Source organism: Heteronotia binoei, chromosome 14, assembly GCF_032191835.1.
Source record: "Heteronotia binoei isolate CCM8104 ecotype False Entrance Well chromosome 14, APGP_CSIRO_Hbin_v1, whole genome shotgun sequence".
Lineage (NCBI taxonomy): Eukaryota > Metazoa > Chordata > Lepidosauria > Squamata > Gekkonidae > Heteronotia > Heteronotia binoei.
The window spans coordinates 40409677-40481765 of NC_083236.1; positions in this window are offsets into that span (position 1 = coordinate 40409677).

A 72089-nucleotide genomic window follows, 5' to 3' on the forward strand; every position below is an offset into this window, starting at 1 on the left:
AGACTGGGCAAGAACGGAAAGTTTACAAAAAGGTATCATCTGAATTTTTCCTTTATTATGTCTAAAAATTGGAAGCTTAGAGATTTAGCTAATAAGATGGCTACTCCATGGGACTTTGAAGCACCAGGAGATTTAAATGGTTGGCTAAACCATGATGACTTTAAAACTGGACAATCATCATTTTTAAGGTGAGTTTTTTGTAACATTAGAATTTCTGGCTTTGTTTTATACAATTGTTCAACCCTTATACATTCACTGAATGAATGGTGAGAGTCTGTGGAACTATGTTGTATAAGGTAAGAGATTAAATAAAGGAGGAAAGTGTAGACAGTAATGCAGATACAAAATGAAAAGATCTTAATCCAACAGAACTCCAGGAATTATTAAAAGGCAAATCCAATTTTTTTTTTGTATGTATCTTAATGAGTGTATAAATACTCAAAATGTGAGACTAAAAAAGAGAATAGATATTGACTAGATATAAAACAAAATAGTGTTCTCTCTCTTGTTTTTCTGTCGTTATTTTCACTTCCATTTTTGCTTCTGAATGAGTTGCTGATCCCTGTGGTTCCACTGGGTGGGGTGGGGGGAAACTTTCACTTGTTTTCCTGTTTTTAGAGTTCCTGCCAGTCTGTGGCTGTCAGGTTTGAACATTATTATGAGTTAATCTGGTGCAGCTTGAGGCATGAAAGTACTTGGGAGAAGGGGGCGGGGGGAGTGATAAAGAGAGAGCTTCAGGGGAAAACATCCACCATTACTCCCAGCCATGCCCCCTCATTGTGTCTTCTTTATGTGAATCAACCCACACCTAGGGGTGGGGCTGAGATTCAGTGGTAAAGCATCTGTTTTGCATACAGGCAGTCTTGAGTCCAGTTAGGGTTGCCAGATCAGACTCAGGAAATATTTGGGGAGCCAGGGGATGAATTCAAGAGACTTAGGGGTGGAGTCAGGAGCAAGGTTGTGACAAGTATGATTAAACTCCAAAGGGTGTTCTGGCCATAACATTTAAAGGGACTGTGTTTCTTCTAAATGCCTTCCCTCTGCTGGAAATAATGGAGAATAGGGGCACCTTCTTTCGGGGCTCATAGAATTGGAACCCCTGGTCCAATCTTTTTGAAATGGGGGGGGGGTGATTGAGAAGAGGCACCAGATGTTATGGTGAAAAGTTGGTGCCTCTACCTGAAAAAAACACAGCCCCCTGAGCCCCAGATACCCACAGATTGATTCTCCATTATACCTTATTGGGACCAGTCTCCATAGGGTATAATGGAATGCCAAGCCAACATTCCCACCTCACCTGCTTTCTGATAACTCTGAAGTGGAGGGAAGGCCTCCAAACCAGGAGATCCCCTGTCCTCAGTTGGGGATTCTATTACTAAATGGACCATGGTGTAAGATTACAACCATTAAATACAGGGCACCGTGTGCAGAAAAATTTTAACTGTAATTTTAGAAAGAAGTAGAACACCATATAATATCACTTTGTCCCTATATATGTTATCAAAGTTGCTATACAGTATCAATTTTGTTACAACAATATAATATTCCACACTCAAATCCCTTTCTTTATCTTTACAAGGAAATAAACCTCACATCTTAAACAATTATCAACTCCATATAATATATTTCCCATACAGAATTAGAAAGACCAAACATAGGTCTTCAATATCAGTTGATGATCAGAAGAAGTTAGTGAGAAACAGAAGTTAGAAGCCCATCAGACTATGGGGAATTGTTATTGTTGCCCATTTCTGTCTGCCTTCCATAAAGTCTAAAAGGCTTCACAATCTGCTGCATACTGTTGTTAAATTTAGGACACTCACTAGCAGCACCAATAATTGTTCCAAACCTCCTCAGATGTTTAGAGGGCATAGCCAGAGAGTTTTCAGCATGGCAGCCACCTACACAGATTAAAGTTTGGCCAAGAACTTTTTTGCAAGTCAGCATCCAAAATATTGAACTTGATAGACCCATGGTCTGATTCAGTATAAGGCAGCATTGTGTATTCTTGTATTCCAATAACATCATGGCAAATGGCGCTAATTAAGAACTAATAATAATGCCATCTAGGAATTAGAATTGCATATGTTTGTTTTAATGATTTTGTGTGATTTGATTGTAACAATTTAATTTCATATTGTTTTAACGGCTGTTAGCAGCCGTGAGCCCGTCAGAGGAGGGTGGGATATAAATATAATATAATATAATAAATAAATAAAAATACTCAAAGGCTTCCTCCTTTCAGCTAGCAGGGATCATTTCCCTCCAGTTCTGATGGCTTCTTGGTTAAGCTCTTCTTGAAGCAACACCAAGCCTTACCATTCTTTTTGTCGTGTATAATAGATTGATTCACAGTGATCAAAGGCTAAGCCTGTAGGACTGAATCATTCACATATTCCCTGCAGATTCCCCAGGCTCATTACAATAAGGATTAGAAAAGGAAGACAGATTGTGTGGTGACAGTCAGTTCCTAACCAACTAGATTTTATATCTGATGTATTGAAATTACAAGATAAGGGAGATGCATTTACATGGTTACGAATGTTACGATTAGAAAGAGATGTATTAGATTATTGTAGTGTGTGGATGAAGTTGCATTTAAAAAGCAATCATTTCATTAAAAAAGCTAAACAAGGACAATGTTAAGGTGGTGCCTTTTATGTCTCCTCCGTTGTGAAATTTTGTGAAATTTCATGGAGGTTCCAAAGATCTTTTAAGAAAGAAGAAAAGGAAGAATTCCCTGGTGCTGGATGTTTAAACATATCACCGAAACATCTATGAATGAATTCAATAAAAGGTTGTTTTAAAATGAGTGACACTTCACAAACAGTGGTGCTCAAGGATGAAAAAGGAATATAAATATGGACACACTCTCTTGTAAGAAGAGGTGATATACTTAGCATTTCAAATATAATTCCATAGTAGTCAAACAATATATACTTTTAATGGCCAAACAAATTCATTGTATCAATGACAATCTCGTACATAATACAAGAACAAATAACAGCCCACTGGTTATTAATTTTCCTGTAATGTTTATTGTACTATCATTAATCTTGATGAACTAGCTTGATATTAATAAGGTGACATCCATTGGATTTTCAGTGAAATGCAACATTCATTTCCTGGATCATTATATTAAATTATTTCTGTAGCTCTATTTCAGGTTACTTCATGGTTCAGAGAGGAGAAATGAAAGACAAGGGTGAAAATTATTTTCTAAGGCAATGCTAATCAGTTAAGGCAAAACTACAACCAAATAATTATCCAATTTCATTTTGCTTCTACAGACTTTCTTCCTGCAGTGGAAATGTTCTGGATCTTGGGAAATGCACTGGGAAGAGAGGGAAAATGGGGGTGCCATTTGAGAAGCCTCACAGTCCATTTTCTTCAGACACATGGAACAAATGGCTCAGGGAAACTTACTGGTGCAGATTTAAAGTAATGGTTAAAATTAGATAGTTGTCCAAAGTAAGAACATTGTAGGACTTCACAAAGACTTTTTTTTCTCCTCACAGGAAACACTCAGGGAAGGCCAGAAGACATAATACATTTGTTTTGTGGCCTGAGACTCCTTTTGAGGGAGCTATTTAGGCTGTTATGTTATGGACTTCAGCAGTGGCAAGGAGAGACAGCATTGTGAGAGACAGCATTGTGTAGTGGTTAGAGTGTTAGACTGGGATCTGAGAGACACAGGCTTGAACCCCTGCTCTGCCATGGAAGCTTGTTGGGTGATCTTGGGCCAGTCCCTCTCTCTCTCAGCCAGTTTGATGTAGTGGTTAAGTGTGTGGACTCTTATCTGGGAGAACTGGGTTTGATTCCCTCCTCCTCCACTTACAGCTACTGGAATGGCCTTGGGTTAGCCATAGCCATCACAGGAGTTGTCCTCTCAGCTCCCCCACCTCACAGGGTGTCTGTTGTGGGGGGAGAAGATATAAAAGATTGTAAGCTGCTCTGAGACTCTGATTCAGAGAGAAGGGCTGGGTATAAATTTGCAGTCTTCTTCTTCAGGGTGGTTATTGTGAGTATGAAATGGAGAAGGGAAGAATGATGTTGTAAGCCAGATTGGATTCCCACTGGGAAGAAAAGCAAAATATCAAACAAAGAGTGGGCAAGTATTAAGGATGGTAGATCTCCTGCAGTGGTGGGAGACATCTTGCCCTTCACTGGCTCTGACTGCCACCTCTTAGTTGGGCTACAGGGGCAAAATGATGGGGAGCAATCAGTGTCATTCCAGTACCATGGTGTCACTTCCAGCATGACCCAGAAGTGACATCATTGTGACAGGCAATACTCTAGAATTCACCCAAATCTCTATGGTTAAACCATAGAGGTTGAGGCAAATACTAAACTGTCATCCCTAAATCACTTCTGGTAATTCTGGATGTGACATTGTGAAATCGCCAGTGAGGGTAACCCCCATAATAGGTTTCCCACTGATTGCAATCCTCAGCAAAGACATATCCCTTTCACCAAGTTCATACTTTAATGTGTAATGTAGGCAGTCTCACCTCTCTCCTCCTCCATCAACATCTCCTGTCTCTCAGAAGGAATTGTGCAATTCAAGCCCCAGTACAGACAAACATCCATGTGGAGCATTGTGTCCCACATTATACTATGGATATGGTAGAAGAATGTAAGACAGATGACCATTCCTACCCTGCAAAAACAGACACTTCAGACCACGTCTAAGTCTCCTACTTTTTAACAAAGAGGAGACACATTCAGTCCTAAAAGTCAGTGATAGGATTCCTTGTGATCATTTGTTTTATTGCATTTTGAAAGATGTACACTCTACCTTTCTTTTTAAAAACATACCTACAGGAGCTTCCCCCCCCCCAAAAAAAACCCAACAACAAAAAACCCTAACAAAGGTTGTCCAGAACAATAAGTCTTTAGTTTATTTTGGAAGGCCTCAAAGAATCTTTTCAACTCAAACATACCTCCTGGGTGAGAGATCCACACAGCCTAGAATGAGAGAGGTGTCTACCTTGTACCACTAGTTGTACCACAACTAGTATATAGAAATGATTCTCTTTACCCATTTCTGCTGACATCCAAACAGGAAACTTGCACATTTTCTAGAAGTATCACCAAGTTTTGTCCAATGCGAAAATTCCTTCTTGTGTGAAAAGTTAGAGGGATTTTGAGAGAAGTTTAAAAAGAAGGGAGTTTTGAGATGCCTTCTTACATTTCTCAGGGGGATTCTGCACATCCCAAAAATGTCCCCACAGGGATTTTGCCTCTTTCTTGAGCTCCTGGGTAATGACTGAAACCTCGGTTTTAAGAAGCATTTTACTGAATCTCAGAAAAACAGCTATACAGGACATCAAAGCTGAAAAGCAAGTTTACCTCAAGGTCACTGTTTACTACTGTGCCCAATTATGTCGAAGAGTTTAGAGTGGCTGTTTGTGTGGGAACTGATATAGAAGGCTTGCAGCCTAGGCATGTAATTTTCTAGAAGATATTTTCTCTCACCCTCCTATATGTCTCTTCTGTTGGAACAAGAGTAATTTCACAAAATACTGAGCAAGGAACAGAAGGGAAATGACACGGTAGAAGCTAAAAGCCATACAATGCTTAAAGACATTCTTAAGTTGACAGGGGTGGACTTTGAAGCATACTTAATTTGCCTAAAATGTGATGCTGGATGTGGTGGAAATTACTGCATCTCAGATTTTTCCTGTCATTAAATAGAGCTTTCTTTAAAAAAAAATGTTGGGAGAACTACTTAATAAGCTTGACTAAACAGACACTTCTGTGATTTTTTTTTGCTTTTATTTATTTATTTGCACTTGAACTATGCTTCTTGAATGATATGCATGGAAAGTTGTCATGTTTAGTTTGCAGTGATGCCAGCAGTCATAGACAAATGTAGCATCAGCCCAATGTAATGAGACCAGGTCTTCCACTTCAGCAGGATTCCTTCTGACCTGCAACCCCTCTGCCTGCCATTGTTTAGCTTGGAGGTTGAGAGCAATGCTGGAAAAATGAGGGCAGGAGGTTGGTGTTGTCCAGGGCTTTTTCTGTAGCAGGAACTCCTTTGCATATTAGGCCACACACTCCGACATAGCCAGTCCTCCTGGAGCTTACAGTAGGCCCTGTACTAAGAGCCCTGTAAGTTCTTGGAGGATTGGCTGCATCAGGGGTGTGTGGCCTAATATGCAAAGGAGTTCCTGCTACCAAAAAAAAGCCCTGGTGTTGTCCATGATGTCACTTCTAGTGCCATGCTCTAGTAATCACTCTAAGCCCTATGGTTAAGGCATAGATTGTGGATCAAATGCTAGATTGTTGCCCTGGTGTAATGACATCATTTCCAAGTCAAGCTGGCAATGACATCAAGGTATTGGTGTGATGTCAGAAAGGTTCATTACCACCCCCATCCCATGACCTCTCACTTGTGGTCCTAGCCCGGAAGCACCATTCTTCTTCCCATGATTCTTCCTACAAACTATGTTAAGCGCAGAACTGAGCGCCAGCATGACATAGTGGTTAAAGCGTAGGACTAGGATCTGATCCAGGTCTGAATCCCTGCTTTTTCATGGAAAGCTTGCTGGGTGACCAGTCACTTTTGTCAAATTAAAAAAAAGGCAGTTCACCTCTTCAGGGCAGGAAATGCATCAGAACAGCTCAAGAAGTATTCTTGATCTGCAGGGAATTTCTGCTGGGAAGCTGCTGACTTCATTATAGAAAGCTTGCCTTGGAACCTTCCAGCAGCTGTGACTGGCCTTGTCCCCATGTTAGCCATGTCATAGAAGAAAAGGAGGAGGAGGAGGAGGAGAAGAAGAAGAATTAGAATTGCAGATTTATACCCCACTCTTCTCCCTGAATCAGAGACTCAGAACAGTTTACAATCTCCTATTTCTTCTCCCCCACAACAGACACCCTGTGAGGTGGGTGGGGCTGAGAGGGCTCTCACAGCAGCTGCCCTTTCAAGGACAACTCCTACAATAGCTATGGCTAACCCAAGGCCATTCCAGCAGGTTCAAGTGAAGGAGTGGGGAATCAAACCCAGTTTTCCCAGATAAGAGTCTGCAAACTTAACCACTGCACCAAACTGGCTCTCTCATAATAACATCAGCTATCCTAGCTCAGAATTTCAAAAGTGCCACAGACTGAGGAGGGTTCAGGACTGCTTTAAGCCAGAACTGCAGTGAAAGACCAATTCAAAGTACTTTGTCCTGTGAATGGGGCATTCATAGGAGAATATTCCAGTAGATCAGCGATCCCCAATGTAACACACCCATGGGTGTCAGGATGGCCTCAAATAGGTTTCTTAGCACCCATTTGCTTCTATAACAAAATATCTCTTACCCAAAGCAAAGATTCTGGCTTTCCTCCATATCACTGGAACAGGAGGTGCTTTAGAATAACCCAAAAGTGCATCATCTGTGTGTCTGCAGGCAGCACCCATTGAGAGAAAGATGGGAAAATGCTTGGCTTACAACTGACTTTTTTTTTTACTTGCTCCAGCACTCCAGATTAGGGATGTGCATTCGGCTCGGCCGAGCCATATTTACAGCCGAACCAGTGTTGATTCGGCCGCATACGGAATAGCCTGCAGCCGACTTCCATAAGCGCCCATTACACGGCAGCCGAATAGGCTCGTTGTGCAGTTACGAATAGCTATTCATAAGCAAACAGCTGTCAATTCAAAACAAAAGGCGGCAATTAGCTTCTGGAGCTTCAAAGGAGCTCCTTTGGCACCTTCCCGCCTCTGCCTTAACATCCCTGGGATCAGGGAGGGGGGAGGGGGAAGAGGAGCCCCAACAGCCAATCCAAAGCATGCATTTGTAAAATACATTGGAAATGCATGCTTTGAAGGGCTTTCTAAGGAGTCTTCACTTTCTGGCTGACTCCTCCATGCTGTGTGTAAGAGATTGCTTAAGCTGCTGCAGCTCTCTCACTCAGACTTCCCTGGAAGACAAGGTAAAACACTTTTGGGGTTCTTGTTTTTATTTATTGTTGGTAAAAGGGTTGGTGAGGGTGTGTGTGGGCTGGGTCACTTTCTTGTTTTTATAGAGTAGGTTGTGTGTTCTGTGGCAGGGAAGCTGGCACCTGGGTGAGAGACCCAGAACCAGCGGGCTTTTTGTGGTTTGCCAGCTCTCCCCTTGTTATTTGGGGCAGGGCTGGAGAGCTGGCATCTGTAGATTGTGTGTTCTGTGGCAGGGAAGCTGGCACCTGGGTGAGAGACCCAGAACCAGCGGGCTTTTTGTGGTTTGCCAGCTCTCCCCTTGTTATTTGGGGCAGGGCTGGAGAGCTGGCATCTGTAGATTGTGTGTTCTGTGGCAGGGAAGCTGGCACCTGGGTGAGAGACCCAGAACCAGCAGGCTTTTTGTGGTTGACAAGCTCTCCCCGTGTTATTTGGGGCAGGGCTGGAGAGCTGGCATCTGTAGATTGTGTGTTCTGTGGCAGGGAAGCTGGCACCTGGGTGAGAGACCCAGAACCAGCAGGCTTTTTGTGGTTGACAAGCTCTCCCCGTGTTATTTGGGGCAGGGCTGGAGAGCTGGCATCTGTAGATTGTGTGTTCTGTGGCAGGGAAGCTGGCACCTGGGTGAGAGACCCAGAACCAGCAGGCTTTTTGTGGTTGACAAGCTCTCCCCGTGTTGTTTGGGGCAGGGCTGGAGAGCTGGCATCTGGGTTTGCTGCAAGCAGGTCTGCAGAGCAGACCTTGAGCAGATTGTGTTTTGTGTGGCAGTGAGGTTGGCAACTGGGTTTATGTTGGTGCCAGGCCTGCAGGCCCAGGGTTCATAGATTAGATAGAGGGATGTAGTGCATTTGGGGCCTATAGAGATTCTCTGGTGTGAAGTTAGGTTTGGCTTTGGGTGCCCCAGGAATTGGACCCCATGGTCCAATTTTTTTGGGACTTGGGGGGGTTGGAGGGGAGAGTCCCCTTCAGGTCTCCTGCAAATTTGGGGGCTCTCCCTCAAACCCCCTCCCCTCCAGGCGGCTTCAATTATATCCTATTTGCCATTGATTTTAATGGCCCATAGGGTATAATGATGGAATAGGGGCACCCTCTTTGGGTGCCCCTGGAATGGGATCCCCTGGCCCAATCTTTTTGGGACTTGGGGGGGTTGGAGGGGAGAGTCCCCTTCAGGTCTCCTGCAAATTTGGGGGCTCTCCCTCAAACCCCCTCCCCTCCAGGCGGCTTCAATTATATCCTATTTGCCATTGATTTTAATGGCCCATAGGGTATAATGATGGAATAGGGGCACCCTCTTTGGGTGCCCCTGGAATGGGATCCCCTGGCCCAATCTTTTTGGGACTTGGGGGGGTTGGAGGGGAGAGTCCCCTTCAGGTCTCCTGCAAATTTGGGGGCTCTCCCTCAAACCCCCTCCCCTCCAGGCGGCTTCAATTATATCCTATTTGCCATTGATTTTAATGGCCCATAGGGTATAATAGGGCCGTATATTCGGTAATAGCCGTGCATCTACCGTATATGCGGCTATTCCGAATACGGTATTCAGTAGTGCATGGGGAATCCGAAATTTTTTTCCCTGTGCACTTCCGAATCCGTGTAATTCCGAATTTTTTTTTTTTGCACATCCCTACTCCAGATCAGCCATAGTGTGATCATGCCTATTCCATACTCAAAATCCCCAAAGTGCCCACACACTCAATAAGACTGGGGATCCCAACAGCAGATTGTGTCTCATACCAGTATGTACTTTCATATAAGCATGCAATATTCAGAAGAAGAAGAAGAAGAAGCTTTATACTCCATCCTTCACTACCCAAAGGAATCTTGGGGTGGCTTACAATCACCTTCCCTTCCTCTTCCCACAACAAACACCCTGTGAGAGATCTGTGAGAAAAGTGCTCTTGAAAGAACTGTTCTGAGAGAACTGTGACTGACACAAATTCATTCAGCAGTTGCATGTGCAGGAGTGGGGAATCAAAACCGGTTCTTCCAGATAAGATTCTGCACACTTAACCACTACATCAAACTTCAAGAAGAACAAGAAGAGTTGGTTTTTAAACCCCACTTTTCACTACCCAAAGCAGTTTCAGACAGGGCCGGCCCTAGACTGTCTGGCACTGTAGGCAAGGCTAACTTCTCCCCCCCCCCCCCACACACACACACATATAACCAATTTTCAAAAACAGATGAATTGTGGGGAAAATGAAAAACTCAATTTGGTGTCCCCAGAAGGCCAGCTCCCTAGGCAATCACCTAGTTTGCCTAGCGGCAGGACCATCCTTAGTCTCAGAGCCGCTTACAATCTCCTTTCCTTCCTCTCCTCACAACAGTCACCTTGTGAGGTAGGTGCGGCTGTGAGAGTTCTGAGAGAACTGACCCAAGGTAACTCAGCTGGCTTCATGTGGGGGAGGGGGAATCAAACCCAGTTGTCCAGGTTAGAGTCCACTACTTTTAGCCACTACACCAAACTGGCTTTCAGAAATATGAATGCTTTTTTGTTTTGCTTTGTTTCCACAGGTCCCACTGAGGTGTTGGTGTGGATTTTCTCCATCTGAGCCTTAAAACTGAGCCTAAGACAATAAATTCAGACTGTGGGGTTCTTTTGTCCCCATGCGAAGTTCTGCGGGCATATTTATAGGGCTTTAGTTAGCAGCACCCAACAATGGTTATTGTCTGCAAACATCCTTTCACTTTCTCCTGAACACTCCAATTGTCTGTAATGAATGTGGACAGAAGCAATTGGCTTGCCTTGTCACTGGAACTGAATAACCAATTGCGATACGGACAAGAGCGAATAGTGATTACCTCTATCTCAGAATTGTTGTCTCTATAGCACTAACTGGAGAAGAAGAAGTGACAATTGATTTAGCGAAATAATATCAAAGAACTAATGAAAAAAAAGGAAGACCTGTAAGAAGACACCGGCTTCAGATTGCTTCTTTTCATATTAGCATCACCCAGTAGCTTTGACCCTTGGGGGAAAGGGGAGGGGGGAGTTGTTAGATGATAGGATATAGATATTTTTAAAAATACTTTGCCCATTAGACTGGATTCACATAGCCTTTAATCCATTTATAGTCCAATAAATGGCCAGAGAGAGTTGTGGGAAATATAAGCCATCAAATTACAAACACCAGGAGCACCAAAATATAGTATCTGGCATTTTTCCACTAACCCTCTTATATGGTATAGGTCCAGTGACTCATCCGTCTAATAAAATGTAACTGGAATAGAAAATTTCATTCCACTGAATCAGTCCACCCCCACTCGCGTCCCTCCAGCGAGTTATGGGAACTTGAGTACATTGCATCGGCTTAATTTTATTTCCGTCAAAACCCTCATGCAATCTTCTTTGACGGTAAAGAAAGATGTAAAGCTTGCATGTGACAAAGGCTTTCCACTTCCTGTAATTTGGAGGTGCTTCCTAAATTCTCCTCATCTGATATTCCCTCCAGTTGTTGAAGTTCCAAAATAGCTTGTTTTGTTTCCAAAGTGGCAGTGCTGAAATCATGCCATTGGGTTTTTTAAATTATTATTTCCAAATTTTGTATGTAACACTGTATATTCAGAGTTTGCCAAAGCTCTCAATTCTGTGCGCCTTTTCCTGTCCTGATACCCATAAGTGCATTGATAAAACACTGTAAAAAACAAACAAACAGGGAAACTTGACACAATCATCAATAAGATGCTTTTTTGTGTGTGTGAAGTGCTTTACCAATGCACATACCAGAACAAGGCACTAAATGTATCTCGATGCAATCATCATGCCTGATATGCAATATATGCTGCTTTTGCAGAACTTTATCATTGGATTTGTCAGTACCATGGCATAGCATGTTCTGAAACCAGTTCCTGCCTTCTGTTCACCAGGGTTTGAGGAAGCTCTTGGAGCTGCCTCTGGGCAAAAATGACCTTGGGTGCTTGAAAGGGATGTGCATGCAGGCCTTGAATTCAGTAGGAGCTCACAGGAGCATAGCTCCTGAACCTTTCTGAGCGTTCCACCTTCTCCTCCCCACCTTGTCCATTAAAAACTATGGGGAGCTGCATAACAATCCCTGGATGAGCTCCACCACCTATTTTTCTACAAAATGGCCCCTGTGAGAGAGAAACCCCCAGTAAAGGATCTTCAACCCGTGTTATTAACACCTGAACCTTGTATTCAAAGTTAATTAATCTGGAGGAATGAACACACCCAGATTCCATGCCTGAAATCTGCTAATATGGCACCGAAACATCACTTCTGAGATGAAACCATCCACTCTTTCACTGTTGACAATCCTCAACACAGAAAAAGAGTTAGAAATAGTTATGGTGAAATTCATCTGTGTTAGAAGGTCCTGAACCTGGTCTTGAATTCTAATCTCGACCACATTTAATCAGTTGCTAGTTTAGATGACTTTAAATGAATGCCTAGGTCCAGGCATATTAGACCACATCCCCTAATATTAGCATATTGTCACACACTTATTAGCATATTAGGCCATACCATCTGGGATAATCATGTGCAAATTGAAGTGGTGATAGCTGGCTTCCAACCCCTACCCCTGCCAGCCCTCCCTTCCTTCAGCAGCAGACCTTTAAAGGCACCCACATACCCCAGCAGCAGTTCTTCACAATGCCCATGAGAGGGGGGGGAGGCTTGGCCCAGCAATCCCCGAGGGTCAGACCAAGTGACCTCGGGCCTGATGTTCCCTTCCCCTGCTATAAAGCTAATAGAGTTCTGGGATGTGGAACAGTATGGCATAGCCCAATCTCATCCAATCTCAGAAACTAAGCAGGGTTCGAATTTAGATGGGAGACTACCCAGAAATAGGGCTATACTGTAACAGAATGGTCAGGAAAGCACTTTACAGAGATAAAGGGACTGCGACTATATCACCGTGTATAGGACATTTTATCTATTTGCAGCGCATGCTATCCTGTTGCCAGATGTAATTCCATTTTTCTGCATTCTACCTGCACTTTGTATCTAATATGCTATGTTTATTCAGATTTCCATAATCCTAGTCCTAGCAACTGCTCATTAGATGTTTTACCATATTGATTGTCAATTTACCAATATGTTTTACCATATTGATTGTCAATTTACACTGTAAATCTTTTTTGAGTCTCAATAAGAAAGGATAGATAGATGATAGACAGACTGACAGACAGACATATATAGATATATACACATACACTAAATACTAAACTGTATTTTTTTAAAAAAATACAAAGATAAAACATCAAAATCAACAGCATGACACTCCAGCCTGTGTTTTTCATGGACATCTCAACAGACTGGTTGAAAATGTAATTCTGCATCTTCAAATACCATTCTTAAGAGCATTCAGATGTTTTCCAAAAACATCTGCTCACAACAACCCTGTGAGATAGGTTAGGCTGAGAGTGTTTGACTAGCCTAAGGTTACTCAGCAAGTTTCCATGGAGCAAGTGGAAATTCAAACCCAGGTCTCCTGGATCCTACTCCAACTCTCTTAACCACTTCTGGTATACCACCAACTGAAGCAGTCACCTACATCCATGCTTTTATGTGGTGTGTGCAAACAGGGAATAAATCAAAGGCCTAAATCTTCTGAGGCATGTTTTACCTACTCTAAATTCTCTTCTAATGTCATCTGAGTGAATAAATCTAGATTCCTAGTGATTGGGAGGGGGGGGGACTTGAATGTGTGTATGTGTTGATTCCCCACCCATTTTATGGAAATGCAATGCTTATTTTGTATCATACACATTTACCCATAAGACATTTTTATTACACATGGCATATATAAGCACATTATCCTTGTGTTCTTTCTGCATTTTATATGTCAAGATAAAAAACAATGGAAATGGTTGAACTGTTGTCTCCTGGCACTGAATCTCACAGCAATTTGACTGTGAAATAAAATGCAAAATAAAACAAATCAAGAAATCAACCGGCCCTCAGATATGTGTGAATGTCCTCCCAATAGGGGTGTTCACATTCTCGGACTTGAACTTGCCCTAATAGTTGACATTTTGATTCAATCTCTTGAATGCTAAGATTTGTGTGTGTGGCTACCATGGGACTCCATTTTGAATTAAAGAAGGATTCCTGGAGGTTTTAATTGTGTGCTTCCCATAGTCTGCAGTCCATGAACAAAATCAGCTTTTATTAGCAATAATTGAAGTTGAGAAAATCAAGGAAAGAACTGATGCGGTGCCACACTGTGAAAACCATTCGGTGACAGAGCAAACACTGAAAGACTGTAATTAGGTAGCAGAAAGAGGACTTTAGAAAAGAACTATATACTACTAGTCTTTCAAATGACAAAAAAACACAAAAAATAATTGCGAGCAACATGATGTGGTAGATTTACTTTCCAAATAAATAAGAACAGAGATCTTAATTTTTGTTTGATAGTGTATGTAAATCAGTTTTCACAATCTGAGAATTATGTTGTAAAGCATTGTGCCAAACACACAGGCACACAGAAAGGGAGAGACTGTAACTCTGTGTAGATATGGAGAGAAGCAAGAGATCCAGTGTAGTGTTGGACTAGGATATAGGAGACCCAGGTTCAAAATCCTACTGTGTTATGAAGCTCACTGAATGACCTTAGGACAGTTACTCTCTGTCTAACTGACCTCACAGGGTGATTGCTGTGAGACAAAATGGAGGAAGAGAGAATGGTGTAAACTATGTGACTTATAAATAGGGATGGGCAAAAACCGAACCACAAAATTCATCATGAATTTTGCTCTGTGGTTTGCAAACAGAATTTCAAAGGGATTGTAGAAAACAGCCCAAAAAACAGCTGAGCAGGGGGAGGCACTCCCCACCCTTCAGCTGTTTTAGGCAGACTGAAAAAGACAGACTGAAACAGCAGTTATTTAGAATTATACCCTGGAAATCTTGGTCTTTAAATCTTGCTCTTTTCCTGCAGACCAGCATGGCTGTCCTGCTAAAATGAGGTCAACTAATGTTCCCTGCTTCCATTTACAGATCCTAGATTGGATTCTACATCTGTCCTTATCTAAGGAAAGAATCTTGTTCTGAGGTGGGCAGCTTGCTCTGCAGGAAGGTTCTTGCTTCAGAGCAAGAAGCCCTTCAGCAAGACTTCTCACTTAGCAGAAGATGAAGGTAGGATCCCACTCCTTGCATTTAATAAAGTTGTCCTCTTGGTTTACTTAAGGTACTTTCTCTATTGTTTCCTTTCTCTTGAGTTTATGAACAATCTTTTTTCCCTTCACATAGTTATAAATTGCCTAAATTGTGGACAGCTGTAAACCAGTACAACTATACACAATAGGGTTGCCAAGTCCAATTGAAGAAATATCTGGGGACCTTGGGAGTAGAGCCAGGAGATATTGGGGGTGGAGCCAGGAGCAAGGGTGTGACAAGCATAATTGAACTCCAAAAGTAAGTAAGTAAGTAAAATTTTATTTGTATCCCGCCCTCCCCCGCCAGAGCAGGCTCAGGGCGGCTAACAACAACAGAAAATAACAATACAGTAATAAAACATTGAATTAACCTTAAAACCAATCAATACATTAGGAGTTCTGACCATATCATTTAAAGGGACCACACACCTTTTAAATGCCTTCCCTCCAATGGAAATAATGATGGATGGGGCACCTTCCTTTCTGGCTTATAGAATTGGACCCTCAGTTCAATCTTTTCGAAATTTGGAGGGTGTTTTGAGGAGAAGAACTGGAAGCTATGCTGAAAATCTGGTGCCTCTACATCAAAAAACAGCCCCTCCCCCAGAGCCCCAGATACCCATGGATCAATTCTCCATTATACCCTATGGCAGGGGTGGCCAAACTGAGGCTCAGGAGCCACGTGTGGCTCTTTCACACATATTGTGTGGCTCTTGAAGTACCCACTGCCCCATCAGCCGGCTTAGAGAAGGCATTAAACCACTTCTCCAAGCCAAGCCAGCCTGCGAATGCATTTAAAGTTGCTTTCTTTCCACTTCTATCTATCTATCTATCTATCTATCTATCTATCTATCTATCTATCTATCTATCTATCTATCTATCTATCTATCTATCTATCATCTATCCCTTCCTTCAGCTCTTGAACATCTCATATTAACTTAATGTGGCTCTTACATTCAGCAAGTTTCCCCACCCCTGCCCTATAGGAATTGGTCTCCTTAGGGAATAATGGAGTGCCCAGCAGATATTTCCCTTCCCACCACCAGCTTTCTGGTGACCCTAATGTGGGGGTAGGGCCTCCAAACCAGGGATTCCCTGCCCCCACCTGGGGATTGGCAACCGTAATACACAACAGCCTTACTTATGGCAGCTTTTGAACTTTTAGAAGAACAGATGGTTCATCTGTGCTCAAGATCAAATACAGTCAACTATTCATTTGATCATCCATATTGGACATTTTAAAAAATTAAATAACTAAGCCTTATTTTTTAGGCTGCTTCAATAGTATCTGTTTCTTACATAACTTTTTGTTGTGGCAATGATTTCAGCTTCATAACCACAGGAATTTTAAAACATTGATTTTGGGTGTGAGAAGAAGCCCCCTTTTTGAACATTACGTTTACCAAGCATGGGTGCCAGTACACCGGGAGAAGGTGATTCATGCTCTTCTGGCCAGGGAGTGTGAGCGCATCTATCAAGGAATGTAAAAGGACTTGTGTTGTACAAAGAGCCATGAGTTAAATAGACATTCTAAACGGGTGTAGAGTGTCTATAAGCAAAAGAACGTCTTCCTGCCCCTCAGAGTATCAGCCATGGAGCGGAAGAAAACTGCGCAGCCAGGGAGCTGTCCAGGCGAATGGTTATGAAGCACCGACCATAGAATCCACCGTGGAGAGCTAGTACCACATGCAGACGTCTTCCCAATAGGCTTACTTCCATTTTAGCAGGACTAAAGGCTCACGTACACACCGAATATCACCTTTGGTTGACCCATCAACCTAAAAGACTGTTTAAATGTTCAGCAGTCGCTTCCTTTGATCAACGGAACCCAGAACAAAGGTTGGTGCCAAGGAGGAGACTGGAGAAGAGGACTACCATCTCCAGCAAGTGTTATAGCTTTTGTCTAAACCGGGTGTTACCTAGGCACTAATTTGAATACCTATTGTCACCATAGTGTTAGTGTGAAGTGCCCCCTTTTTTACAGTCATTTGGTCCATTCTTCTAGTTTGGAGCCTCCCCTGGGTACCTTTTAATATGAAAGACTCCCCAGGTACCAATCAACCCAGCAAGTGGATTGGTCAGCCCCAACATCCAATATGGAGTCACCGAGCAACTCCCCATTGGCTATTGCATAAGTCCATCCCTTATGGTCATTGCAGAGCCTCCCCTTTCTCCTCCCACCCCCTGAGGGTCAGCAATAGTTTATTTAACCCCTGACCCAACTTTACTAGTGTGTGTATCTATCAGTATCCCAATCCCTGCTGTATAGATCCATCCCCGATTCCTGATCAGTTTCGGGCCCCCTTACCCCCACCCTCGCTTGTCGCCATTGGAGCCTTCCTTGGAAGCTACGATAGGTAAATATTACCCTGTATGTGTACCCTTTATGTTCCCCTATCGATCTATCTATATTTCCTAGGACTGTATGTATGAGTGTATGGACATTTTGTCTTGTATGGAAGTCTATATATATTTTTCCAATAAATTACAATTGATTTCACTAAATTAGAGTCCCAAATATTTAAGCATTACTTTTCTGGACGTGTATTCTTGTATACATTGGTAAAAGATTCCTGGTGAGCCAGGTGCCCACCTGATAATTCCCCAGCCTCGTTTTGAGGGCATTTAGGCTTACATGGGTGTATTAATTTTTTTAAAAAAAATAACTTTTCTTAGTACAACACACTCTACAACATTTTCAGAAATAATTGCTGCAAGGCACAAAGATATTTAATTAATAATTTAATCCCTAGACTCAAATGAAACATTTAAAACTTCTATTTACCATTTGCTGATTTTAGGTAAGCAGAAAAAAAGAAGAGGATATTGGAGCTACCAACAGCAAACAGAGGGAATTGAGTAGGGAAAGGTATGCAAGGGAAAATGTGGGCTCCCGTGTGGGCTCTCCACTTGTCTATATATCTCATTCTCAACGTGGTGCCATCTGTAGATACTTAAAATCAGAGACTGGAGCCATGACCAACAAGACAGCTCTTTTTATAATCCTGAAAACAGCCACAGGTTTGCAGAAAAATCAGAAAGCTATACAGAAAATACTCAGTTGAAAGCCACTGAAATAAAAATAGTCACACCTGTGGCTTTAAGAAACAAATACCTTCAGTGGCTATTGCTAGGAAACCACAACTGTATGGATATCCTTTAACCTTTTGTTTCATCTGTAATGGGCAGAAGGAAGGAGCAGGGCCCGTTCTAGGGCTGGTTTACCTTTTGAGGGAATATTCATTGAGGCTAGGGTTGCCAACTCAAATTCAAGAAATATCTGGAGACATTGGTGATGGAGCCAGGAGACACTGTGGGTAGAGCCAGGAGCTAGGTTGTGACAAGTATAATTGAACTCCAAAGGGAGTTCTTGCCATCACATTTAAAGGGACCAAACCCCTTTTAAATGCCTTCCCTCCATTGAAAATAATGAAGAATAGGGGCAGCTTCTTTTGGGGTTCATAGAATTGGACCCCCTGTTCCAATATTTTTTAAACTTGGAGAGGTGTTGAGGAGAGTCACCAGATGCTATGCCGAAAATTTGGTGTCTACCTAAAAAAAAACCCCAGCCCTTCCAGAGTCCCAGTTACCGGTGGATCAATTCTCCATTACACCCTATGGGAATCAGTCTCCATAGGGAATAATGGAGTGCCCAGCAGACATTTCCTCCCTCCCCTGCTTTCTGATGACCCTGAAGTGTGGGGAGGACCTCCAAACTGGGGGATCCCCTGCCCCCATGTGAGGATTGGGAGCCCTAATTGAGGCCAGGCAGCAGCCACCAAACAAGTTACTACCAAGTGATTTCTGTGACTCCCCCAGGCCCAGCTACTCACTACTGTTCAACTACAGCCACCGCACAAAGGGCAGTGTGGTATAGTGGTTAGAGTTTCAGACTAGGATCTGAGAGGCCCAGGTTTGAATCCCCACTCTCCTATGGAAGCTCATTGGATGACCTTGGGCCAGTCACAGAGTTTCAGCCTAAGATAGCTCACAGGACTGATATGGGGGATAAAATGGAGGAGAGGATAATTATGTAAGCCTTGAGTTTCTATTGTGAAGAAAATATAGGGTGCAAATGAAGTCATTAATAAATACAGCTGGAGATGGGGGGCACATAAAAGAAAGTGTGTTGATGAGTAGGAAGGAGACAAGACAACAAGGAAGGTGAGGATATGGGGGCTGCCGAAAGGAGATAAACAGGAAGTAGGGCTTTTTGTAACAGGAACTCCTTTGTATATTAGGCCACACCCCTCTTATCTAGCCAATCCTCCAAGAGCTTACAGGGCTCTTATTATGGGGTCTACTGTAAGCTCCTGAAGTATTGGCTACATTAGGGTGTGTGGCCTAATATGCAAAGGAGTTCCTGCTAGAAAAAGCCCTGGGAAGTAGTGTGGAGAGGAGGATGGGGTGTGTGTGTGTTCCTTGCAGGTTCCCCATTGAGTTTTCCCAAGAAGAGGCTGACAGCGGGAGGGAAGACTGTAAAACTGAGTTCAGACAGACAAATTAAGGTTTGCCAGTTGGTGGAAAGGAGAGAAGGAAACAGGAAAAGGAAGAGGCTATTGGGGCTTTCAATGCAGTGAACAAGGAAATGGGCAGGTGGAGATAATGAGATGCCTCCTTAGAAGTCCTTGCAAGTCCCCTGCTTATATATAAAGTCAGAACTGCAAATTACAAAGCCTGCCATGGGAGAGGAGGGAGTGATGTAGGTAGAGCAAAGCAGGTCAAACAATTTATGACATAATCCCATCTTGGTCAATTCCCTGTGGGTCTCGTATACTAATAAAAGATCAGTGTTCTTGTGTGAAAAGGCACTTGAATGCCTGATGTGCTGTAAATAACTCATTAGGTTGTGCTGGTATTAACACACAAACTGCCATGCGGATCATCAGACTTGTCTGCATTTCCCATTACATTATATCAAAGATTGATTAATGGGGGAAAAATATCCAAACATGTCCAACAGCAAGATACTGAATTCTTTGATCATTAGTCAGGAGAAGGAGAAAGAAGCAGATGGTGTCACATGGGGTTTGAGTTTCTGTCTACAAGAGAAATTGTCAAATGCGATGACAAGACTGCAGACATTCCTTTACCTGTTGGTTCTAAAGAGAAGTCAATTATGCATCTTCAGCTTCAAATTTACTTAAGCACAATGCGAGAGTGTAAACACAACCTTTCTGACCTTTCAATGGTTGTAAAAGGAGTGTGATTTTACCCATTAAAAAATCTTTATTTGTGAGGCACAGCTGTTTAGTTGTTGTTTTAGGAAACCCCATTACAAGGGTACCAAATGAACAGCTTGTGGGTCAAAACTGGCCCACCTGGGGCTTTAATCCATTTTGCAAGTTAGTGGGAAGAGGGAGAGAAGGGCAGCATGTGCTTTGGGAGTCTCTCCTCCCTCACCATGAATGAAGCATCTGGTGACTCTCCTCAAAACACCCTCCAAGTTTCAAAAAGATTGGAACAGGGGGTCCAATTCTATGAGCCCCAAAAGCAGGTGCCCCTATCCTTCATTATTTCCAATTAAGGGAAGGCTTTTAAAAAGAGCTTGGTAACCTTTAAATGTGATGACCAGAACTCCCTTTGGAGTTCAATTATGCTTGTCACAACCTTGCTCCTGGCACTACCCCCACAGTGTCCTGACTCCACCCCAAAACATTACTTCTTGGTTCTAGTATTTCTTGGTTCTAGTGCCACACCCAAATATTACTTCCTGGTTCTAGTGCCAACAGACTTTTAAAAATTTGCAGAGCAGCTAAGTCCATTCTCTGCCCCCTCCTGCACTTTTATCTTCTTGGCCAAAGTTTATCTTTCTCAGCACTACCTTCACACCTCCTCATTCCCAGCCCTTTCCAGCATGTGCTACCAGACTTTTTAAATATATATATATCACAGAGCAGCTATTCACTGGCCCTGGTGTGGTTTCTATACTTTCCTCTTCCTGCCAAGCCAAAGCCCATTCCTCTGAAAACTTTCCTCCTGTCTCCTCATCCCCAGCACTCTCCAGCCTGTGCCAACATAACTGGGCCAAAGGGGGAAAATGCAAGGACTGCTTTTTGACTGATGAATGGGCAGAGATACTCTGCAGTTTCTCTTAAATATGTCAAGTGGCAATTGATGCAGCAATTAAAGAGGAAAACAGAGAAATACTAGAACCAAGAAGTATTTTTGGGGGGAGGGGGGGCTCATTCTGCTGCAGCTGACCCAGGTGCAACTGGGTTTGCCTCCCATTCTCCACCTCCTACCTGGCTCTCTCTGTGTCACCTCTCTAAAGGTACAATGACTGAGATTGTAGTCACGGGGTTGGATCGAATGGCCTCCTTGGATGACCAAAAAAAAACCTATGTTCAAGATCATAGATAAGAACATAAGAGAAGCCATGTTGGATCAGGCCAATGGCCCATCCAGTCCAACACTCTGTATCACACAGTGGCCAATACACACATACACACACACTGTGGGTAATAGATGTCATGCAGGGCAGTTTTAAGGAGAGAGGCTAGTGGCTGGGGGCCGCTGTTGCCCCCCCGGAAGGAGGGATGACTGGCCCCCACCTCCTACGGTATCTGGCTAGGCTCATTGGGTGTGGCGTCGGGGCTATAAAGGCCCTGGCCCCGGCCAGCTCGTTGCACTTGTTTCCCCACACACACACCCCACACACACACTTGTTGGTTAATCGGGTGGTTGGGGCTTTAGACTAGTTTGCTGGCAACGCTCCATCATTAGCCAGCTGGACATTTTGGAGCAGCAGAGGAGTGCTGTGGGGGCTCCTCCCGAGAGCATCGTCGAAGCTCCAGGGGATCTCATGGCTCGGTCTAGGCACGGTGGCACATGCAAGGGACAAACGGCGAGGCGCACATGCGAGGCTGCAAAGGCTCCTTTGCGCAAGTGGCGACTGGTGCTTGGCTTTCGGCTGCGTTATTGCGGTGAGGGGTAAAGCTGAAAAAGGGGGCTCATAGAACATAGGGGCCAGGCTGGCAGCCTATTCAATCCTCCCTCCCCCCCATTTTGTGTAGGCTGAAGTTTGCCTCACACCCCACACCCCCCACAAACTTGTTGGTTAATCGGGTGGTTGGGGCTTTAGGCTAGTTTGCTGGCAACGCTCCACCCGCCTCTCCCCCCCAACACACATATCATACCCTTACAGCCCTCTTTGTGGGGGAGTGATAAATCAGGGAGAGCTAAGTTACTGGGGTGACTGTGTTTAAAGGGGATTCATAGTTTAGGCGATGGCTCCCAAGAAGGGTCAGGGTACCTCTAAGGGAAAGCAACCCGTGAAAAAGAGGGGACAGCAATCGAGGCCACCTGGTGACTTGGGGAAGAAGGCCCAGTTGCGGCAGGCCATCATTAGCCAGCTGGACATTTTGGAGCAGCAGAGGAGTGCTGTGGGGGCTCCCACATGGGAGGGGCGCCGTAGGGCGATGGGCTGGTCGTCAAGGTTAACATTTGAAAAGGAAGTTCTGGCTCGCTTTTCTGCATTACAGGGTGGTGCTGTCAGAGTGGACATGCAGCAAGAGTCAGATCATGAAGCAGAGGTGGATACAAGAGAGGCCCCCGGCGAGGAGCCCATGGATTCCAGTGCAGTGCGGGCAGTGGTGGAGACAGCGGGGGTAGCGGGTAAGTCACCATTGCAACACCAGCTTCCAACTTGACCGTGGGGTCTCCCTCAGCCGTCGGTTCCCCACAATACACAGAGTATGGCGGTTTCACCGCCTGGGCAGCTGTACCCTTTTGGGCAATACAGTCAGGCGGGGCCTTCTTGGAGTGCACCTTGTGCACCAATTCAGACCCCCAATATGGTTGTTCCTGCCTCGTAGTCCCCCCTTGCAGATAGCGGCTACGCCATCATTGCAAGGCGCCTCTACTTCACAGTCAGTGCCAGGCATGCTGCCATGGGGCAGGCAGCAGCAGTTGTCACAACAAGGGGTGTGGCCAGGTCATCAGTGGGGTATGTGGAATTATCCCCCAAATCCTTATGGGTCTGTACCGTTTCACGTCCTGCCCTACGGTGACACCGTGTTGCCTCTGGGTGATCATTTGGAGGTTGCCACCTGGGATAAAATACTGAGGGGCGAATATGTGGACATATTCAGTCTCCTTTTTAGAGAAGTAGAAAAAAAGGACAAGGAGGAGCTAGACGAGAAGGAATAGGAGAAGCTGAAACGCAGAAAGGTGGACAGGGCTTGGTCCAATTGGCTACCAGGTTTCCTGATTTATGCGGGGGTGATAGCAAGGGTGCAGCCTTTACGGGCCGCAGCCCTTTTTCAATATTGTGACATAGTGCATCGTACACATACGGACTTCGTGGGGGCTGCATGGTTGCAATATGATGAGGCCTTCCGAATGAGGGCTGCGGTCAATCCTGGTCTGCCCTGGGATCAAATTAATCAGCAGCTTTGGCTGCAGTTGATGTCGCCAGTGAAGCCCAACACAGGTGATAGGGCTGATAGTGGGCACTTGGTCCATAGACAGCAGAATACTGTAGGTGCCCGCAGTACGGCGGGCCAGTCAGTTCAACCCCGGCTTCTATGCTGGGAATTTATCTCCAAGGGCGTGTGCGCTAGAAAAGCCTGTAAATTCAAACACGAGTGCCCGCTATGCGAGGGGTTGCATGCCTTTTCAACCTGCAGTAGGTCAAAAATCAAGGGTAATGCCAAGCGCCCCGGGGGAGGGGGCAATCAGCCTAGAAAAGGGACCCAGCCCCATACGTCTGAAGGTACTTAGGCAGTTGTTGGGTAATTATACCTTGGTGGTTGATAGGGCCTATTTACTGGAGGGATTTAGTTTTGGATTTCGGATTCCGTATCAGGGACCTAGAGTCCTGGGTATGGCCTCTAACCTTCATTCAGTTGTTGGGATGGAACACATAGTTAGGGCAAAAATAGTGAAGGAGTGTAAGGAAGGGAGGGTCCTTGGCCCCTTTGACGCTCCACCAGTACCTAATTTAAAGGTGTCTCCCTTAGGAGTGGTGCCTAAAAAGGTGCCCGGGGAATACCGTTTGATACACCACTTGTCCTACCCCAAGGGCGATTCTTTGAATGATTCCATTCCGAACATTCTCTGTTCCATCAGGTATATTTCATTTGACCAAGCGGTGAAAGTGGTGAGGGGCTGTGGCGCAAGGGCTGAAATGGCAAAATGCGTCATTAAGTCAGCATTTTGCTTGTTGCCAGTGCACCCCAAAGATTTTGATTTTATAGGTTTTTCCTTTGAAGGAAAATACTACATGGACAGGGCCCTACCCATAGGATGCTCAGTGTCTTGTGCCGCTTTTGAGCGGTTTAGTTCCTTTATGGAATGGGCGCTTCGGACCAAGTTGGGGTTGAACACTACAGTTCATTACCAAGATGACTACCTTTTCCTGGGCCCTGCGGGGTCGGGGCAATGCACCAGGTTATTACAGTTATTTGAGGACATGGCGGGTGAGCTTGGGGTTCCGTTGACCCATGAAAAAGCAGAAGGGCCCAGCTCGGTGATTACCTTTTTGGGCATTGAGCTGGACACTGTGCAGCAAGCTTCATGGCTGCCAGCATATAAAGTGGAGGGGCTGCAGGATTGTTTAGCTTCCCTCAAAGCGCAGAGCAAGGTGTCGCTTTTGGAGCTGCAGCAGTTGGTGGGTCACCTCAACTTTGCGTGCAAGGTTGTGGCACCGGGGAGGGCCTTCTTGAGGCGGCTATGTGACGCCATGAGGTCCATGCAGCTTCCTCATCACAGGGTTCGGATGACCACAGGTATGAGAAGGGACTTGGAGGTCTGGGAGGAATTTTTGAAATCCCTTAATGGAATTTCATTTTGGCAGGAGGATTTAAGGATAGAAGCTGAGCTTCAGATTTCCTCTGATGCGGCGGGTGCCACTGGCTTCGGAGTATATTTCCGAGACCACTGGTGTGCTGAGCAGTGGCCCTCTTCATGGGTGGCCTGGGGTCTATGTTGTGACCTCACCTTTTTGGAGTTCTTTCCCATTGTAGTGGCGGTTTGGATCTGGGGAGAGCAGCTGGTTAACCACACTGTCCATTTCTTGTGTGACAACATGGCTGTTGTACATGTTATCAACTCCTTGTCGTCCAAGTCCACAGTAGTTATGAACTTGGTGCGGGCATTCACATTGCAATGCCTCCATTTGAACATTTTATTCCTGGCAAGGCATGTTCCGGGCATGTGCAATGGGGTGGCAGACGCTCTATCTCATCAACAGATAGAGCGTTTTCACCAGCTTGCTCTGGAAGCAGACCTGCAGCCAGAGCGAATGCCACTGGGTCTTTGGCAGCTTGGGAAGCCGAAGCCGGTAGGGCAATTCGATTAGCTTTGGCACCGAGCACTCAGAAAACTTATTGTGGTCACGCAATTCCGGGTTTTAAGGAGTGAGGCCGGGCTTCCGGACAGTTGGCCAGTCCCAGTAGTGCACATATTGCAATTCTGCGTTCATCAGAAGGTCAGAGGGTTGGGGCTTAAGTCTATTCGGGGACAATTGGCTGCCCTGTCATTTGTAAGTAAGTCACTGGGCCTTGTGGAGGGGACCGGGGACTTTAGAGTCTGAAAAATGCTGGAAGGTTGGGCAAGGGAATGGGGGCCGCAGGTGGATGCATGGCAGCCCATATCTCCTTCAGTGGTGAAGGGGCTTTTCAGAGTGTAGCCTGACGTTTGTTCATCTTTTTTTGAGGCCACAGTTTTTCATGCTGCCTCTTTGGTGGTTTTTTTCGGTGCACTGTGGATTAGTGAGTTGGTAGTGCAGTCAAAAAAGGATACCTCTGACCGGGCGCTTCGTGCCAAGGATGTCAAATTTGAAGGGGGGCAAGCTCGGCTGACCATAAGGCAGTCCAAGACAGACCAGCATCAGAGAGGCACAGTTGTTACAATTGGTCAGTGTGGATCGCCAGAGCTGTGCCCCGTCACTGCACTGGAGTGATATATACCGCTCAGGGGAGGGGGCGAGGGTCCCTTGTTTCACCATAGTGGGGGACCCCCCCCTAATGAAATATCAATTTTGGGCAGTGACTGGTAAGGCACTGGTGAAGTTGGGGTTAGGGGGCGTTAAATTCACCACACATTCATTCCAAATTGTTGCCGCATCTACCGCAGCAGTTATGGGATATACCCCTCTGGCCATACAGCGTATGGGCCATTGGCAGTTGGCTGCCTACAGGTCATACGTGCATCCACTGGTATTTCAGTAAGGCCTGGGGGGGGGGGGAGGGCATGTTGCATTTTGTTGCTTGTTGGCATGTGTTTTCTGGGTTGTGACTCTTTTCTGTTTTTCAGGTGCTGTGGCTCGTAGGGAAAGGCATCGTATCCTCATCTGTGGGCACAGTATGGTTTTCTGGGCTGCCCACCAGGCCAGGAGATCACTAGTTGGCACCCAGCTGGGGCTCAGTGAGTGGGCAACAGTGGAGTGGCTGGGTCGCCGTGGCCTGCATTGGCCAGGGATCATGCCACTTTTGTTCTGTGGGAGGCAGGCACCTCCTCTGCACATCCTGGTTATTCATCTCGGTGGTGATGACCTTGGATTTATGAAAGGAAAGGCCTTTTCATTGCAGGCGCAGGAGGATCTGCGGGCCATTAAGCAGAGATGGCCAGGAGTACTTTTGGTGTGGTCGGCAATCCTGCCACGCAGAGTCTGGCGGTATGCTTTGTCCCCTGCAGGGATAGAACGCGCCAGACGCAAGGCCAATCGGGCCTTGCAGAAGGTCATGGAGGGGGGCATAGGGATATTCCTTCCCCATATGGCTATACGAGTCGAGAATGCCGACTTGTATAGGCCAGATTGGGTGCATTTATCAGAGCTGGGTAACCGGGCCTTTTTGGAAGAGATTAAGTAGGGGTTGCGGTCGGCTCTGGGCCATCCGGTGGGTGCTAATGTGTAAGCAGAGGCTTGGAATTGGCAGTGGCAGGGTGAGGTATGGGCTACAGTGTTTGTTCAGGGGAGCACCTATGGCCCTGCACCACTAGGTGCAGGTGGTCTGTATGAACTGCAGATGGGCTGTACGGCTCAATGCTGGGAGTACACATCACGGCAAAGCCTCACTGGGGCAGATCTTTTCAGAGGGATTGATGCCGGTCTAGGTGGGCCTGGCCGCTCAGCACCAGCCAGAATATTGGGCTCGTGCTGGGGGCAGGGTGGCTCGCCCTCTAAGGACAAGGAAGGGTCCTGCAGTTGACCCCAGGGCTTGTCCTGTTAGGCCTCTACCCCTTGCCATTATAGTTGATTAAGTTATATTAATAAAGTGGCCCGGTTTATCCAACATACTGTGTCAGCCTCTTCATTCCGACTGGGGGGAGGAATGAATGAGACAGAGTGAAAAAGCCATCTGGATTCAACCCACTGTGTGTAGTATCCTTGTACTCCACTGGTCATCTTGCTTACCTTCTTTCCATGTATGTTGGGTCCAACAACAGGACCCAAATTTTGATCCATTGCAGGCAGGGGCTAGAATGGCCCAGATGTAAATCTTGTTACACATGTAAAATGAAAGGCAGAGGGGTAGCTGCTTAATCTCAACTCAGAACTAAGAGACAGGGCCAAGGTGGGCAAGATAATCTATGGAGGACCAGGATGGGCAGTTCTTTCTGTGGTTACTTCCGGGGGTGGAATTCTAGCAGAAGCTCCTTTGCATATTAGGCCATACACCCCTGATGTAGTCGATCCTCCAAGAGTTTACAAGGCTCTTTTGTGTAAACTCTTGGAAGATTGGCTACATCAGGGTTGTTGGTCAAATATGCAAAGGAGCATCTGCTAGAATTCCACCCCTGGTTACTTCTATCTCTTTTGAACACTTAAAGGTATACAACACACCTGGGGGTGAGAACCTTGAAATTCTTACCTATGTGTATAACCCTAATGAATAGGGGCGACATGGAAGCTCCATGAGCATTGCAAAAACAGAATGGCCTTCTGATATGGCAGCTGATCACTCTAGACAGAGAAAAGAAGCACATGTGCATTTTAGGTCACTGGGTGAAATGAGTGGCATGCATCTAACCATTGAATTCCTCAGCTGAAATCATATTATTGTTTATGTGGGGGAGGTGGCCATGATTTCTACAAGTTCCCCACTGCAGTCATTCTGTTTGCCACCCATGCCACTCCTGAGCATCTGTTGACTCCTAGAAACAAAATCTCAGGGGTATGTAGCAGGTTGGGAAGTGAGCAGGTTCCACTCCATGAAGTAGATGGTTGAATACACATCAGTTTTATTGACACTTATCCTACCTTTCTCCTTAATGGGAACCCAAAGCAGCTTACATCATTTTCCTCTCCTCAAAACAACCTTGTGAGGTAGATTAGGCTTAGAACAGATTACACAGCAAGCTGCAATGGCAGAGTGGAGATCCAAACTCTCCATGCGCTGTGTTAACAAGTTATGCTAAACATGTTAAAAGGGCAGGTATGCAGAGCTGCATTAACAATTAGGTCCACTAGGCACTGGCCTATGGGCCCCCACACCTTTAGGGGCCCCAGGCCAGTTTCCTCCCCCTGTTTGCAGTCCTCCCAGCCTGCACGCACAGCCAGCAACTGAGTGAGGCAGGAGGTCAAGAAGGAAATATTGGGAAGAGTATTTAGATGTATGGAAAAGAAGGTATTAGGATTCAAGGATCAATAGAGATGGGCCTATAAAGACATGTCTGACTTGCCTAGTTATTGGCTCATCACAGCTTGCTATAATGAAATATTTCAGCTTTGGCTTTAAGCAGAAGCTGGGAAGTAGGAGCAAAAAATAACTTTAATGCAGGAGAATAAAACAGGAACAGATAAATTAACACAAACGAAACCAGCAGTTTGTGGTTAAGCACAGATGTTTTGTGGTTTCAGATGTTTTGTGGTGTAGATTTCACACTAAAGGGAACTAGTAGATGTAGATGGCTGAGAACCACACTGAAGGCCCCTTTCAGTTCCCTTGAAGGTTTACTTCAGAGTCACCAGTTCCTGCTTCAATGTAGCCCATGCAAATATGCAAATGATATAAGGCCTGCACGCCACCATGATCATTGCTCAGATGCCCATTCTGGTCTGAGCCCGCACGTGTGTATCAAATAAAGCTTGGCTGTTTTCCTGATTTCGCCTCAAGCCTCTTTGTCATAGCACCTGCTTTAATTGACAGAGCAGGCGTTTCCTGCTACATGAGCAATTCTTTGCCTGACTTGCCTGGTGTGGCTGCTGCTGACATTGTTGCCACGTTTGCCTCTCTCTGCCTCTCCCCTGCAGTTTTGTCAAAGGGGCTTTTGAGAAGGCACCTGCAGGCTGCAGTGGGGGCCATGGGTGGCAGCCGGGCACTTCATCTCTGAGATAATTTGCAAGTGGCCCCCCGAGATTTTGACTGCCTAGGGGCCTCCACAGGGTTTAATCCAGCACTGCAGGTATGGGACCAGTGGGTGAGATCCTGCTCCCTTTCTTTATGCAGACATTCTCTCCAAATATGACTTCTGGATTTTAACTTGGGTGATCAAGTTGTACTTAAATAAATGGACTTGTCTTTCTAAATGGCTCAATAGATGATATAGCATCTTCATAAAATAAATACATCTGCCTACGCATGAGAGTAGCCCCCCACATGCACACTAAACCAAAAGGTACAACTGCATCATATCCTTAAAATAAATATCACATTTTGCTTTCCCTGTAACCTCTGACAGTGTAGTGTAAGACAATTTATGGAATGACTGCTTGATGGTTATTTATGAGACGCTAACTAGGTGTAGGGTGTGCTAATTGTTATGAAAATACACATTTGGAACCTCTCCAGGTGGCTTTCCAGCTCCTTGTCTTGCACAGGTGCAGTTTATCCTCTCTCTCTCCCCTCCCCATATTTTCCCATTCAAATTAACATCAGTCTTTTAATCAGTTTCTGTGCTTCATAAGAGAGAGCATCAGATATATGTATGAAAATTCAATGATGTCAGGATTATTCAACCCTTCACGAGCTGTGTGAAGAATCTCCCCCTTTGGAGCTCACCATACAGAAAGCAAAATATATACATTATTCTAGCAAAAGGCAAATTAGAAGAGTTAGGCTTCATTTTAACTTTCAAAATATCCAAGAGCAAGTATCCTGGAGATTGTTTTAAAAACCAGAACTTAAGAACAGGGGTTTTTTTAAACTTAAGAACCTGTTACTCATCCCTGAAAACAAATTGAAGTAACAGGTGATTTTTAAAAAAAGTTATCAAAAAAGAGCAGGGGTGGAATTCTAGCAGGAGCTCCTTTGCATATTACGCCACACACCCCTGATGTAGCCAATCCTCCAAGAGCTGACAAGGCTCTTTTTGTAAGCTCTTGAAGGATTGGCTACATCAGGGATGTGTGGCCTAATATGCAAAGGAACTCCTGCTAGAATTCTACCCCTGCAAAAGACGATCTTCCAAAGAGCCTCTTCCACCTTTGTCTTAGTGGCATCAGAATGGTTGCAATGCTTCCCCACCCCCCTTCATGTACTGTTCCAATAGGACTGGAAATTTGGGTTAATGCCTGAACATGAGATAACTTGATCACATGTCAGGGACTCTAGAGATGGAAAAGGCCAGAAGACCTTGTTGAGATACTGTGATCTTGAGTATTCAATGTCTGGAGAAATATGTATCTATATATCTATATATAGAGAGAGACTTAAAAGGCCCCAGCAACAGGCTTTCAAGGTAAGTGAGAAGCAAAGGTGGTCAGCAATTGCTTTCCTCTTCAGAGTCTTCCATGGTGGTCTCCATTACAGGCATTAACCCTTCTTAGCTTCCGGGACCTGACAAGAGTGACCCATACCATGTCACCTTCCCTCCCACACTTTCAGTGGAGGTACATAAGAAAACAAAAGTCAAATTCAGAAATGGGTCATTTAAAAAAAATGGGAGTCTTTAATACCTGAATTAAAGATTAATTTCATTAGGAAACCCACCAACAGTTTTGTCCATGAGAAAATAACATTTTTTCCCCTCCCTAACTATCTCTTCTTGAATAGGAATGAAAGTCTCTTGAGTTGCACCAATCATCTAAGAGATCCTCCTTCCTTGGTTTCAGGCAGATACAATTTAAAGTGTCCTTGTTCTTTTGTCAATTTACATTTCTTAAGCTGAAATAATGGATTCATTGAAACTTTTAAAAGCAGGGTTAATGACTACAATGCACTCCAAATGAAGCTTCCTTTGAAACTAATTTGGAATCTTCAGCTGGTGTAATTGTGGTAGCTCATCTCCTAATGGGGTGGGTGTGTTAAGTGGGATCCATTAGACCTGTGCTCCAAAGTCTATATTGAATGTCTGTAGCCTTTACAGTTAATTTGTAATGTTGATTGTAATCTAGATAGTTGAAAATAGTACATACTGTTATATTTGTATCTGTGCATGCTTATGTTTTTACCTTGTTCAAGTTTGTAGGTGCCATGGGTGCACACATTTGGCATAAAACAAATCAGATCAGATTCTCTAATTTGATTCAGCTACTGAAAACTTAATCTCGAATAAAATCTTATTCGGGTGAGATCTGCTGGCCATTTAAACCTAACAGCTGACAGGTGATCTGCCCATCAAGTATTAGGTTTAAATGGCCAGCAGGCATTTCAACACTTCCTTTTGCTTCATCCACGGGGGTGGGGGGGAAGCAAAAGGGAGCACTGAAATGCCTTCTAGCCATGCCTCCCTCACGTGTCATCCCTTTCTCAGCCAACCTACAGTGGTGGGCCAGCTGGGGAAGAGACAGGGAGGCATTTAAACATGCCTCCCCAATCTGCCTCCCCAACTTCCCAAGTTGGCCTGCTATTGTTGGGGAAGAGATGGGGGGGTCATGTAAACATGCCCCCCAACCTGTCATCCTTTCCACAGGAAACCCACTGCAGCACGTCAACTTGGGAAAGGAAGGGAGAGTGGGTCAGTTTCAGTCCCCTCTGCTCCAAGTGAAGGGAACTGAAACTGACAGTTGCTTTCCCTCCACAAGCAGCCCTGTGGTGCAAGACAGCTCAGGTATGCAAGGCAAGGCATTTAAACATGCCTTCACTCAGGCTTCCTCCCAAAATTGATCAGCTGACAGGTGGATTGCCATATTTATCAATTTGAATGGGAGGAAGCCGTTTCAGCCATCCCAGCTGAATATTTTTGCCAATATTGATTATGCCCCAAATCCCAGTACAATACTGATATTGGGATTCAGAATTGCCCCCCCAGGCGGAATAACGAGGCAGACAACAAGTTGGGTTAAAAGGGCCACTTTATTAACTTAACGGCAAGGGCAGAACACGGGGACAGGACAAGCCAGGGGTCATCCCGACCACCTCCTTGACCTGAAACTGGGCGAGCCCCCTGAGCCCCGGGTGTGAGCCAAGCAACCGGCTCAGACCCGGCCGGCCCGGCAACTAGATCACCGCTAACCGGAGCTCCGCCATCCCCACAGGCAGCAGCCTGGGATGCGGACGCTCACCACGTGCCGGGATCCAACAGACTCCCTGGAGCCAACCTTGGGCCGTACAGCTTGCGGTTCCCCAGGAAGTCATGCACCAAATGGCGCGATGCTACGGGAGCTCACCGATCCCCAAAACATAATGCCAACCACAACTGCCAGTGACCAAACTATATAACGGCTCCGCCATTCCAATTGCCAGCACCAAACATCAGCAGTCCAGGGTAGGCAAAAACACCCCCGGACAGGCCAATCATCCGAGGGCGAAAAATTCCTACCCGGCCCCCAAGAAACAGGCGACCGGCCTGTGCCTGGACTGCATGAAGGGCGGGCGGGCGGGCCGAGAGCGATTTCTTGCTGCGTGCTAGGGGGCGTGGGCAGCCTCTTAAGGCTGCCCATCGCCCCCACCCCTTGGGATAACCCATAGCCTCTGATCCGCGCGGGGAGGCAATGGGCGGCCCCCAGCCTCAGCAGTCTATGGACTGCTCGGCTGGGAAGGGGCCGAATTGCCCCCCCAGGCGGAATAACGAGGCAGACAACAAGTTGGGTTAAAAGGGCCACTTTATTAACTTAACGGCAAGGGCAGAACACGGGGACAGGACAAGCCAGGGGTCATCCCGACCACCTCCTTGACCTGAAACTGGGCGAGCCCCCTGAGCCCCGGGTGTGAGCCAAGCAACCGGCTCAGACCCGGCCGGCCCGGCAACTAGATCACCGCTAACCGGAGCTCCGCCATCCCCACAGGCAGCAGCCTGGGATGCGGACGCTCACCACGTGCCGGGATCCAACAGACTCCCTGGAGCCAACCTTGGGCCGTACAGCTTGCGGTTCCCCAGGAAGTCATGCACCAAATGGCGCGATGCTACGGGAGCTCACCGATCCCCAAAACATAATGCCAACCACAACTGCCAAGGACAGCGCCAAGCCTCTGCTTAGGCCGCTGTACCCCCAAACATAAAAAACCCAACCAGCCCTTGCCGCAAGTCGGTTAAGAACAACTCGCTGCCCTTTTGCAATAAATGCACCCCCTCTTCACGATAGAATTGCGTACAGCTGGATAGAATCGAAATGGGGGACGTAATAGCAAGCCCACCACACAGGGCCTTACGTCATGCAAGGTTGGCCTTTATTGTGGCGCGCTCCAAACCTACAGGTCCCCTGCAGTCCGCCTAACACAGCGCGGCAGCATGGCTGACCACAGGATAAGGACGCCCTGCCGCCGTTACTTGATCAGAACCAAGTACTACTGGGACTGAAACCAAATCGTTCTCCCCCAGATGAATTACAAAAATCTGCTTCGGGGGGGGGGGGAGCAACCCGCTCCCTAAACAACACGGCAGGAACGCAGGCCACCTCAAACATGGCGGCCTTGCATGTGATCACCGCTGTGTCGCTCAGGCCCAATTGTGAACAGGTCGGCATCCACCGGGCCTGGTGTGCCGCCCAAAGCACAATGCTATGGCCGAATAAGGATCCTCGTCCTCTCATCGCCAGCCACAGCCCCTAAAAGAGAAAACTATTAGAACTGGAAGCAGCAAATACCCGGCACCAACAACGGTTCACTACGACTAGAAGAAAGACAAAAACCTGCCGTAAGACCCAAAGGCCTAATATAAGCCCGGTAGGCCCCTAATTTCCGCACCCAACCCGACGGATAACCTCTCCCCCAACCCAAGCGCTGCGGCTGAGGGAGCCCCTCGCCAGGCAGCACGCATACTACCAATGAGGGTAACATTCCAACTGCCGCCTAAGAACCCTCAGATGAGTGGGGCTGGGGCCCTTCTGGAGAGTGTTGCCCGGTACCACCACCGGTCCCCTTTTTCGGCCCCCTCTGTTTTAATCTGGTGCATTCCGTGGAGGCGTGAGGGCCTGCGCAAATCGGGCACTCATGTCTATATTTACAGGCCTTTCTGGAGCAGGAACCTTGGGAGGTGAACTCCCAGCAAAGCAGCCGAGGCTGACCCGACTGCCCCCCGGCTGCATGAGCCGCAGAAAAGGTTGCTCCTGTTGACTTTTGCACCAAATGCCCGCTGTCGGATCGCTCCCCAACATTCGGCTTTGCGGGCGCCATGAGCTGCAGCCAAAGCTGCTGGTTAATCTGATTCCACTGAAGGAAAGGATTAACTGCCGCACGCATGCGGAACTGCTCATCATACTGTAGCCACGCCCCTCCAGCAAAGTCATTATAGGCCCGATATATTATATCACAATACTGGAACATTGGGGCGGATCTCCATGGTTGGGCCCTAGCAATGACGCCCGCATAAATCAGAAAACCAGGGAGCCAATTCGCCCATGTTCGATCAACTTTACGACGCTTGAGTTTTTCTTTATCCTTCTCGTCCAGCTCGTCCTTTGATTTTTTCTCAAGTTCTCTGTATAACAGGCTGAATACATCCACGTATTCGCCTCTCAGAATTTTTTCCCTGGTTGCTGCTGTGAGATGGTCACCCAGGGGCATGGCAGGATCCCCAAAGGGGACAGCATGGAAGTCCAAGGAACCGTAAGGGACTGGTGGGTGGGGTGGAAAACCCCAACTTGTACCATGCTGACCGTACCAAGGTAAAGAAGCAGCTGCGGTTTGCTGCCAACCCCATGGGGGCACACACACAGCTGGGCCCAGTCCGCCTGACCCGAGGCTGCCGCCATAAGCACCGCTCCCAGGCGCCGCATTCCATGGAAAACCAGGACTATCAGTTGTGGGCACTGCAGTAGAAGTGCTCGCCTGCGGCATAGAACAAGGGCCCGCCGTTCTCCCCAATAGTGGCCCCGCCACCAAGTAGTTGGCACCTACGCCTTGGGCACCTCCCACAGGACCTGAAGCGGGACCTACATTAGGCCCACTTGGGCCCCATGGCCATACTACTCCCTGCTGTGGCACGGGGAACTTACCATCCCCAGCAGACGGCACAACCACCACCGCATCAGGCTCCGCAGACTGCTCCTCCTCCTGGGGCACTCCTTCCTTTGGCGCACGACCGCTTCCTTCGGCTCCCTGTAAAACAGAAAGACGAGCCAGCACCTCCCTCTGAAAAGAGATGGTGGCGGCTCTACCGGATCCCAATAAGCCTGCGGCCCTCCTGGAAGGACCCGCCAAGCCCCTAGCCTCCTCCAAGGCTGCCAACTGGGCCATAATGGCCTGCCTTGTTTGAGCTTCATCGCCTTCCTCCTGCAAGGGCGCTTCAGGGGTTGGCCTCTTGGCGGGGCGCTTGACTGGCTGCTTTCCTTTTTTATACCCTTGCCCCTTTTTGGGAGCCATTTTCTACCTTTTTTTTTTTTTTTTTAATTTAACTGCCCTGCACAAGCCTTACTGGCTAAATGGCGCAGGGAAGAGTGGGGGGGGGGGTGGAGGTAGCCTAAACAACAGCACCAACAGCTGTGCCTACAGGCCTATGTATTACACAACCCAATACCCACCCAAGGCTGAAAACAATCACCCTAAACAGGCCCGCAGGAAGGCACTCCCAAACAAGAGTGAGGGGGGGGGTGGAAATCAATAACGGCCCTTAATGCGCCGCGCCGCCGCCCCCAGCCCAACTGCGCCGTCTGATATCCCTGGCGAACGCCCCCCGACCAACAACCCACACGGAAGGAGAGGGTGGAAGCTTGGGGGCCAAGCGGCTCCCCACCACCGAAGCCGCGCCGCAACGTGGGCCGCGGGCTCGCCTCGAACGCGAGGGAACGAGGGAAGGGAGGGGCGGGGCCCGAAGAACAACCTCGCACGGGACCCCCTCCGCCCTGCAGAAGCCGCCGCCGCCGGCAACAGCACCGCGCCGCAAACGGGGCCGCGGGCTCGGCACAAGCCCCAGGAACGCGAGAAGGGAGGGTCGGGGCCCGAAGCACGGCCTCGCCCGGGACTCCCTCCGCCCCGATGAAGCCGTCGACGCCTGCAGACAAACCACGCCGCTCTCCGACGACTCCAAAGCGCGCTAGGCAGCAACGCCTCGCTCTCAACGGCCCTCAGTCAGCCGGTAGGTGACTGAGCCAGCCGAGAGCGATTTCTTGCTGCGTGCTAGGGGGCGTGGGCAGCCTCTTAAGGCTGCCCATCGCCCCCACCCCTTGGGATAACCCATAGCCTCTGATCCGCGCGGGGAGGCAATGGGCGGCCCCCAGCCTCAGCAGTCTATGGACTGCTCGGCTGGGAAGGGGCCGAAATATCGGTATATGCCTTTTTGGGGGGGGGGTATACCTGAACCCCAAAACACCATTTTTGTGCATACCCCTAGTAGCTGCATTACTGCCCTCTGCCCATCGGCAAACAGAGAGCAGGCTGACAGAACCCTCTTCTGGTGAAACAACAGGGTAACAAATAAAATAAGATGTGTGAGTTATGGCCTCTTGCATCTAGAATCTGTAGTCTGAGAACAAAGATTCTTTACAAAGGGACCAGTTACCTTTCAAACTAGGGAAAATATTTAAAACAATCTATATTGGATTGTGGTTACCCAATCCCTGCACATTTTTTTATGTAGTGTTTTGAAAAAATTAAGCACAAGGATATCAGCTCAGGATAGAAAGAGGAGTGAAGGAGATAAGGCTCTTTGAATGAAACAGTAACTTCAGGCTACAATTATCCGTATCAGCAGCACGCTTATGTTCCTATGTTGTTCAGATAAGAAAGTATTTCCAACACTTTTAATACATCACCTTCAAAATTACCTTGATTAAGATTTACTATGAACTATAGCTGCAGTCCAACCACAAAGTTCAGGATGCTTAAGCTTATTGATTTCTCTTATACGCTTGGAACTCTGCATTGGATCACAGTCCCAGGAAACAAGTAAGTTTTATTTACTGAAGGCCTTGGTTTACCTGTTCGCAGCTGCCAACTGGTAACAATACAGAGATCTCTTTGCATGAGTGCTCCAGATCTGCTTCTGAGATACAGGGGTGAAATTCACCATGCAAATGCAGCTTGAACACTCAATTATACTAAGGTTGCCAAGTTCCTTGCAGCCTCCAGCACCATAGAGTATTCCGCCCAAATTGGTAGAGCATCTGGAAAAACCATAGAGTTTTCTGGGAAGCTCCTAGATTGGCCAACATGTGAAGTTGCTGACATGATTACTTGTGAGTGATGTCATCACGCTGGTGATATTGGGAGGGGATCCCCCACCGGCCCACTGAGGGCTGGCAGGTTGGGGACCTCCAAAGCAGGTGAACCCCCACCCTGCCCAAGAGCTTGGCAGTCCTTATACCCTCCTCCCTTTTCAGTAAGGTAGCCAGCTTTGAACTGGGAAACCCCTGGAGATTTGAGGGTAAAGCCTGGGAAGGGTGGGGTTTGAGGAGAGGAAGGGACCTCAGCAAGATATAATGTCATAGAGCCCACCCACCAAAGCAGCCATTTTCTCCAAGAGAGCTGATCTTTGTATTCTTCAGATCAGTTGTAATTCTAAGAGATCACCATGCCCCTCCTGGATGTTAGCAACCCTAGCTTTAAGAGTGGAGGATGGAAGATTTAAAACACACTGTTCTCTGGTGTTTTTTTTTCCTGATGATTGGTATTTCAACAGAGGTTTATATTAACATATATCTACAATTGAGTACATTTACAGCATACTCCTTTCTTTGAAGTTAACATAGCTGCTTGACTTCCACTCCTGTTTTCATTAGGGTAGAAGAAAGATATTCAACACAAATGAGACTTTTCCTACTCACTCCTGGCCCCTCCCCCGCACCATCTTCCCAGGGAAGCTGAGGTCTCAGAATTGGGAGGGCCAGGGTTAATTCACCCCTGTTAGCTTTGAGCCATGCCAAATGTGTCACTGAAATGGGGGGCTCTGAAAGCCACCTGGAGCAGCTCTGGGTGAGCCACAGAGAGCAGGGAGGGGGAAGACTCTGCTGGCTCACCTGGAGCTGCTGACTTGCCCAGAGCTGCTGCTAATGAGCCACAGGGAGTGGTGGGAAGGGGGGGGGGTCTGCTGGATCACTTGGACAAGTCACCAAGAATGGCTATGGGGGGACTTCAGGTTTGGGAGGGGGGCAGAAAAAAAAAGAGATAGAGTGCTGGAGTAGGGGAGTAGAAAGAAAGAAATATATTGATGGGATAGGGATGCAGAAAGAGAGAGTGATGAGGCAGGATCAGAAAAAGAAAGAAAGTAATTGGATTAGGAGGCAGAAAGAGTGATGGGATAGGTGGGAGAAAGAGAGTTATGGCAGGGGGCAGAGAGTGCGATAGTCATGGGACAAAGAGTAAAAGGTGGGGTGACAGGTTGGAGAATGATGAAAAGCAAAAAAAGTAGAGGGAAAGGGGAGGAAACAAAGGGGGGAAATGCCCCCTCCCTGCAAATTTCCTGAGGATCCCTACTTGTAACGCATAACAGGATGTTTTAAGATAAGGAAAGGATATATGTATGTCCCATTGCCAAACTGTTCTCCAGGAAATCTGTGGTATCCCTAATTAAAATTCCCCATATAACAACATACCAAGCTTTTAAGGCACATTAAAAATTGCTTGCCTTGACCTGGAAAGACTAGGCTAGCCTGATCTCATCAGATCTCAGTAGCATTAAGCAGGGTTGGCCCTGGTTAGCACTTGGATGGGAGCAGGGCGCTTTTTTGTAGAAAAAGCCCATCAGGAACTCATTTGCATATTAAGGCCACATCCCCTGACGTCGCCATAGTTTCTCACAGGGCTTTTTCATAGAAAATCCCAACAGGAACTCATTTGCATGTTAGACCACACCCCCTGACACCAAGCCAGCTGGAACTGCGTTCCTGTGCGTTCCTGCTCCAAAAAAAAGCAGGATAGGAGACCACGAAGGAAGTTTAGATTTGCTACGCAGAGTCAAGCAATGGCAAACAACCTCTGAATGTCTCTTGCCATGAAAACCCTACAAGGTTCCCATAAGTCATCTGTGACTCAGTGGCACTTCCCACTACCACAAAGTTTGTTTTTCTAAGATTTTTCCCATTCATATTTTTGCAGCTAATTTCAAGAAAGGTATTACATTCTTGGAAATTTATGGCATATTGAGATGTAATATGTGTCTCAAGATGTAAGCAAAAGGAAAAGTGGGCCTTTTATAAGGATTAAAAAAAAAAACCATTTTCAAGTGTGTGTGAGAGAGGTAAATTGGAAAAAAAAAATAGTTCGAAGTGTGGCATTTTAAACAAGGATACTGCAACATGGTACTTTGGAAGTTTAATAGGAACCCTGCAGTGTAAGTTCCAAGACCTCAAAAACTTGGTTTAAACAGGAGTTTGTCCAAACACTTTTGTTTACACTGTGGGACACTTCCAGTAGACTGTTTCTACTTTGAACGCTAATACTACTTTACAACCATGTGATTAAATTCAAACCCACAGAATTGGAGAAACACAGGTTGTTGTTTTATTCCTCCCCCCTGCCCCCTTGGTGTATGGGTTAAAAACAAGAACCACAGCCACACAAAATAATTGCCACTACTAGAGAAAGAATTCTGGGGAGAAATCATGTGTTTTGCCAGTGAAGGTTTTTTCTTTCTTTCTTTCCAAGTGTCTTTTACATTTATCATTTTCCCCATGAACCTCCCTGAAGTCCTCCACTGTGAGACAGTTTAACGGGAAACGACACACACTTGGCTTTGAACCTCATTCCAAATATTCTTTGTCCCCTCCAAGAAAAAAAGGCACGTTGAAACTTGTCTGGTAAGCCAATGAGTCTAGACACCTTATACCAATCTCTCCGAATTAGTCCAAAGAGCTTTTCCTACCTCACCCTCAAAATGTAATAACGCATAAGGAGCCTGTGACTTGGCAACAGAAAGTTATAGTGTGATACCTCTGGAGATTTTGGGCTAGTCCATTCTCCAAATGAACTTGACAATTTATTCTATCTACAACTCCTTTCTCTAGTTAAGCTCAATAGGAATGAACTTTGCACACTATACCAGCTTTGCTGGCATAGTTTTGCCAAAGGATTATGTTCTGCCAAAGAATTATGTACATTGCAATTTGGAGAGGAAGGCAGCATGATATAGTCAGATCTCATCAGATCTTGGAAGATAAGCAGGGTCGATACTTCAATTAGAAGACTCTGCAGAGGCAAGAAATGGTAAAAAAAAAAAACCCAACCCCCCCCCCCCCCAACCTTTTTCAATTGCCTTGAAAGCTCTTTGCTGGGGTCACTGTAAACCAGTTGTGAGCAGGCCTTGAATTCAGCAGGAGTTCACAGGAGCACAGCTCCTGAAGCTTTCTGAGGGTTCCCCCTCTTCCTCCCCACCTGCCTACCCTGTCCATTGAATAGTAGGTACAGCTGCATAACAATCCCTGGATAAGACCCACCACCTATTTTTCTACAAAATGACCCCTACAAATGCTTGTGAAGAGAATGTGCTGATCCATGTAAATGACTGTAACATTGTGGCTTCATGAAGAAATTTCTATTCATAAGAGAGAGAGTGGAGGAAGGCTACCAAAACTGCCGGTAAATTCTAGATTTGGTGAGTACTTTCCTTCTCTTTTGAAAGTGTTATTTTATTGACCTATGGACTTACCATCTCTTTCATACTATTGTTGAGCAATTGTGACCATAAGCAGGGCAAATTTGAATATATTTAAAAAGCTGAACAAAGCTCTTTAAAGATACAGCATTCCACGGGACTATGGAGGCTATTTTGCATGGACTTTATTAGCTGTATTTGCATACATTGTATTTACATATGATGTATTGACTTCTACATGTTAAAAGATACAACGGCTGCCTACTGGGATCATTCAGAAGTGTTGTTTATTTCAGTGAATTTTTTTTTCTGTCATTGAAGGTAAGCTATGGCAGCCATTTTTGTGGCTGTGCTTGTTATGCTGTGTCAGAATTTCAAATGTGCCCACAGCAGGGTTGCTAGGTCCTGCTTGGGTCCAGGCAGGGGATGACCCAGAAGTGACATCATCACACTGGGCATGTCGCAAAAAATGTGTGGCACCATAGAGTTTTTTACACAAATTGCTAGAGCGTCCCCCATGTGACATGCCCGGTGCGATTACATCACTTCTGGGTGATGTCATCACACTGGGCATGTTGTGTGTGTGACGGACTCAGGCCCTTAGCCTGAGTAGCTGAGAAACAGGCTTGCAGTGATTGGCTGGAATGTTGCCCATGCAATGTAAAAGTATCCTTTGGAGCTTTTGCTCTGCAGAAAATCACCTCAGGATTTTTAGTCTGAGCCAGGGGGTCTTCGAGTGAAGTCTTCAGAATACCAGTCTGAAGAGAAGACAGTGGGCTTAGGTCGGGCAGTTGTAAAACCAACTGGACAAGGGGCTGAGAGCGGCCAGAGTGGCTGGGCTCCTTGTGGCAGAAAGAGCTGAGTGAACTCTGTCTGGAAAAGGGAGTTTTCAGATGGTTTGAAACTCTCTGAGGAAGATTTTGCCAGCGCATCAGGCAATCTCCAAGTACAAACTAGATCACACAATTACACACTGAGGGGAGAACTGGATTCTAGGGGTCAGCAGAGACTCACACCAGAAAACTAGTTGTGGGGCTGAGACGCATCGGAATTGAGGGGAGTCCTGAAAGATAGCTAGTGTGAAAGGGTCTGCAAGGGAGAATACTGACAGGAGACAGAATACTGACACCAGTCAGGAGTTCTTTATGTGTGTGTGGAAGAGCGATTGAAGTTTGTTATTTATACAATTTGGCATTTCCTAAATTAGGGTAAAACATCTGAAGAAACAGCATTCTGAGTGCCCAAAAGGCACAGGCAGCCTTTTTGAAGTAGAGTATAGTGTGGACTCTGAAACCTGCCTGGTTTATTGTTTATTTTAAGGATCTTCTGCCAAAGTCTTGTTATATTTTTACCTCAGCCTGACAAAGTCTCTACTTTCTGTAATTATTTTATTCTGCCAACCAGCTGCCAACTGATTTGCCTTTTAATAAGGAAGTTATAATCAATATTATTTCATTCCCCTCCTTGCCTTTTGTTGCCTAATAAATATTTTGTGGTTGTTAATGTTAAAACCATCTGGTGCCAATTATTACTAGTTCTGACAGGATTTCTGTGAGTCTGACTGAGGGAAGGTGACCGGGGAGAAATTTCAAGTGGTCACCTCCCGAGTAAAGCCTTGACTGGGTTCCTCACAACGTGCAACAGAGCTCTTTGGTGGCAGAGATCCCCCTGGGGGCCAGCTCCATGCTGGTGAGTTGGGGGTCCCCAAAACAGGGGAAAACCCACCCCCAGCAGGAGGATGGAAATCCTAGTCCACAGGCTCAAAAAAGTTGGAATCCATGATACAGAGACAGAAATCCTGTGCTCAGGAATCAGCAGACAGAGCTCTAAAATGGAATTTCAGCAGTGTGTTGAATGTTTGCATAGAAATAATAGAATCAGAATATGATCAAATTTTATAACTCTGGTTTCATTCAAAAGTCCATGGTTCTAAAATCATTTCACATTTCTTTACAGTCAGCACAAATTGACTGTAGTTTTCCCTGACCATATTAACAACATTTGAAAGAAACAGTGCTGTAAAACTGATGTGTGTTTTTGCATCGCTTGCATATTAATGGCATAAAACTGACATAGCATGATAAATGGTGTAAAAATACCACGTATGAACACAGAAAATTTGCCTGTGAAAAAGGCAAGATAAATATGGTCTTGCAAAAAAATTAAATGAAGATCTAAAAATACACTTCTGCCTAGGGATCTACTAATATGTATGATTATGAGCAAAAAAAGTTGAATTTTTAATTGGGGAAAAAATATATAGTTAAAACAAAGCAAAAGTAGTTCTCATTCGACTTAAAAACTCAGCATGCCCTTGTCTGTGAAAATTACCACGCAGACTGATTGGGTTCACTAAGAACAGAATTAAGTAAACCCAAAAACAAGATTTGGAGTTGTGTATGATTAGTGTATTTTGTTAAATTAAGAGCTTGATCTTGTGTCCAGTATGTGCTTGTAAGATCAGTGATATCAATTACTCCTGAGCTATTTGCCCAGCATTTACATGACGAAGCCCCAAAACAAATTAACCAGGTGAATGTTCACATGCTTTTTCAAAGAAAGGCATTCTTCCATCCTTTAGAACCAGAAAAGAAAATCCACTTGCAAATGATTGTTAAAGTACATTGAAAGTGCATTATCCAGTGTGTGTGAAAGCAGTCTAAATGATCAAAATTGTCTTTGCAAATCTGTAGGGAAGCTGAAGGGGTTTGTGTGTGTGTGTGAGAGAGAGAGAGAGGAGAAGGGGCAGGAATATCTACAACACAGAGGGTGAGAAAGCCTCTTTGTGATTAGTCAGAATTCTAAATCCTAGTTTCTCTTAGGAAATGAAGCAGAAATGCTTAAATGTGGGTAAAGTGAAATCTTATTACTCTTACCTTCATTCTGTTAGTAATTTTTATTAATATGAAAAAAAAAATAAAGGGGAACATTACTTTGACAGTGACATGACGTGAGAGATTTTTATTGAAGTACAAAGCTAAGAATGATAATATGCAATAATTATTTTATTGATGTGCAGGAAATGAATTATTCATGACTTCAAAGTATCTGTGGATAATTCTAATTACCTGCTTTTAAAGTATATGAGATCCACTGCAAATACATTAACAATTTTGATTGAACACCTGCTACCTTTTTGAGCAGGGAGCAGGAATCAGACCCTGTAACTACTGAAATTGACAGAGGCTTGGGGTGCATACAGAATAGGGACAGGGGAATACTTCTCCCTGATTGCAAGAGAACATATCGTACTCCATAAAAATCATTAAACTGGTTTAAAAGTCAGTCAAAGGGGGCAACGGAGGGGAAGAGAACATTGTACATATTGGCTTTTTGTCAGCATTTCCATGTTACAGTAAACATCTAGTAAACATTTTCTAGATTTATTCTATCTTTCCCCCTTGTATATCTGTATTCATTTTTCAGTGTAATATCTAGTCCAAGGAAGAGTCCCACAGCAGCATAAAAATACACCATAAAACCAAGTTATAATAATCTTTTTAAAAGTCATGGCATCCACCTCTGTACAAATGTCAAGCAGATCTCAAGTGTGTTTGCATTTGTGTGTTTGTGTGTAAAAATTAAAATGTAAAGGTGTCATACTTTTGCAGAACTTTACAATCCAAAAGCATTCTGACAAAGGAAAGGGTTTTTTTGCAGTACTTGGAAGCGTGGAAACGAGTCGTCAAGTCCTTCTCCCTAGAGTTTCAAAGCAAGGGACGCTCCTGACACCAGAAATACACAAATCCTAAGAGCCTTTCTTTCTCCCTGAGGACTTGCTCAGGAGAGAAGTGAAGATGGACTCTAGTAGTCCAGCAATCTTCTTTTTTAAAAAAATCACGTTGTTCCTGAAGACAGGCAGTCAGCATTTTAAAATGAATGCAATATTGGCTCTTTCTGCATTGGGTTTTGCCTATATAAACAGCCATTCTGCCTCACAATATATTTTTAATGCTGCATTGCTTCTGTGGTTCATTCTCTGTGGTTGCATCTCCACTGGGTTATTTGAAAATTCTGCATTGCTCAGCTCTCAGTTCAGTTTCCCTCCACTGTTTCTCTTGTGTTGCATATAGGACTTTTTTTTTAATAGAAAAAAACCAACAGGAACTCATTTGTATATTAGGCCACATCCCCTGATGCCGAGCCAGCTGGAACTGCATTCCTGTGTGTTCCTGCTCAAAATAAGCCCTGGTTGTACAAATCTGCACATCTGAATGTCCTTGGCCGATAAAAGACATGCAGCCGAAGTCCAGGTGAGGGGGAAGGGGGGAAAAACATTTATTGCAATAACCTGAGAGCAGAGCCAAGTCAAAACCTGATTACCAAGCTGCTCTAAATTCTTTCAAAATGGTTACAGTCTTATATACCCTTGTTGACATATTTGCATATGTTATCATATACATGTACTAATTGGTTGCAACATCCAGCATGATTTCATTGTGAGAGTCAGATACACACTGCTGATGTACTCTGCCATGGTGGCATAAGTCCACTGGACAGAAAGAAATTCTACTTTGCATATACCTTGACCAGATAAATCCTGTTTGGAGCTCTAAGAGCCTCCTCCTTCTATTGTTGCCTAGGAACATAGTAGAAATACAGTAAGGCATAGTGCAGGGTTATAGATTAGACTGGAACATTGGCAACTCTTCTGTCTTTTTTTCTGCTTCTCAGGGAGGCCCTGCTGTGTGTTATTCCCTTGAAGATATTGTTTAAGCATGCTTGTGGCCTTCCCGACTAAAGCTGTGTCCCACATATGAGTTTTCTGAATGTTATTTTGATGCCAACTTTATTCCTCCCCCCACTTTCACACCAGAGTAATTTGAATGCAGAAACATTGTCTCTCTGCCCCTTTTCTGACTCCCTCAAAGGTCAATCCTCCCCCTTCTGCATCCTCCCAAGGAGTTGCTCTTGCAACTGAAGAAAAAGTATTGTGTGGCTGCAGCATGTGCTTTGAATTGGGCTTTTTCTCAAGAGTTTCCCCAGTGACTTTCATGTTTGCAAGCAGCAGACCCCACCAGATGCAATTGCAAGAGAAAAAGGTGGGCACAGGGACAAATGTCAAATGGCTCTCTACAGGGCTTTCTTTTTTCTGGAAAAAAAGAGGTGCTGGAACTCTCAAGAGGGAAGTGAAGGAGGGACACATGGGTGCCTCTCATGAACTTTTAAGCATTTTTGAGAACTCTGTTTCCGCAAAGAGGTTCCAGAACTCCATTCCACTGCATTCCCTGAGGGAAAAAAGCCCTGGCTGTCTGCATTCTGTAAAATGGCCATGGCCCTAAGCTTGCCTCTGCCAGTTGTACTTGGTTCAGGGAAGAAATTGACAGTGTGGTTGAACTTAAATCTGTCTTTTTTCTTTATTTGATTCACTTTTGGGAAGAAAGCAGGTATGTTACTTGGATCAGAACCGTGTATTCTCTGTAGGAACTGGAAAGTATCCCTAACCAAGACATAAAGAAAGTCATTGGACAGATGCTGAATTGCAGCAATGTATGGAAATGCTTGTACATTGGCAATATACACTGTACGATTTTTCCTCAGCTGAAATCCAGTTTCCTCTGGGCAGTTGTGAAAATTGTCTTTTGGTGGGTCTCTTACTGCCTAAAGGACATGAATTGATGTCACACTCTATTTTTAGTGGATTAAAACCCCTGTCCTTAAGCCTCTATCAACATTCAGAAAGAAGTTATCTACTCAAGAGGCCAAGAACCTGGCATTAAATGTCACATGCCTTTTAACCTCTAGAAAGGTGTTTGAAGTGTTCTCTAAGTCTGTTCTGATTTTCTTGTGCTACAGACGCAATTCTAAGCAGAATGTTTCTATTTTCTATTTTTAGTCTGTCAGCTATTGTGACACTCTCTTCCTTTTCTGCTACTCCCTGTCAGACTACTTCAAGGTTTTCTTTTGTTGTGCAAGGCCCAGTACTATAAAATAGAGAAACTAAAAACATTATTTCAAGGAGGGTCTCCAATATTTTTTCGGCAGTTAAAAAGGACAAGCTAAGGTGTATTGCTCACTTTTAAAACAAAACAAGTGAGAAAGTACTTCATCTCCCAGTCCAGAATTATTCTTGTTGGAATTGTGCCAATGTTTGAAAAGTGCATGCATAAAGGGCTTCCATGACCTCTTCAGTTGAGGGACTGCCCTGTGTATGATTATGTAAAAGTGTGGCATAACATCTGCACAAAACATTTGAAGGGGCAGTAAGAGATTTTAGAAAATGGTGATGACACTCAGGGACTACCTATTTTTCCTTAATACTTCCCTCCTCTCACTCTAGTGAGATTCTTTAACAGGTATCTGGAAGCACTAATGAAATCAATTGGGTCTGCAAAGTTGAAACTGTAAGTTGCCTTGTATTCTACAAGGGATGCCACCTTGTATATACTAAGCCACCTTAAATTCCACAGCGGAGAATGGCAGCTAATAAATGTTTTAGATGATTATGGTGATGATGACTGTATACAGAGATGACTGATAGACAGCAAACTTGATCTAGTATTGAGTATTTTTTCATTTTGTTGACGAAGTCATACTAGATCTGCTGTCTTTGAAGTGGTTTTTGGTTTGGGAATATTCCTGGAACACCTTTCCTATTTCATGTTTTTAAGTGGTTTCATTTGAAGTTGCCATATACCAAATCAGACCTTTGGTCTATTGAAGTCAGTATTGTCTATTCAGAGTGGTAGCAGCTCTCCAGGATCATGGGGTGGAACTTTCACATTATCTACTATTTGTTTCTTTTAACTGGAAAACATAGGGGATTGAACCTAGGACTTTCTGCATGCCAAGCAGTTACTTTATAACTGAACCATGGCCCTTCCCAATTTGATTGGGACAGTATGGAGTACATTTTACCAGCTGTACTAGTGGAGTCTCTCTTTTTTAAAATAGTAAGAGAACCTAGTTAACATGGCATATGCTTGATAATTTGGCCCCGCTCTGGCCACGCCGCAAAGCGGCTGCGCACCGTGGGGCCGTCTTTTGCAGCCCCAGCAGGATCAAAGGGCTGCCTTCTCGGTCATCCGGAGATTCTGTGTGGGCGGGGGCTGGGGCTATAAGAAGCCTCAGCCCCACCCCTCTCCATGCAGTCTCGTGGAGTCGTTGGCCCACCCACCCACCCTGCAGTAGTACAGGATTACACCGGTCGCCTTGTTAGGGGCCAGGTAGGAATTTTTTCACTATCACCTGAATTGGCCATTGGTGGTGTGTTTTTCGCCTACCTTGTACTGCTTGCAGTGGTGTGGTTGTTAGGTAGATAGGTATTTGGTCACTTGGCGGAATTTGCAAGGGGTTCAGACCTTGCCGGTGAGCACCCAGGCCTAGGCACCTGTGTTGTGCATGCGATCCGTAGGAAAAGCAGATGGGCTTCACGGCTCAATGTCCTGAAATACTGATCGGGTTTCATGCCTCCCTTTGGTCGCCCCCTTCTGGGAATCGGGGCGGGGGTAAAGGGAGGGCATGTTTGGTCTGCTGGCCCAGTTCTAGCCACATTTGGATGGCTGTGACCGGGGGCAGGGTGCCTCGCCCTTGTAGTACTTGGCGGGGTCAGGTGTGACCCCAGGGCTCGTCCTATTTTAGTTTACCTTGCCAGGTTGTGTTAAAAGTTAATAAAGTGGCCTGTTTTTCCCAATTACGTTGTCTGCCTTTTTATTCCATATGGGGGTGCAATCTATATATGGTGTATGGTGTATATGATGCTACCTACATAATTCATGCAACTCCTGTCACACAACAGAGTGTCTGTTGTTTTTCTTCCATTTTCCATTGACTAAGATTTTTGGTAGAAAAGCTCTGGGAAATGTTTTATCACTATGGAAATAGGATACAAGTATGGATTACAACATATCAAATGTGTATATAAAATTAACATACCAATAAATCTAATTACCAATATGGCAAAATCTGTGGATACTTAAATCTGGAGATAGAGCCATGACCACACAGGACCGATCTTTCTATGAATTTGAGAAAAGCTCCATGTTTTTATATTCTAAATAATTTTTAAAAATCATTGGGGCCCATCTTTCTACGAATCTGAGAAAAGCCCCACCTTTAAAAAAATGGGGGCTTAATCTTTGAAAAACTAATAAAAGCAACACTTGTAGATTTAAGAAATTATTGCCTTCAGTGGCCATTGCTAGGCAACCACCACAGTATGGCAAGCCTTTCTGTCAGCAAAAGCTAGAGGGTAGGGATAAGCATGGACTGGAAAAATGGAGGCTCGTGAAGGTTCATGCTTTGGTGGTTCTCACAAACCCCAAAGCATGAACTTCCATAAACTTCTCCATCACATGAACAAGTTCATGCTTTGGGGAGTTCATGGGGGGCACCACCAGGAAGTGAACTCTGAAGGCATTTAAATGCCATCAGACCTCACCACCCTCACCCAAATGAACTCAGAAGGCATTTAAATGCCTTTGTAACCTGCTTCCAGGTCTGGCTGCCCAGCTGGAAACAGGGCCAGTGCTAGGGCCTTGGGGGCCGCAGGCAAGTGCCTGCCCTGCCACCCTCCCACCCAACCCTGCCCCACTACCACAGCCCCACCTATAGGGAGGGCAAGAATGGAAGGGGAGAGCTGGACAGGCTCCGGGCAAGCAGTGCGTGTGCTCTCGGAGGTGCTCTGAGACTCTCCTAAGAAGGGTAGTATCAGAGTGCCTTCAAGAGTGCACTGCACATGTGTGGCTCTCCCACAGCCCCCACTCAGCCTTCTTGGGCAGACCCGGGAAAGTTGAGTGGGGACTGCAGATAAGCCACGCTGATAACCTGCCCTTCTGCTTTCATTTTCAAGGTGATAGAGGCCAGATGGGTTGTGTTCTCCTCCAAGCCCACCTTCCCTTGAAAGGGAAGGCAGGCTCAGAGGAGTGTGCTGACACCCCACCCGGCTGCTTTTGCCTTCAAGGCAAGAGTTGCCAGGTGGGGCATGTTCTCCGAGCCCGCCTTCCCTTCCAAGTGGAGGGGGAGGGGTGCCCAGTGGCACCCCTGTAGGCCAGGTGGCACCCTAGATGGCCACCTATCTGACCTACTCCCACATGCCGCCCCTGGCCAGAAGTGAGCCCCAAAGACATTTAATGTTTGAATGAGAGGTATGTTGAGAACCCAAGGCTTAACTTTGCAACAGTACATAGTATCATATTTAAAATGATACACACTTGAGAGATGTCTCTTAATAACGAATGTTTTCTTGATATGCTGTGATAATATGTATTGAAAATTCTCCTAGTACTTAAAAAAAGTTTAAAATATGTAATTATTGCTTACAGGGATGTACAGGAATTTTGAGGGGCTGAACACAGTGTGGCAGAGACGGCCAAGTTTTTTTAGCCATATGCAAAATTTGAGGGGGGGGGGTGGAGTTCTTACCAAAAAGGAGCATGTTGGGTGGAAGGAGCTGAGCTTCATACTTCTACTTTGTTTCAGGTGTTTTATCCCTTACCCCCATTCTCTTTCTATCATTCTAAAAGTTAGAAAGATTGAAAGAGTGAAATAATTTCATATGTTAGATTTCACAGAGAGTTGTTACACTTTCGTAAATTAGCACTGAAGTGCTTTTGTAAATTAGCACAGGGATGTTTTGCACTTAGCAACTTGGATTTCACAAATGAATTCCTATTTGCCTTGAAGGCTGCATCATTAATATCAATCTTTTGTGTAGCACTTCTCTAATGTGCAACATTCTTTACAGTATGAGCTGCAGAATGTCCTTGTGAAGCAGGTTACTTTCCCTCTCTGAACAGAAGGGGAACTACAGCTGCACAAGACCAAACAATGAATCTGTGGGCTAGTGGTGATTTCAGCTTTGGCCCATTACACATGCACCTCTTACTGCAGATTTTCAGAGCAATAGGCCTTTAATCTTGACTTTGGATTCTGTGCACACCTTATACACCATTCTTTTTCCTCTGTTGTATTTATTCTGCAACTACAATTTTAAAAAAAAAATCCCGCACACTTTTTGAAATCAGGGTGGAATGTCACTTGTGACATGTGGGGGTGGCATTCAAAGTTTTTTTAAAAAAATATGCAATTGCCCTATTGCAGCTATGCAGTAGCAGCCAGCAAACACCTTTCATTTAAATCCCCCAGGTTCTGTTTTGGTGCATGCATTAGTGTTAGTTAGTTGAATGAAAAGAACAGAAAGAAATGCAGGCAAAGGGGGGAAACCACTATTGAAAATGACCAAACATTTTTCTGAAAGTGACAAGCAGCTGCAAAGCTCCATTTTCCATATTGCCAAACACTAGGGAATTCTCTGCTGTATTATCGTCCACTGTGGAAAAATAGGAAAGAGTCACACAATCTCATAATATGGGGGAACACATTGAGAGTATGGTAAAACCCACTGACACTGGCATTGCATTGCATGCACACCTGTACAAAGTCAGCTGCAACTCCAACACACTTTGCACAAGTCTGTAATTTGTATGGGGGGAGTCCTCTAGCAAAAGCTCTGGAGAGGTTTTTTTTTTTAGTCTTGAGTCACTAAACTGAAAAACAAATGGGGGGTATTTTCACCAGTGTCTTAGTTCAGCTGCATAGTAATGCACATTTCCTGCCCCTCCTTGCAAATTTGTGAGGTTTTTTCTTTGTGATTATCTAATTTGAGCTTGCACACTAGTCATGATATTGGCAGTTTTTTTAAAGCCTGTCCTGTGAGGATTGCACTTTTTAATTAAACACCAGCTTTTCATTCCAAGAGTCAGTGCACAAAAGTGAGCCTTGAGTCTTCATATTCATAGAAATAGAACGGTAACGTGCATGTATTTGTGTTAAGTGTCATCAAGTTGCTTCCAATTTGTGGCAACTGAATGAACGCAATGTGACCATGTGACCAAGTGCAAAGTAATGCACATTGGGGCCAAGAATCCCAGCTACAAATACAAGTTGATGGGATGTGAACTGACAGAGACTGACCAAGAGAGAGATCTTGGGGTCGTGGTAGATAACTCACTGAAAATGTCAAGACAGTGTGCGATTGCAATAAAAAAGGCCAACGCCATGCTGAGAATTATTAGGAAGGGAACTGAAAACAAATCAGCCAGTATCATAATGTCCCTGTATAAATCAATGGTGTGGTCTCATTTGGAATACTGTGTGCAATTCTGATCACCACACCTCAAAAAGGATATTATAGCATTGGGAAAAGTCCAGAAAAGGGCAACTAAAATGATTAAAGGGTTGGAACACTTTTCCTATGAAGAAAGGTTAAAACGCTTGGGGCTCTTTAGTTTGGAGAAACGTCAACTGCGGGGTGACATGATAGAGGTTTACAAGATAATGCATGGGATGGAGAAAGTAGAGAAAGAAGTCCTTTTCTCCCTTTCTCACAATACAAGAACTCGTGGGCATTCCATGAAATTGCTGAGCAGTCAGGTTAAAACGGATAGAAGGAAGTACTTCTTCACCCAAAGGGTGATTAACATGTGGAATTCACTGCCACAGGAGGTGGTGGCGGCAACAAGCATAGACAGCTTCAAGAGGGGGTTAGATAAAAATATGGAGCAGAGGTCCATCAGTGGCTATTAGCCACAGTGTGTATATATATGTGTGTGTGTGTGTGTATATATATAATTTTTTTAGCTACTGTGTGACACAGAGTGTTGGACTGGATGGGCCATTGGCCTGATCCAACATGGCTTCTCTTATGTTCTTATGTAATTAATGAGCTCCAAAACATCCTATCCCAAAGAGCCTTGCTCAGGTCTTGCAAACTGAGGTTGGTGACTTCCTTGACTGAGACCATCCATCTTATGTTGGGTCTTCCTCTTTTCCTGCTGCCTTCAACTTTTCCAAGCATTGTTGTCTTTTCCAGTGACTCTCGTCTTCTTATGATGCAACCAAAAGATAACAGCCTCAGTTTAGCCATTTTAGCTGCTAGGGAGAGTCCAGGTTTGATTTGGTCTAGGACCCACTTATTTGTCTTTTTTGTGGTCCACAGCAGGATTTTTTTTTTTTTGTAGCAGAAACTCCCTTGCATATTAGACCACACACCCCTGATGTAGCCAAACCTCCAAGAGCTTACAGGGCTCTTCTTACAGCGCCTACTGTAAGCTCTTGAAGGATTGGCTACATCAGGGGTGTGTGGTCTAATATGCAAAGGTTTTCCTGCTACAAAAATAAGCCTTGGTCCACAGTATCTGTAAAACTCTACTCCCATACCACATTTCAAAGGCATCTACTTTCATTCTGTTAGCTTTCTTCATTGTCCAATTTCAACACTTGTGTATAGTAGTGGGAATACTACGGCTTGAATTATCTCGATCATGGTCAGCAGCAACACATCCTTACACTTAAGAATCTTTTTCACTGCAATAGTAAAAAGAGCTCCATAACACTAAAGCAATATTTATGCAAGATCCAGTCATGGTTCTGGGATGAACTTGAAAGATGCTCCCTTTCTGACTGATCCCAGGATCAGCATTTCCTGACATTGAAACCCATCAGACATTCTCCTTACATCTATGAATACATCAAAGTCTCTGCAAACATTCTGGAGCTCCTAGACTGGGGCATATTGATTTAACTGAGAATTACGTATTTATGTGCTAGCATAACTACTGTTCTTCTCTCTGTGTGTGTGCGTCTCTCTCTTTTGTCCTGCCTTCCCATTTCCAACCACAGGGTCATTTTCAAATGAGAATTTATAGCTCTCGAGAGAATGAAACCAGTGAATGTCATGCCATAATTATGATAAATCATTTTGTTCAAAAGATGATACTGAAAATTATTTGCATGCACAGAGCTCCATGAACAGCCATACTTGCTTTCCTTCAGTGCTCAGTTATTATGGAAACTGAGGAATCATTATCATGGAATACTTGATGCTTCTCACTTGATGTTTTGTACTTAGATATGGATACCCAAGCATAAAACTCTTGGGTGTTGGGCCTAAAGAAAACAGAGAACATGCATAGAAATTGGTGTTTCTCTTGACAAAGAGAACAGGAACCAATCCTTTCTTGATTATTGCTTTGCTATTTTGCTCCTAGAAAAGTGGGGATTTACTAACTCCTGCTAAGCATATCTTGCTGGCACTCAGAAACAAAATATCCCATCCAGTGTTCCCTGTAAGCTGAGTAAGTTGAGCTAGCTCACTGATTTCTAGCCTCATAAGAACATAACATAAGAACATAAGAGAAGCCATGTTAGATCAGGCCAATGGCCCATCCAGTCCAACATTCTGTGTCACACAGCGGCCAAATATATATATATATATATATATATATATATATATATATATATATATATATATATATATATATATATATATATATATATATATACACACACACACACACACACACACACACACACATACACACTGTGGCTAATAGCCAGTGATGGACCTCTGCTCCATATTTTTATCTAACCCCCTCTTGAAGGTGGCCATGCTTGTGGCCGCCACCACCTCCTGTGGCAGTGAATTCCACATGTTAATCACCCTTTGAGTGAAGAAGTACTTCCTTTTATCCGTTTTAACCTGTCTGCTCAGCAATTTCATCGAATGCCCACGAGTTCTCGTATTGTGAGAAAGGGAGAAAAGTACTTCTTTCTCTACTTTCTCCATCCCATGCATTATCTTGTAAACCTCTATCATGTCACCCCTCAGTCAACGTTTCTCCAAGCTAAAGAGCCCTAAGCGTTTCAACCTTTCTTCATAAGGAAAGTGTTCCAGCCCTTTAATCATTCTATTTGCCCTTTTCTGAACTTTCTCCAATGCTATAATATCCTTTTTGAGGTGCGGCGACCAGAACTGCACACAGTACTCCAAATGAGACCGCACCATCGATTTATACAGGGGCATTATGATACTGGCTGATTTGTTTTCAATTCCCTTCCTAATAATTCCCAGCATGGCGTTGGCCTTTTTTATTGCAAACGCACACTGCCTTGACATTTTCAGTGAATTATCTACCACGACCCCAAGATCTCTCTCTTGGTCAGTCTCTGCCAGTTCACACCCCATCAACTTGTATTTGTAGCTGGGATTCTTGGCCCCAATGTGCATTACTTTGCACTTGGCCACATTGAACCGCATCTGCCACGTTGACGCCCACTCACCCAGCCTCAACAGATCCCTTTGGAGTTCCTCACAATCCTCTCTGGTTCTCACCACCCTGAACAATTTAGTGTCATCCGCAAATTTGGCCACTTCACTGCTCACTCCCAACTCTAAATCATTTATGAACAAGTTAAAGAGCATGGGACCCAGTACCGAGCCCTGCGGCACCCCACTGCTTACCGTCCTCCACTGTGAAGACTGCCCATTTATACTCACTCTCTGCTTCCTATTACTCAGCCAGTTTTTGATCCACAAGAGGACCTGTCCTTTTACTCCATGACTCTCAAGCTTTCTAAGGAGCCTTTGATGAGGAACTTTATCAAAAGCTTTCTGGAAGTCAAGGTAAACAACATCTATCGGGTCTCCTTTGTCCACAAGTTTGTTTACCCCCTCAAAGAAATGTAACAGGTTAGTGAGGCAAGATCTTCCCTTACAGAACCCATGCTGAGTCTTCCTCAATAACCTGTGTTCATCAATGTGCCCACTCATTCTGTCCTTGATAATGGTTTCTACCAACTTTCCCGGTATTGAAGTCAGACTGACTGGCCTGTAATTTCCTGGATCTCCTCTGGAACCCTTTTTAAAGATGGGGGTGACATTTGCTACCTTCCAGTCCTCAGGAACAGAGGCAGATTTCAATGAAAGATTACAGATTTTTGTTAGAAGAGCTCAGATTTTTGTCTTAGCTCAGGAAGAATGACCCCACAACACACTAATTTATGCAGTAGCTCACAACTTCAATGCCAATAGCTCACAATTTTTGCTCACAAGACTCTGCAGTTTAGAGGCAACATTGATGCCATCCTAATGTTTTATCACTGGTAGATATGGCATAAATTTCTCGTTGAACATATCTGACAGTCTGACGTTTGACTAAGATGAACAGATATGAACCAATCACCAAGTCAGTTCTGTTTGACACAGCTTACTGAACAAGTATGTACATTAACATTTCTAAGGACTCAGATAAGCACCAAATGGTAGAATTTTTTTAGGAACAACATTTTTTTGTGTGTGATTGATTTAATTGTTGGTTTAAACAATTCCCCTGACTTGAATGGCCCAGGCTGACTGATCTCACACAGGTCTAAGAAGTTAAACAGGTTGACCCTTGTTAGTACTTGATATGGGAGACTGCTAAGGAAGCCCAGGATTGCCACACAGAAGCATGCAATAGGGATGGGTACAAACTGGTTCATGAGTCAAAATTGGGCATACACTTGGCCTGGTTTGAACCCCTTGAACCCATTGCTTGCCTCTATGCAACAACCTTCATCTTCCTTGGTGGTCTCCCATCCAAATAGGAACCAGAGCTGACCCTGCTTAGTTTTTGAGATTTAATAACATAAGGCTAGCCTGGGCCATCCAAATCAGGACTAGATTTGTTAGAGAGAACCAATGTTGAGGCTTTGGGGCTTGATCCATCTCATTATTTTTATCCTAACCTTCTTCCAAGAAACTCATCCCCATCCTTTTATCTTTAGAAGAGTTCTTCATATTGGTTAGGTATAATGTGATTTGCTCTAAAGTGAACATCAGTGTTGAATAGGGTTGCCAAGTCCAATTAAAGAAAAATCTGGGGACTTTGGGGCGGAGCCAGGAGAATTTGGGGGTGGAACCAAGAACAAGGGTGTGACAAGCATAATTGAACTCCAAGGGAGTTCTGGCCATCACATTTAAAGGGACAGCACACCTTTTTAAATGCCTTTCTTTCATAGGAAATAATTAAGGATAGGGACACCATTATTGGGGCTCATAGAATTGGACCCTCTGGTCCAATCGTTTTGAAACTTGGGGGGTACTTTGGGGAGAGGCACTAGATGCTATACTAAAAATTTGGTGCCTCTACCTCAAAAAATAGCCCCCCCAGAGCCTCCAATACCCACAGATCAATTCCCTATTATTCCCTATGGGAATCGTTCTCCACAGGGAATAATAGAGTGCCCAGTAGACATTTCCCTCCCCCACACTTTCTAAAGGGGGGGAGGGCCTCCAAACCAGGGAATCCCCTGCCCCCTCCCTCTCTCTCACACACAAATACTTACTAGATCTTCTTCCTGCAGAACTCTACTTGCTGTGAAAATGAAAGCAAAAGAAAGGGAGGGGCCATTCTCCATGGAAACTATTACTGACCCTTTCCAATGAAGCCCTTCCTGTTTCCTGCGCAGCCTTAAAGGCACACATTTTACAAATTGATCAGGAGCTCTACAACTACATGATGCCTACACGTATGTTCTCCCCCCCCCCTCTGCTTCTGGATTTTTGGAGAGCGGGGGAGGAGGCTGCAAATTTGGGGGTCCCCCGCCAGGGCGGGGGGGGTTGGGAAGCCTAGTGTTGAACAGGGCATTGAACGTAGGGCTTCCCTGTCCTCATTTAGCACTCTAACCATTATCAGACACCCACTTTTAGGTCTATTGTTGTTGGATCTACACTGGGGAAGGATGATGATGATGAAGAGATTGGATTTATACCCTGCCATTCACTTGGAGTCTTAGTAGCTTACAGTCTCCTTTCCTTTCCTTTCCTTTCCTTTCCTTTCCTTTCCTTTCCTTTCCTTTCCTTTCCTTTCCTTTCCTTTCCTTTCCTTTCCTTTCCTTTCCTTTCCTTTCCTTTCCTTTCCTTTCCTTTCCTTTCCTTTCCCCACAACAGACACCCTGTGAAGTAGGTGGGGCTGAGAGAGCTCTTGAGACAACAGCTCTGAGAGAACTGTGAATGACCCAAGATCACTCAGCAGCTGTATGTGGAGGAGTGGGGAATCAAATTCAGTCCTCCCAGATTAGAGTCCATGTTCTTAACCACTACACCAAACTGGCTCTCTCTTGCTGCCTTCTATCTGCCCCTGTCTCCCCTGAGAACTAATGCAGAAGGCTCAAGTTATCACTCACCCTCTTATTTTCATTGTAATCCATAGATGCCACTTGCTTCAGCCACCATCAGCACAAACACTGAATTGTTCCTTCAGTGGAGCTGCCTATTTCAGAGAGCAAATCTCCATCCGATATTCAAGTTTGTTAATAGAGTTTAGGCTTTGATAAGTAGCCTCCTCTGCCATGAGGCATCCCAAATGAGGTACATCCAAGTCAATTTTCAACTTCACTGATTTGAATCTGATATATTGTCATTTCATAAACATATCTTTATATTTTAAGTGGTGCTATAGAGGAGAAGAATACAGGTGTGTGAAATAGATTTTTTTTTTAAATCACACATAATAAATTTGTAATTTGCAGTAAGGGAAGTTCATGACTGCTGGGTTATTACAATTAGAAATGAAATTTGATTTGGATAGTCATTAAAATTGCTTCCACTGGAAACAAGGAGATGGATCACACACACACTTCGATAAAGTTCTAGACTTCCATACTGTTTACCTTAATAGTATATCATACACATTTACAATATATCTCATGCATCATAATAATATGCATTCAATGTAACTATCTTTCGGCAAATGAAAAAGAGTGATCCTCTTTGGCCATCCCAAAAGCACCTGTGATGGCAAAAAGTCATGTGAGATAAGAGGTGTATTAAGGAGGGGAATGACACAAGAGAAAAAGTAGGCTGGATCAAACCCTGTGTATTTGGCATCGGCCATATGCACTGATATGACAATGTACACAAGTTATGCAATCAAAGATAAATAGGTAGTACTATTGATGTTACTTTGACAGGAAAGGATAGAAGATAAATGAATATCCAAAAAGGGGACAGTAGTGAATTAACTCACAGGGGGGGGGGAAGCGAGGGGGGATCACTTTCAGTACTATTTTATAGCTCTACACGTTGTTTTTTAAGTTAGACCCTTTTTTTTAAGATCAGACAACTGCAGGGAGCAAAGTGTGCAGTTCATCAAGAACAATGTGCAGATTTCCAAAACTGAAATCATGAAAACCTTGTCCCTTGGTTCAGTGGTAGAGCATCTGTGTTGCATGTAAAAGGTCTCAGGTTCAGCCTCCAAGAGCTACTGTTGAAAAGATCGGATAGTAAGAAATGTGCAAGACCTCTGCCTGAGTCCCTGGAGAGCTGCTGCCAGTCTGAGTTGACAACACTGCCTTTGATGGACCAAAGGTCTAATTCAGTATAAGGAAGCTTTATGTATGTTCATTCATGTAAAAAATAATTCTTGGTAATGTGAACAGTGAATTAAGTAGTCCAGGCTTCTCTGAAACTCCAGTTGCCAGTCAAGCGTCTCTGTTCAACTCTCTCTGCCAAAGATGTGCCTTGCTGAATGAACTGCTATTCTCTGCAAAGTGTTCATCATGTACACTCCTTTCTGACTAATTCACCACATAAAGTTCTGCTGGAGTTCATAAACATGCTTGCATTAAAGGTGTGCATTTGAATCTACCCAAGGTGAAAATTGACCCCAAAAATACCTTACCAGTATTTTTCAGGTAGATTTCAGCATCCCAAACATATCCAGGTTTTCTCTAAAAAACTGGGGGGGGGGCCTCAAAAATCCAAGATATATTTGGGAATGACTAGGCAGATCTGCCTCTCAGCTGTTTGCCAGACTTCTACTGCAGTTGCTTTAAAGTTTAAAGGAACTGCAAAAGACAGCCCATGGATCAGCTGTGCCAGTGGAGAGTAGGCTGTTCCTGCTGACCAGGGCTTTTTTTTGTAGCAGGAACTCCTTTGCATATTACGACACACACCCCTGATGCAGCCACTTCTCCTTGAGCTTACAGTAGGCCCTGTACTAAGAGCCCTGTAAGCTCATGGAGGATTGGCTACATCAGGAGTGTGTGGCCTAATATACAAAGGAGATCCTGCTACAAAAAAGCCCTGCTGCTGACTCATCTTGAAGCTGGCTTCTCAAGCAGACCTGTTTCAACCCGGCTGCAGAAGAAGCCAGTCCCAGGATCTGCTGTGCCACTGGGAACAGATTGCTCCCCGCAGGATGGACTTTGTGCTGGCTTCTCCTGCATCCCTGTTCCACACAGCACAGATGCTGGATTCACTTCTCCTACAGCCTGGTTTAAACTGGACCAAAGAAGCAAGCCCAGCATTGTGCTGTGTGGAGCAATTGCTCTGTGTGGCTCACGTCTCCTGCAGTCCAGTTTAAACCAGACTGCAGGAGTTGCAAGCCTAGCCAAGTTCTTCTGTGCCACCACAATTAATGTGCTCCGTGTGGCAAAACAGTTCCTGGAGCTTGCTTCTCCTGCAGCCCAGTTTAAACCAAAGTACAAGAGAAGCAAGCTCAGCCAGGATCTTCTGTGCCGCATGGAACCTCTGCTACCAGCAGGGCTTTTTTTTGTAGCAGGAACTCATTTGCATATTAGGCCACACAGCCCTGATGTAGCCAATCCTCCAAGAGTTTACAGGGCTCTTAGCACAGGGCCTTCTGTAAGCTCCGGGACTGGTTACATGAGAGGTGTGTGGCATGATATGCAAAGGAGTTCCTACAACAACAACAAAAAAAGCCCTGACCACCAGGAGCAATGTGTTCTGCACAGCCCAGCAGCTCCCAGGGCTCCCTTCTCCTGTAGCCTTGTTTAAACTGCAAGCAAGCCCAGCCAGGATCAGCTGTGTTCATGGGGAGCAGATTGTTCCCTGATGGCTCAGCTTTGCCCTGGCTTTAAAAACAAACAAACAAAAAACTAGTATTTTTTTCCCCCCTCAGATCTATTGGATTTTTTTTTTTGCATCACACTGATATTGGGATCTGGGATTTTTCAGAAATCCTGAAATATATATATATATATATATATATATATATATATATATATATATATAGAGAGAGAGAGAGAGAGAGAGAGAGAGAGAGAGAGAGAGAGAGAGAATATTTCTATTCCGTCCATTCCCCATAGGGCTCAGGGCGCAGTACAGCATATGATAAAACAATAAAATACAATAAAAACATTTTAAAAAGAGACAGCTCAACAGCACTCAGAGAAGTTTACCATGGGTGCAGTCACACGTCACATTAAAAGCGTGTGTGTAGCGCTCAAATTTGAACAGCTGAATATTAATTCGATGCAGGGCCATTCAGACGAGCATCCAAGAATGCGACTCATTCTGTTGTTGAGCATTCAGACATCCAATACTATCACGCTCTTTTCTTGGAGCATGCGTGATCAGGTGATGATTTCTGGGTGGGGGGGGGAGTTTCCAGAAATCCTCCACATTGAAAAAAAAGATATTTTTTCCTGTTCTAAATAGTGGGATAATGTCCCCCCCCCCCCTCCGATCCTGTGTTGATTGGAGAAGCAGAAGCGTCACCTCAGATTCCTGGATGATCTGGCAATGTGCATGTGTGCTGGGGCTGTCCAAACAAGAAAAAACTGATCTTGTGCAGCTTTTTTGAAAAAGGACCGGACTTTCTGTGCTGTCAAATTAATGCTCCATTGAGGCGTAGCAAGCCAGGATGACCCTGGATGACGCTTGATTGCCAGATGTGGATGTCTGAACGAACACATTTAATCTGTCAGCGAGACAGAGCTGTGTCGCCACTAATGGTACGTCTGGCAGCACCCCATATCACATATTGCCCAGTCTAGCCATCTCACATCATGATATCCCATAGAGATGGAAGATGATAATCCATTTTGTAACACAGGTAACAGTGCCAATAGGGAAGGCCAACCAGATCAAGAATAGATGTCTGCAGCCTCAACTAAAAGCCTGGCAGAACACCTCTATTTTACACACCCTACGGAAGGCTAATAAGCCAGGTAGGGTCTGGATCTCTGTAGGGAGCTGATTCCACCAGGTCGGGGCCAGGACTAAAAAAAACCCTGGCCCTAGTTGAGGCAAGGTGGGCATCTCTTGGGCCGGGGATGGCCAACAGATGTTGGGAGGCCCAACATTTTCGGGCCCAGTAGACCTGATCCAAATAATACCAATTTAAAAAAATGCATATCTTTGATAACACTCTTCTGCATTAGTGCTGTTACATTCCTGGTTCTGAGGACTTCCTCTCTCTCTCCCCCCCCCCAGCTTCTGAGTCATTGAACATGACACACTAAACACACAGACACAAAAGGAATACATAAACCAGTGCACACTACATGCAAAATTATAATCACACACAGCTGTGGAGTTCTATACAGGGGCCATTTTGAAGGAAAAAAGGTGCAGGAGCTCAGTAGCATATCTCATTTGCATATGCCCTGGAATCTGTGTGCAGCAGGGAGAGAACTCTCTACTGCATGCAGACCCTGGTTGTAGGTTCAGGAGATGTGCTCCTGTGAGCTCCTGCTGAATTCAAGCCTTGGTTCTATATTGTGTCCACTTTAAAACGTTTTGTCAGTGCTGCCATCTTAATTTAAACATGGTAGCAAAAATATGCATTTTGCCATGACTGACCCATGTATAAAACTAGGAAGCACTAGGAGAAACTAAAGGAACTTCCAGATTGACAGGGAGCAGTAGGACACACGTAGCTGCTTCGCGACACAAACCATGATTTGTTCCTCTCCTCCTTTCTCCCATTTAAGACTTAAGGGATATCTGGAAAGCTACATCAGGGGTGGTCAACAGTAGCTCTCCAGATGCTTTTTGCCTACAACTCCCATCAGCCCCAGCCATTGGTCATGCTGGCTGGAGCTGATGGGAGTTGTAGACAAAAAAAACATCCAGAGAGCTACCGTTGGCCACCCCTGAGCTACATGACTGTTGCCATCATGGCATGTTAAATTAAAGCAGTATCAGTGACAGTAGCAGGAGGAAGATGGCCAGCAGCCTTAACTTCTCATCACATATCAACATACCATGTCTGTGTTTGGAGGCTGATCACACAATACACTGAGCAGTCAACAACTATCTCTGAAGCTTCCCAGCTCAACTGAATAGACTCTGGCAGATTCCCTGTGACGCTGTCCCCCTGAGGAAGAAAAGCAAAGCCGATGCCAAATTTGGCCTCATCATCAATACCCCTGACAAACCTCCATCCATATTGTGAATCAGCTGTGGTTTATTGAGATAGTCAACTCCGGACATAAAGCCAGAAGTTTACATATGTCCTGAACTTTGGGAGAAGTGTAAGCACACTGTCTCCTGAAGTTCAGTGTGATTTCTGATAACTGAACACTTCAAATATTTTCCATTACTAGGAAAAATGAATTCATATTGATCTATGTCCTCTCCAGAGCATCCTTTGGAAAAATGATATATATGTATAGATAGGACAGTGTTTGCAGTAGCACCATAACGATTGATTTCAAGTGAAAAATGAGAATAGTGACTCATTATACAGTACACAAGAGGCAGTGTCTTTGTTTCGTTCTCTCTTCCTCTGTCAGGGTAAATGTTCTTATTTAAAACTTTATCACCCAGGTGTGCTTGTTCCTAAATTACGGTGGTGAAAGCTATACATGTCAAGCTTTCTGCTATTACATAGGTAGTCAAATAGCGAACTTCCTTTTAATATAAGACAATCTTATAACAGGTACGGGACCTTGCACAGCACCGATTCACAGGCCAAATTTTATTGAGATGTTAATTGTTTTAAGCATTTAAAAGATCTAATTCACTCTCCTTCAATCACAGCTTTCAAGTACATTTCTGACACAATTAAAACAGATCAGCAGAGATAAGTGAACACCAAAAAATCCCACATCAACACAAATAGAAGAAGACAAAAAGAAGACTAGCATATTTATAAGCAGTCCCATAATACCTTAAAGATTACAGGGGTGGTTTTAATTGTGCATGATTTTAATTTTCTGTGAGGCTTTCTTCCTTTAAAAAATGTGGTGTACTTCCCAGTTGCCTATCTGGGATGCCATCTGAATTAGCAGATTGATTGTTAGAAGGTTTTTTCCCCCACGTTGTAATATAGGTATTTAAACTGTAATATGTTGATTTTACTGTACATCTATTACAAGTGTTGTAAGCCGCCCTGCTTGGTGAGGAAAGGAGAGGGATGATAGATAGATAGATAGATAGATAGATAGATAGATAGATAGATAGATAGATAGATAGATAGATAGATAGATAGATAGATAGATAGATGTAAAAATACTAACTTCAAACTACAGGTATAACAGCTATAGGAATAGCAGCTACAAATCTCCATGACGCAGCACAGTGTGCATGAGTGGTATCAGATCATCAACAGGACAGCCCTAAGCAGAATTCCATACTTCTAAGGTCATTAACTTCAATGGATTTAGATGAGTGTAATTCTGTTTAGGATTGCACTGTGAGTCTTGTGAGCTATGACCTATATTTAGCATGGACTTTGTTCTGTCTCGGCTGAAAGTAGTTCTTTTAGAGATGCAAGAGTCATAGCTGTTACACTTTATGTTTCTGATGTTAGACTTTATGTTTCTGGGAACTATTTAATTTTCTCCCCCTCCCCCCAAGAGTCTTGGGAGATAGCTGTCACAAAAATGGCAACTCACGGGGTGGAGCCAGTCACAAAATGACAGCTTCTAGGGGGAAAAGATCCATATACCCTGTATGTATACAATTTCAATAAAGATTCACACAATTATTAGTGTCTATTTGAGTAATTATTTCACTTACTGCTTTATGTCGCTACACTATGCTAGAGTCATTGACAATCAGCAATACATCTCGTATTCCATGCCTTTTGGAGGTGCAGGACAGCTGTTTAAGCTGTATCAGCATTATATTTAGGCATTGGTTCCAATTATACATGGGAAACAAACATGAACAGGAAGAAGACATAGGAAACAAATTTGAAGTCCAGATACACGTTGCTTGCTACAATTGTAAATGTCATCCTTGGAGACTCCTTTGCAACTTTTTTTTAGTCTTTGGGGCTATCAGATTGATATTGGGACTGTAAGGATTTTACTATTAAGTTTTCTCATCATGGCTACAGCGGCAAGTCCATTCTCAGTTGTATTGCTGCTGGCCAATGACTCTAGTGTATTACTCTACAGTATAACATAAAACAGTGACTGAAATAATTACTAAAATAGATAACAATAGGGGGGATCTTTACTGAAATTGTATACATACAGTGTGTATGGTTGTTTTTGCTTTGTCTTGACATTGTATCCCCTTGTTTTGTTTCCCCTAGGGGAAAAGATAGCATTCCAGTCCTTACCTTCAATATGGGATAATAATACCAGCCCACCTCAGATAATTGTTTCAAGTGTTATAATCAAGGGATGGATATAAAATATTTTTGGGGGGGAACTACTCATATTACTGATACAAGTGGGAACCCACAATATGTGTGTGGGGATATTAATCTCCCCTTGGCTTTCTCTGCTTGACCAATGTCAACATTGTTGCAACTGGGCTCACTAGGCCTCCCAGCCACCCACCCACATGACAGCAACCATGCTGGGATTATCATGGCTCCTGTCCCCCATCTATGGAGGTACTGCTGGGCCACAGCATTTCTCTGCCAACACCACCAACATTGACATTGCTTGGCCACTCCACCACGATTGCCAACAATGCTGCAGCTTCTCCCCCCACCATCTCTGCTACTGTCACTTGGACATAGGCTTCCCAATCCCCAGGTCCCAGCGGGGGATCCTCCATTTTTACAGGCTTCCCCCCACCCCCAGCCAGCTGGCCGGTGGGGGAAGCTCCGTCCCCACAGTCACCATGTACCTTTAGAGCTCTGGTAGGTTTAGAAACCGTTTTTAAAATCTATGCCTTTAAAGCTGAGCAGGAAACAGGAAGCACTTCATGGGAAAGGGTCAGTAACAGTTTTGTCAGAGAACAGTCCCTCCCTTTGTTTTGCTTTCATTTTCAGAGCAAGTAAAGTTGTGCAGGAACCAGACCCAGTAAGTGTTTGTGTGTGTGAGAGAGGGAGGGGGCAGGGGATTCCCTGGTTTGGAGGCCCTCCTCCACTTTAGGAAGTGGGGGGGGGGAGGGAAACGTCTACTGGGCACTCTATTATTCCCTATGGAGAATGATTCCCATAGGGAATAATGGGAAATTGATCCACGGGTATCGGGGGCTCTGGGGGGCCTGTTTTTTGAGGTAGAGGTACCAAATTTTAGTATAGCATCTAGTGCCTCCCCAAAATACCCTCCCCAAGTTTTGAAATGATTGGACTAGGGGGTCCAATTTTATGAGCCCCCAAAGAAGGTGCCCCCATCCTTCATTATTTCCTACGGAAGGAAGGCATTTAAAAAGGTGTGCTGTCTCTTTAAATGTGATGACCAGAACTCCCTTGGAGTTCAGTTATGCGTGTCACACCCTTGTTCCTGGCTCCACCCCCAATGTCTCCTGGCTCCATCCCCAAAATCTCCTGGCTCCACCCCCAAAGTCCCCAGATATTTCTTGAATTGGACTTGGCAACCCTACTTGGACAGCCACAGCTCACAGCTGCCTTCCCCACTGCTGTCAATACAGTTGGGCCAGGTTCCCCCCCCCCAGCCTTGCCACTAGACCCAGAATAGCTTCTTTCCTCCACATCATCACTGCCATCCCCTAGGCTGCTACAACCCCTGACCATCCCCCTATCACCAACAATGCATGAAGGAAGCATTACAGGATGGAGCCAGTTGCAAAGTTTGGTGTAGTGGTTCAGTGCATGGACACCTATCTGGAAAAAACGGGTTTGATTCCCCATTTCTCTACTTGCAGCTGCTGCAATGGCCTTGGGTCAGTCATAGCTCTGGCAGAGCTGTCCTTGAAAGGGCAGCTTCTGTGAGAGCCCCACCTACCTCATAGGGGTGCTCTGGGGGAAGAAGGTAAAGAAGATTGGAAGCCGCTCTGAGACTCAGAGATTCAGAGTGAAGGGAGAAGTATAAATCCAATATCATCTTCTTCATCATCCCACGATGTATATTTTAAAAAGATTTCAGATTTTTCCGGTAACCTCAGGAGTCCCCCAAGCTGACAGGAAAATCTGCTTAATGTCAATGTGGCCCTGATCCACAGATTTAGATACCCACAGACTTCACTGTTAGATATGAAGATGACTGATTGGTTGGTTGACTGGTATTTGAGCTTCTCGAGAGTCCCAAATCTTGAAAAAAAGGTGTGTTCTCTCTTTTTAAAAATATCTAGTATTCAGGGATTATTTGCTGGAGAAAAGCACAGTAGATCAGTAGAATGTGATAAAATGTCATGAAGAAGATACATTTGGAAGGCAAACCCACTAATTTGAACTCAGTAATTACTTCAATTCAAACAGCTCATTACCTTAATAGTGGATTTTCCAGCAAGAGTTTAGGTGTATATTTTTTTAAGAAATAGAGCCATGTCACATTGAAATGGGTAAATTTGCTATAGAGTAAAATAAGAATAACTTTGGTTCTCAACTTTAAGACTTGACTGGGGAGGGGAGTCTTTAAATGTTGAGGTTGAGAAAATAGAAGCTTTGGTATATTTCAATTGTATTTTCTGTAGAAAGTGTCCTGTCAAATTTGCAATGTAATTATATTCACTGTCCAAAATAAAAAATAAAAGTGCTGGGGGAGCCTAGGAATTTCTATTTTCTTGATTTTGTGTATGTGTGTGTGTGAACCTTTAGTGCATTTCTTCCATATAAACAATTGTTTGTCCTCTGACACCATTCACATCTGAAAACAGATTAAATGTGTGGCTGATTTCAGTATGGTATGTGGTTAGTGCATCAGAACAGGACTGGGGAAACTCAGGTTCAAATCCCCCTTCATCTTTGAACCTGCTGAGGTGATCTTGGGCCAGTCACATGCTTATAGAGTTATTTTGAGGACAAAATGGAGAAGGGGGCAATCATGTATATGTATGATTTTTTTGACTACTCATGAACAAAGTTTGAGTCTAGTGGCACCTTTAAGACCAACTACTCAGGGTTTAGCTGATATCATTAGTTCAGGGAATATTTGTAGTTTGTCTCTATGTTTTCTCCTTATTACTTTATAAGAGTTGAATTCTGAATGCACTGAAGAGCTCTGTTTCAATATTTCATATTATTAAAAATGCAAGCACACTCTTGAGGGATGTGGAAAGGTTGCGTTTTCCCTTTGCAGTCCTCCAGAGGGTGAATGGTTCTTAAAGAAATACCAAACAATGCTTGTTAGAAATGTGAAGCATTTTAGTCTTCTTCAAATGTTATATGGCTTATCCAGTCACTAATGCTGTTTTTCTAATTGAAAATGTTTTCATGGTTACTTTAAGCAACAGAGGGGAGGGGGATAGTACCATCTCCAGTTAAGCGCAACCATCATGATGGTGGGGGTGGGGGGACCTTCTCACTGGAATCCAACTTTGTTCTATAGCTTCAGACCAACATGGCTGGATTTCTTCACCTGAGACTTTGAAGGGTGTCTACCAGTGAGAACAGGTACTAAGTTAACATCAGTTAACATCAGTTTGCATATTAAAACCTAATAGTGAGATGTAGCCTGGCCTCATCAGAGCTCAGACGTTAAGCAGAGCTTACCATGGTTAATACATGGATGAAAAACCACCAAGAAAGACAGGGATGGCTATGCAGAGGAAGGCAAAGGTAAACCACCTCTGTTCATCTCTTGCCTTGCCTTGAAAACCCCACAAGGTAAAATTTCATGGGCTTGCCATGAATCAGTTGCAACTTGATGACATGCGTTAGCTTACCTGACATTATAAGCCTATTATATATATTCCTGAACTGGAACCCCAAACACTTTACCCCTACCTTACTCCTAGTAAAATCAGTACCCAAGAAAAGATACCAACTTTCTCCAGTAAGATTATTTTATTTCAATCATATATATATATATATATATATATATATATATATATATATATATATATATATATATATATATATATATATATATATATATATAATCTTTTTTTCATATATGAAGAAGATGAAGAAGAAGATATTGGATTTACATCCCGCCCTCCACTCCGAAGAGTCTCAGAGTGGCTCACAATCTCCTTTAACTTCCTCCCCCACAACAGACACCCTGTGAGGTGCGTGGGGCTGGAGAGGGCTCTCACAGCAGCTGCCCTTTCAAGGACAACCTCTGTCAGAGCTATGGCTGACCCAAGGCCATGCCAGCAGGTGCAAGTGGAGGAGTGGGGAATCAAACCCGGTTCTCCCAGATAAGAGTCTGCACACTTAACCACTACACCAAACTGGCTCTCCAATGAAGTTTCAATTTATTTACTTCACTCACTTTCCTCTATGAAGATTCACATATAACATTTGTCCATTTTATCTTCACAACAACTCTGTGATGTAGGTCAGGCTAAGAATGCATGACTGGCCCAAGGTCACCCAGTAAGCTTCCGTGACAGAGTAGGGGTTCTAACCTGGGTTCTCCAGGTCCTAGTCCAACATGCTAACCACTTCACCATGCTGGGTCTCATTTCTAAAAAGAATACTGTTCGTATATATTTCATACAAGCTTCCTTCCTCCCTCCCTCCCTCCCTCCCTCCCTCCCTCCCTCCCACAGTGTCTACTCAATTGCCATGGCTGAACCATCTTTATTATGGTGTTGCACTTCAGCTTAATGAAGAGCTCATCATTGTTTCTAATCTTGGATATCTTAAAATACATGGTGTTTGCTTCATTATTAATTGTTAAAGCATTTTTTTCTTTCCCAGGAGGGATTAACCAGTGCATGAGAAAAATCAGACAAACCATGAGGAAAGAGGTTTCCTAAGCTTTTTTTAGCAGCTTAGAAGTAAATCATAAAATGTCAAGCCACAGACATTGGATGTGATAAATATGATTTTCCTGAATTAGTTTGCTAAGCTTTTATCCTTCCCAAACATTTCTAGTCAATCCTAAATGTGTTAAGTGCCTGCTTTAATATTGAACAGTTATTCTACAACACTTTAAGAAGAAGAAAAAAGATTGAAGGTAGCAGTTAGCCGTGATGCTTGTTTGTCTTTGTTTCCCACAGAACAGCATTTTCTATTTTTTTTTAAAAAAATTGTTAGGCATTTAGAAATAGAGAAAAACACATTGAGGTGATTTCATTTTTTGTGTATATTTTCATTCACACATCTGAAAGACTACATTAGCACCAATCTCCAGTTTGTCTGATTATACAATATTTTTAAAGCCTGAGATCTTAACGCCCATTTGTACATTTTATCATATTATAGTCAGGATGGGTTTAATAACAGCACATTTATGTGCTTGTATTTTCCCAGGTTTTAAAACACTGAATACCTGTCACTTAGCATTCAAAGAGGCACAGCTTCTTCTCCACGCAGAGAGGTTAAAGACTGCTAATTTCAGAAACAATCTAGACACATCTACCTGTAGGGAGAATTCCCCCCCCCCCTCCCAGCAATGTTTTCAACAGAGTCAGGAACAACAGAATTAAAGTAATGTATTGCTGGCAATCCTGCTCAGGCAAAACTTTGATGGTAAAGCCTGTTCAGTGCCACTGCTGCCTGGGTTCTATCCATTCTGAAGCAAAAAAAAAGAAAAGATGTCTTTGCTTTGATTTCAGAAGGTCACGGGTTCAATCCCCAGCCACTTCAGTTTAACAGACGATAGACCAGCAGACGGGGGGAATCTCATTGCAGTCTATAAGTCTGATTTTCTTTCCATTCTCCCAACTTGAGGCTGGCAAGAGATTGACAAAATATGATATTGGCTGTTGCCTTGCTTTGAGATATACCTCACTTTCCCTCATGGGTCAAGATAGTTTACAAACATCGAAGTGATGATTAAACCCCACTAACCTGAAACCTATACTGCATTAAAAGGTCTGACAAATAAAATACTTTACAGGACAGGGTGCCAGTAAAGAATACCCATTCTCCCTCATGCTTGGGTCCTGATTGTATTCACCAGCTCTTGGTTAGCAGCCATAACAGTAATTATCAGCAAAGTTCCCTCTAAGCTGCAGAGTCTTGGGAGAAAAAAATTCTTCTTTGTGAGCTACCGGCATTAAAGTTGTGAGCTACTGCATAAATTAGTATGCTCTGGGGTCATCCTTCCTGAGCTAAGACAAAAATGTGTGAACTGGGGGCTAAAAATAGCTCACGTTAACTCAGCTTAGAGGGAACACTGGTTATCAATGCCTTTAAAAAAAAAAAAGCCCAGCAGGAGCTCCTTTGCATATTAGGCCACACCACCTGACCTGTGTTAGCCGAAATGTCTTTTTTTCAAGTAAATTTGGGGGATTTTAGTCAATTGGCAAGATGGCATAAATGTCACGAGGTCATTGACCTATGCATACCAGGGTCAGTTTTCCCAGGAGCCCAGAGTTAATGACAAGATTTTAACTATATTTATTTATTGGGGGAAAACTCAAACATACAAGACAAAAACACACATTCAATACAAGCAGTTCAGAACCAAGAAAATAGATATGAAAAGATAGGGATGTTTGCATTAGCAGGAGGTATCATTGAGGGGTAATACTTTACCTGTCCTGAAGAGAAGCAGAAGTTCAACAGCGAAGATGGGGGAAGAAGGGGGAAGCGTGAGATGACCAGTGTCACCCCCACTAATGGACCCAAACTGATCAGGAATGGGGTTGGCTCTTCCAGCAAGGTAAGAGTCTGGAAAGAGTCCCACTTGAATGGCAGAGAGATCTGCCTTAAGTAGCCAATTTTGTGACCTGAGGCAGGGTCTCATGATGAGATTATCTGGCTGGTCCCCAGGAAGTTTGACAATAGTTCTCTGAGTGCATCATATGTTAAAACGAAGAAAACTATGTTAGGCAATTTGGAGTCTGATGGGTTTGTAGTGCACCTTTTGGGGAAATATGGAGAAAACAAAAAGGATCAGGAAGAGGGGAGATGGGTCACAGGATATAGCTGATGATGAGCAATTAATCCAACGTTTTGTTGACAAAGGTGCAGTTTTGAATCAATTACAGGAAGACTCTTTTGTTTACTGGCAGGTTTTCTGTTTACCTTGCATCAGTCTTTTTGTCTCTGCTGGGCAGCCACCATTTGCATGTATAAAACTGATGGGCAGAAACTAGGGCTGCCAAGCCCCCGGTCCAAGCCCTTGGTCCATTGGGCCAGCGAGGGAAACCTCCCTGTACATCACTGGTGCAATGACATCAGCTGGAAGTATCATAATCAAAATGGTGGCTCCCGTGCGGGGCCGCTCTGGGCATTTCCAGGGAAACTCTATGACTTTCCTGGATGCTCTAGCCATTTGGGAGGGGAAACTCTGTGGTAGAATAGGTTTTAACCTCCCAAATGACTAGAGCGGCCCCGCACGCATGCCAACATTTTGATGACATCACTTCTGGGTGACATCATTGCAGAGTGCGCGTGCTTTGCACGCACAAAAGTCCCCTGCTATGGGAAGCAGGGGACTTGGCAACCCTAGCAGAAACTGGGATACT